This window comes from Myodes glareolus, chromosome 16 (genome assembly GCF_982192425.1).
Source record: "Myodes glareolus chromosome 16, mMyoGla1.1, whole genome shotgun sequence".
Classification (NCBI taxonomy): domain Eukaryota; kingdom Metazoa; phylum Chordata; class Mammalia; order Rodentia; family Cricetidae; genus Myodes; species Myodes glareolus.
In genome coordinates, this window is record NC_142041.1 from 44,289,773 (window position 1) to 44,361,861 (window position 72,089).

The following is a 72,089-nucleotide window of genomic DNA, read 5'->3' on the forward strand; positions in this document are numbered from 1 at the left end:
TATTTACGAAGACCTTTCAAGGGGATGTGGTCTATCAAACCAGTTTTGTCTGAAAGTATTCCACAGATTCTCATCTTCTGTGGAAATCAAGAGAAAAACCTCTTTTTCAAAGCAACATATCCTTAGACTCAAATTTGGAATCAAGATGCCTTTATAATATGCATGTTGGTTTAGCTTAGCAGCCCATACAATGTAATGTCTCTCTGTACTTAGCTCATTTACAGTCAAAAAATTCAAAGATAACACAATAGTATATGTAATCCAGACTGTCTGTGAATTTTCCATTTTTGCATGTCTTATATTTCTTTACTCCTTTTAATCTATGACTGTCTGTACTCTGTCTCTTTAAAGACTTTTTTAAAGCATTAACTTTATTTTATGACTTTCTATACTCCTTTTCTTATCTCTTTCAATCCTATGTAAAATTATCCAACACTGTGACCCATTTATGGTTCTTTTTCATCTGAATTTGTTTTTATTGTATATCTGTAATTATTTTCTGATCAGAAGTGTTTCTTAAAATGTTAAATACTTAAGAATATAAGCTGCAACATTCCTAGACCAAATATAGTACTGCCTGCTAGTCCCACCCAGTCTAGCATGGCAGAGCTTCTCGCCCTCTGAGAGCCAAGCAAACCACCCCTCTTCCAGGCACACAACTGTCCATGTCACCATTAAGCAAGCTGAAGCAGTCTGCTCACAAACTCCAGTCAAATTCTCTGTAGCCAGACCCCCTGCCTAAAGGAGTCAGAGTTTGCACTAGCAGGGCCCAGAAAGCTGGCATTTTAAAATGGCCTTGGCTTTTTTCTGTTTGGCTGAATCAGGAAAACCTGTGTTTTTTAAAAAAAACTGTAGCATGCCAACAGAAAATATCAAGAAACTGTGTTAAACTCTGTATTTTTGTGTCTAGAACTTCTTTTCAAATTCTCTCAGGTTTTACATGGATTTAGTTAACCACATTGGTGAGACAACTGGTTGAAGTAGAGGGCTGCTTGTTTGTCCCGCCCCCTGGATAGCTTAGCCCCCAAATAATCACACAAAAATTGTATTAATTAAAACACTAGTTGGCCCATTAGCTCTAACCTCTTATTGGCTAACTCTCAAATCTAGATTTAACCCATTTCTATTAATCTGCATATCGCCAAGTGGCAGTGGCTTACCAAGTAAAATTTCCAGCATCTGTCTTTGGCAGATCCATGGCATCTCTCTGACAGTGCTTTCTTCCTTCCAGCATTCCATTTAATTTTCCCCACCTACCTAAGTTCTACCCTATGAAGGGCCCAAAGCAGTTTCTTTACTAAGCAATAAAAGCAACACAAAGACAAGACCTCCTGCACTAAATCAGAATCTTGAAAAGTTATGTTAGGTTAATAAGTAAGGTATCTCTCCAGGAAGGCTAATATTCAAGAATGAGTCATTATCTTTATTGCAAAAATGTCATACCTTAGAAAAATATGTGCGTAATAATGACTAGAAACTAAATGAATCAATGAGAGCACTAGGACACAGGAGGGAAATTTACACTTTACAAAAGGCAGTAGTAAAAAGATTTAATACAATTGAGGAACTTATTGGAAGTTATGGGCAGAGAGAGAAGGTACAAGAACAGGATTTAGCCTCACCAGAATGGGCCAAAGTCAGGTATGACTTACTTAGAGTTTTAACTGCTTATCTGTAACCTCTTCTGAGAAGCCATCTGCTATAAAATAACCTAAGGTAGTTTAAGTATTTAAATGCCAATCTGTAGATATTAACAATCTAAAGGAAATTAAGCAAACAATATTGCCTTATGTTTTACACTCAACATTTGTTAGGAACATGATAAAAATTGTGAGCTTCAAACAATAAGGCTACCCCGCACAATTGACTTCAATTAGTCTCAGTGGTCCTAGAAGATGGACCCCAGCTGTAATGACAATGCTATTTGAGAGAAGAGGCAAAAAAATTAGAAAAACATAAAAAAGCAAAAGAATTTAAGACTTCCCCAAACCTATTTTTGAATAGGGCTATTAGTCCAGTTCTCAGGACCAGGCTCTACAACAAACACACTTTGTCCTTATGCAGCATATCAGCTTTAAATGCTTGGGAAATGATTCACATGAAACAGTATTGAGTCATATAACAGGGTTAAACAGGGACAGAGACAATGTTTTCATGGCTTTCTACAAAGATTAACTAAGACTGTATAACTAGGAATAATAGACAAGAAGCTAGACATGTACTTAATTATTCACTGGATTTTGAAAATGCCAACATTGAAAACAAAATGATACTTGGGCCATTAAAAGTCAGATTAACACCAGTAGAGGAATGGATCTTGCATACAATGAATGTTGAGACTTTTGACTATAGTACTGAGACTCAGTAGGAAAAGCTATTTCCAGTGATATGAGGAGACACCAAATTGCCAAATGTTTTAATCGTAGTACAATATAACATTCGAAAAGGACTGCAGGCAAGGATTCCTAGAAATAATTTCTCCCATAAGAATGGTAAAAAAAAAATAGAAGTTCTCAATATTCTGGAAGATGTAGGAGGTGTAGAAAAAGTCAATATTGAACCAATGAATGTTGATCAATAAAAGACAGACAATGCAACCGATACCATTGTGAAACTCCTTGGAGGGGGGCCTTTCACAGGCCTCCATGTCAAACACGGTTCAGACATTACCAGTTACTGCGAAAAAAATGTCTCACCAGAACAATTAAAAATCCTTTGTGTGTAAAAAATCACAATGTTCTTTATGATATAATAGGCATGGAAGATGAATCAAAAACTCTAGTAGAAAATAGAAAATGTATATTTTTGCATATTTCTATAAATAACATTGTCATTGAGGGATTACTGGACACAGGTGTAGATGTGACTATCATTACTCCAGAAATTACCATCCAGATTGTCCTTTTCAATAGCTAGATATTCAATTTCTAGGAATTGTAACCCTATCTCAAGTTAAACAACATACAAGATGGTTTGAAAGCAGAGGGCCAGAAGGACAGAAATGAAGGCTGAGGCTATATATAGCTAATATTGCAGTGAATCTATGGGTCCAAGAACTGCTGAAGCAATGGACTACCTAGATTAACATCTCTGCAGTTCCCCAAAACTGAGAAGGCTATTATAAGGTATTTTAAACAAAGGTCACCAGCCATTCAGGCTGTATAAGAACACAAAACAAGTAATAAATCTTCAAAGGTACTAATGGTCCTACCTTCAAAATGGTTAACCATGAAATCATATGGATTAAACAGTGGATGTTAACAGAAGCAAATTGCAGGCTTTAGAAGAGCTGATACAAGAGCGACTATATGCTCAACAAATTGAAGAATCAACCAGCCCTTGGAATTCTCCTGAATTTGTTGTTAAAAAGAAGTCTGGTAAATGAAGAATAGTGACAGATTTAAAACCTGTCAACATGGTTATTCAACCTATGGGCCCTCTACAATCTGGAATTCCTCTGTCTTCTTTATTATCAAAATGATGTCCTCTTAAAGTTATTGATTTAAAGAATTGTTACTTCACTATACCTTTACAAGAAAAAGACAGAAAAATTTGCCTTCACAGTGCCAACTTATAATAATTCTCAGCCTACTAGGAGATATCAGTGGACCTTTGCTCCCATAGGGAATGCTCAATAGTCCCACCCTGAGAGAATACTTTGTAAGTCAGTCATTGGATATAATACAAAATAATTTCTTAAATCTATAATTTACCATTCCATGGATGACATTTTGCTACCTAACTCAAATGTAAATACTTTAGAAAAACTCTTTGAAGAAGTAAAGAAAGTTTTGCCTAAATGGGGATTACAAATTTCTCCTGAAAAAATACAGAGAAACAATTCGATCAATTACTTAGTTTATAAAATAAGTTTACAGAAAATTAGAACATAAAAGGCACAAATTAGCAGAGATAAATTGTGAACTGTTAATGACTTTCAAAGATTTTTCAGAAGAGTTTTCCAGTCTACAACTGACTGTTAAGATAATAACTAATCTAATAAATCATTTAAACAAAATCTTAGACAAAAATACAATTAGTGTAACATGAGAGGGCTGGCTTATTTTTGTTTTTTGTCTTGCCAGGCCCCCCAGCTGTTTAGTCTCAGAGGAAATCACACAAAGATCTCTATAAGTTATAATGCTGATTGGCCCATTAGGTCAGGCTTCTTACTGGCTAACTCTCACATCTTAATTAACCCATTTTCTGATCTATGTTAGCCATGTGGCTGAGTACCTTTTTCAGCTGGGTAGATCACATCCTGCTGCTTTGGTGATCTGGGCAGGAGTGGTAGGAATCAGCTTCCTCCTCCCTAGCATTCTCCTGCTCTCCTTGCATCATTTCCACTTCCTGTCTGGTTTTCCTGCCTATACCTCCTGCCTGGCCAATCAGCATTTATTTAAAACATAATTGACAGAATACAGACAATTCTCCTGCACCAAATTAGTCCCAAGGAATTAACAGCAGAAGCTGAAAAAGAATTAACTGTTGTTGAAGAGAAATTACAGGAGACACATCTTGGTAGGGTATATCCAAATCTTAATTGTATTCTAGTCATATTGCTTTCTAGAAATTCCCTTGTAGGAATTTAAATGCAGAGGGCAGATATTGTCTTAGAATGGGATTTTTTATTACTACATAAACCAATTAAAAAGTTAAAAACTTATGTGGAAAAACCTCTGAATTAATCTATAAAGAAAAATTAAGACTTTGTCAACTAGCAGGTGTATATATATACCCAGCAGAGATTACGGTGCATTTTACTACTGATAAAGTTAAAATTTTATGGGAAGACAAAAAACCCTGGCCAAGAGCTTGTGTTTATTTTTTAGGTGAGATTAATAACAAATATTGCAAAAATGTAGAATTAACCTTATGAAGGGAACTATTTGGATTCTTTTCTAAAGTTCATGTATTGTACAAACAACTGGAGTCTATACATTTTATACTGATACAAATAAATCAAGAAAGGCAGGTTACAAATCAGATTTTAGTAATGTGGACAAAACCCTTATAATTCTGTCCAAAAGGCAGAAATATATGTGATTCTCATGGTACTAAGGGATTTTAACAAACCTCTGAATATAGTAACTGATTTGCAATATGCAGAAAGAGATTTCATGCATATTGAAACTACTGAATTTATGCCAGATGATACAAAATTTATTATTCATTCAGGTTTAAGATATAATCAGGATTAGGCCTTGTTTCAGATATATAACACACATCCGATCCCATATGAGTCTGCCAGGGTAATGCAAAAATTGATTGATTATTTATTGGAAGTGTACTGAAGACCTCAGAATTTCATAAAAAGCATTATGTCAACAGCAACAACTTACAAAATGGAGCTTTCGATTACATAGCAACAAGGTAAGGAGATGTCTTACTTGTTCTTTATATAACCAAACACCACCACCTGCAGGAAGTAACCCAAAGGGTACTCAAAGGTGTTAAATCTGATATATGAATGTATTCATCTTCACAGATTTTGGAAAATTAAAACATTTAATTCATACAACTTACACTTATGCAGGTTTTAAATGGGAAACTGCTTTGTGTTCTGAATAGGCTGATTTAGTAACCACACATTTATTAGAAGTTATAGCCATCATGGATATACCTACACAAATAAAGAATAAAGACAGATAATGATTCAGCATATGTCTCTAAGAAAATGACACTGTTTTGTTTTGTTTTGTTGCTTATTATAATATAAAGTACATTACAGTATATCAAATAATCCTACAGGTCAGGCAGTTATAGAAAGATCAAATCAACCTAAAGAATATGTTAAACTAACAGAAATAGATTGCTTAATGCTTTATTAACCTTGAATTTTCTTAACAATAATGAGAAAGGAGCAATGGCAACAGAGAAACCCTGGATAGTAGAAAACAACTTCTAAATTCAATCAGTTAGTGTATTTCAAGGATGTTTTGACCTCAGAATGGAAAATAGGAGATGAGAAACATTGGGGAAGGGGTGTTGCTCTTGTTTCCATAGGAGTGGAAAAGCTATGGATACCATCAAAATTAATAAAGATTCTATTTGAAAAATAAAGAAACCTTTTGAGAAAGAAAAATGACAGCTAATTCACAAAGATGACAATCATACAGGTAGTATGAGAACTTCATTAGGGTTCTGCCTGGGTTCTGTTCTTGTCTTTGTAGGAAAATACTCATTTTCAAAAACTCAATAGGCCATGGACAGTTGGATGCTTAAAGAGGAAAATATAACTATCCAGACAGAATCACCAAGCAAAAAGGAATATGACTTTTGAGGACAGGTTATTTGCAGGGCAAAATCTTTGAATACACACACACACACACACACACACACACACACACACACACACACACACACAGTACAAAAGCATTTGTTCAACTATGTTCATAGCAGCACTATTTGTAATAACCAGAACCTGGAAACAACCTAGGTGCCCCTCAATAGAAGAATGGATAAAGAAGATGTGGCAATATACACTTGAGAGTTTTACTCAGTGGTAAAAAACAATGACATCTTGAATTTTGCAAGCAAACGAATGGAAATAGAAAACACTTTATTGAGTGAGATAACCCAAACCCAAAAAGATGAATATGTTATATACTCACTCATTAGTGGATTCTAGCCATAAATAAAGGACATGGAGCCTATAATTTGTGATCCTAGATGTAGTGTGAGGAGGCCAGCTTGTTGGGGTATCTGTTCCCACCCAGTACCCCACAGCCGACAACTCCCAGAGAAAATCAATCACACAGAGAACTCTATAAGTTATAAAGCTGATTGGCCCATTAGGTCAGGCTTCTTGTTAACTCTTATAGCTTATATTAACCCATTATTCTGATCTATGTTAACCATATGGCTTGGTACCTTTTTCAACTGTCAGCTCACATGTTGCTTCTTCAGTGATCTGGGCAGGAATGGCAGAGGAGGCTTCCTGCTTCCCAGAATTCTCCTGTTCTCATTGCATCACCTCTACTTCCTGTCTGGTTTTCCCACCTATACTTCCTGCCTGGCCTATCAGCGTTTATTTAAAATATGATTCACAGACAAATCTCCCACACTACCTAGAGAAGCTAAATAAGCTAGTGAACCCAAGAAAAACATATAGTTTCTGGATATTGGAAGTAGGCAAGATTGCCAGACAAAAATTGGGAGCATGGGGTGTGGGTGATGTGGGGTGTAAGGGAAGATGGGAAGAGAGAAGGGAGAAGGGGAAGGGGAGTATTGGGGAGAGCTTGGGGAAATGGGATGATTGGGATGGAGGAAGGGTGGATATGGGAGCAGGGAAGTAGATATCTTAATTACCTTATTCAGAGCTAGTGTGGGATTGTTTCGTTTACATTTCCCCCATCTGATGCATTCACTTCAGTTACATGTCTGTTTAACTGTCTATCTGACCTTAGTTAAATTTGTTATGTGGTTCCTATTCAGAAATTTATCCATTTCTTTTAAATTTTTCCATTTTGTGGAGTACAAGTTTTATAAATATGACCTAATGATTTCCTGGATTGTCTCAGTTTCTGTTTCTTTGTTCCCCCTTTTCATTTCTGATTCTGTTAATTTGGATATTCTCTCTTTGCATTTTGATTATTTTGGATTAGAGTTTGTTTATTTTATTTTCTTGACAAACCAAATCTTTGTTTCATTGATTTTTTGGTATTGTTTTCTTTGTTTTCGTGTCATTGATTTTGATCCTCAATTTGATTATTTCCTGTCATTTACTTCTCCTGGGTGAGTTTGCTTCTTTTTGTTCTAGAGCTTTTTGGTATGTCATTAAGTTAGTAGTATGAGATTCTCCATGCTTTTAACGCAAGCACTTAGTGCTGTAAAGTTTCCTTTTAAATTCTTTTCATAGTATTCCATAAATTTGAATACATTGTGCCTTCATTTTCATTGAATTGTATAAGTCTTAAATTTCTTTCTTATTTCTTCCTTGATCCAGTAATGATTCACTTGAGCTGTGTTCAATTTCCATGATTTTGTGGGCTTTAAGCACTTAGTGTCGTTGAATTCTAGCTTTAAGTCACTATGATTGATTAAGAAACAGGGGTTATCCTAAATTTTTTATATTTGTTGAGGTTTGATTTTGTGCTGAGTATGTAATCAATTTTGGAGAAGGTTCCATGAGGTTCTAAAAAAGAAGGTATATTCTTTTATGTTTGGGTGGAATGTTCTATAGATGCATCTTAAGTTCATATCAGTCATGACCTCTGTTAGTACTCTTATACCTCTGTTAAGTTTTTGTCTGGCAGACATGTCCTGTGTTGAGATTGGGGGTTTAAGTCTCCAACTATTAGCGTGGGGGTTTGAAGTATTATTTAAGCTTTAGTAATCTTTCTTTAACAAATTGTGTTCCCTTGTCTTGGGGGCATAGATATTTAGAATTGAGACTTCATCTTGATGGGTTTTCCTTGTGATGAATATGAATTGTCCTTCTCTGTCTATTGTGATTAATTTCACTTTGAAGTCTATTTTGTTAGATATTAGGATATCTACACATGCTTGTTTCTTGGGTCCTAACCCTTTTCTCTGAGTTAATGTCTGTCTTTGAGGTTGAGGTGTGTTTCTTGCATGCAGTAGAAGGATAGGCCCTGTTTTAGTATCCATTCTGACAGCTTCTGTTTTTTTTTACAGGTTAATTGAGACCATTGATAGTAAGAGATATTAATAACCAGTGATTCTTAATTTATATTACATTTGTGTTTTTTTTCTGTTGCTCTTCTTTGGGAATTGCTGATATGAGGTTAGAAAAAGTCACACATTAGTCTTTGAGAGATAAGGTACTATTAAACCCTCTGTGCTGACAATGGCAAAAAAAACTATAGGAAATCAATATTAGACACAGCATAATTCAGAAAGACTTTAAAGACACAGAACTAATAAACTAGTGATCATTCTTTAAGTTTCTCAAATTTTATACAAAAAGGTGTGGAAACTATGAGTGTTGATGAACCAGTTTCACAGTATCATCAGAAGTACTCAAATCTGTCAAAACCTGTGTGAAAGATGAGTACCATTGTCAATGAAAACATTCAGCATGAAAGATGTATTACCTCTTTGCCATGTTACATTTCAGACATAATACAAAAAAAGATTAGTAATCTCAGTTTAAGAAAAGAGTCTTTGCAAATGATATTATCACTTCAAAATATCTTTGTACAAAAGCAGATCAAATAAGGACTAAAACATTAGTACTTCTTAGTAATGAATCTGTAGTTTCCTTGTAAAAGTTAGTACAGAACAGAAGAAGGCTAGTAGGTGGGATTATGTGAATCGTGCTTCATTGTTAGACAGTAAAAGTCACAAAACATGTGATATTAAGGTTATATTGTAAAGTCACTAAGAATAATATGAGTTTTATTAAGCCTAAAATTTAAATAAATGTTTGTACACCTCTGACAGAGATAGTAGTACCCCATAAGAAGCAACAATTCGGTGATTAGAGTAACAAATGTTGTTTACATATCAGTTGAAAAGTAGCATGCAGTCCAGTGCATAGATTAATTTCTCGTCTGTGCTGGCCACTTTATGAGACCTCTAGGAGGTTAAATGAGGAAAGAGTAATAATATATTTCAAATGATGTTTGCCTTTATTGTTTTTCTTCAGGCACCTTGAATACAAATTCACTTCTGTGAAACTTGGAAGTTTCTTCAACTAAGTGAGGAATCATTTGATATTATAATGAACTTCCTTAGTTTGCCTAGACTCTTCTCCCAATGAGCAAAACTGGAAAACTCAGCTTGGTTACTTATTTTTTTTCAGTTCTGAGTTATAGAACTCCAAGATCAAACTTGGTCAGGATAGGTTTCTAATAACCATTGTCTTCTTGATATAAAGAAATACACACAAGTGTGTGTGTGTGCGCACAAACACACACACACACACACACAAAGAGAGAGAGAGAGAGAGAAAGAGAGAGAGAGAAACAGAGAAAGAGAGAGAGAGAGAGAGAGAGAGAGAGAGAAACAGAGAGGGTCAGGCAGAGAGGGACACAAACACACACACACAGACACAGAGAGAAATAAGAGAGAGACAGACACACACACAGAGTATGAAAATTAAGCTATCTCCTCTTATATGAACACCATCGTACCAGGTAAGTGCCTATCCCTTACACTAGCTTTAGTCAGTAAAGAACTTATTTCTAAGGATAATTAGGATTTAAAAATTCATTAAATAAATCAGTTTTGTAGGAGGCACCAAAGATTTTTTAGTAGATTTTTGAAAACTTGTTTTATAGTCCTTTGTTTATTATTCTTAGATTTAATATAGGAATTATTTACATCACCTTTATTTTATGACTTGAACTGAAGTTTTCAAATACAAATTTGACAGAATATTTATGGAATTAATTAATAAAAATATTTATTTTCTAGTTTACAAAAATAAGCAAATACCAGGGAGCAATGACTTTTGTATTTGCTCATGGATTTTTAATTTTATCCATATGCTATATCATTTAATTTCAAATAATATTGTTTTACTCAATCTGAGCTTATATAACTACCCCAATCAGAGATTGTTGCCTTGTTTGGGCATAGAAAGCAAAGATGTCAGAAGAGTCCATCCAGGTTCTTTGTGTCTTTATAAGGTCAAACACAGTGAAATGAGTAGAAGTTCTACAGCATATTACTTGCAAAACATTAATTAATTTGTTCTATGAGGGTGCAGTTAAAGTTGTATGAAGGCACTAGGTAGATAGTGAAGAACTGTTATATCTACATAGAAGAAATTAACTTAGTATACTTCAGTTATTTAATTTAGTTAGCATTGTCCTTGCTGTGTTAAAACACAATAACCAAAAGCAACTTGGAGAGGCGAAGGTTTATTTGGCTTACATATTTTTCATCACGTTCCATTAAGGAAGCCAAAACAAGAACACAAACTTGGCACGGTACTGGTGACAGGAGTTGATGGAGAGGCCCTTGAGGGTTGATGCTTATTGCCTTGATCTTCATGGCTTATTCTGTCTGTTTTTTTTTATAGAAATTAGAAACACCAATTTCAAGATCTGCTATGAAAGACTGGGCCCTCCTTTATCAAGCACTTGTGAAGAAAATGAAGTCTCCAATAGTAGCCCCCAAATCAATCACAGAACACCAAAGTAACCAAAAGCAAGGTCAGAGATTATCAACAACCCACCAATACCCCTCACAGCACTTGAGGATTTCCCAAACCAAACCCTAACCCATCTTCACCATATCCTGGCCTACAACCCGGCAAAAAAGTTCCAACTCTGCCAGAGGTCATGACTCTACCCCAAAACTCAGAAGCCCCCTGATCTACTTGAGGCCATGCTGGGATCTGTAACCTCAGAATTCACTCCAGTAATCAGAACCCAGGAGGTCAAGCAGGCCACCAAAACCCAAGCAGAAGCATCTTACTGAACCAGAATACTTGCTAAACAAACCCACAGGCAACTCAGGCCAGAAAGCAGGAGAGGAAACAAACAGTGAGAGGATAAATACCCATCCGACAAAGATAAACTCAAAAATCTGTACCTAAACTTATAAATACCCCAAACGCAGGAACCTAAAGGCATGTATAAGAATGCAATCAACAATTCCCAGGACAATATGTAACCACCAGAGCCCAGCTACCTTCATTCAGCAAGCCCTGTATGTGGGCTTGCCCTCTGTGTGCTGTGAATACTGTTGGTTAATAAAGAAACTGTCTTGAGCCCGTGAAGAACAGAATAGAGGTAGGCAAAGAAAACTAAACTGAATCTTGGCAGAAAGGAAGCAGAGTCAGAGAGAAGCCATGGAGCTGCCACCAGACACAGACATGATGAAACCTTGCAAATAGGCCACAAGTTTTGGTAAAATATAAAATAATGGAGATGGGTTAATTATAGATGTAAGAGCTAGCTAGCAATATGCTTAAGTAATTGGCCAAGCAGTAATTTAATTAATACTGTTTCTCTGTGGTTATTTCAGGAAGCTGGGAAGCTGGAAAACAAACAAGTTGCCTCCCTACAACAAATTGGTGTGCCAACACGGTTGACTAAATCCACATAAAACCTAAGAAAGCTTGGAAAGTAATTCTAGACACTAAAAAACAAAGTTTAACCACATTTTTTTTTCAGATGGGTTCTGCTTGCTGGTTGCATGCTGCAGCTCCTTTGAGAGAGGTCTTCCTGATTCAGTGGTAGCAGAAAAAAACATGCTGTTTTGAAATGGTGACTTCCTGGTCTGTGCTGCTAACATAAACTCTGTTTCTTTTGGGGGGTTGATGCCCACCATCAACTTTGGGTCCAGATGCTTATGTGCTCACTTGGGGATGGGAGAAAAGTAACTGAGACCATGTACAGGCTCAGTACTCCCAACCTGGTCGGTAGCGGGATCAAGTCTACTAGGAGTGCACAAGTAGGAAAGCATGGCAGATTCCTATTGCCATACAGAGATATATCCAGGCCACACAGTATGCTGCATGGCAGATTTAGCTTTTACTTAGATAAGAAGGATTTATATGCTGTACAGTGCTACCCTAGACCTGAGGTAGTAAGGACTGCTTCCACCCATCAGTTCTAGAACCTATGGTGAACTACCTCCACCGTATTTAAAGACTGAGAGAGGCAGATTCAGCATCCAGGGCCAATGAGACCAAGCTGCTTAACATTTTAAAAAGACTCTTGGACAGAAAATGATTTCAGATACACAATAGGAGAGATTCAGATATAAAAAACCTCTCAATGAGACATGATGTGTTTAAAAAATGTAAGTAGACTTGGGAGAGAGAAAAAAAGAGTAGAAAGACAGTAAATGTAATATAAAAGAGTACAGACAATCATAGATTAAAACGAATAAAGACAATTAAATATTAAACTTATAGAAAAAGTAATAAAGTAAAAATAATAAGCCACACAAAGATGAAATATGCACAGAGAGTCTGGATTATGTATATTATTGTTTTTTTTTTAATTTTTTTGACTGTGAAGGATCTAGGTGCAGAAAATTGTTTAATTGTATGGGCTGCTAAACTAAACCAGCATGTATATTATAAAGGTATCTTTACTTCAGAATTTGGGTCTGAGGATATGTTGCTTTGGAAAATAGGTTTTTCTTTGTTTCCAAAGAGGATAAGAATCTGTGACTTCATTTCAAGCTAATGTGGTTTGATGGACCAAGAGCCTCTGAAAGGATGCCATTTACACCCCTAAAATACTTTGTCCAATAAACAGCAGGAAGTTGTTTGAAGAGAATTACATGCATATTCCCAAATGTTGTTCATAAATGTTTACATTTAAATGGAGACATGATATAGAGATGAATACTCTGGATTGGTATGGATATTGGTTGATTGATACAAATTTTGTTATACTATATAACAAAATTTCAGGTCTTGATTAAGGTATTGTGTTTGTGGAACTCATTTAAAAATGTAATATATAATTAAGAGATATAGATTAATAAAGAGTCATCTATAATAGTCAAGCTTGTTGTAATGTTACTTAAGTTTTCTAGATATATAGAGATATATTTAGGTTAGGTATTCATTAAGTCTTTTAGAGACCTTTAGAATATGGCATTTAAAAAGGTTGAAGAACTTAGGACTTTTCATGATAGTGAGATTGTTGTTGTTGGAAGCAACAACCTACATCCAGAGGAAGATGGTCATCAAAGAGGATCCTTGTGGAGTTTGTTAGCCATTTGGGCAAGAAACTGCTCTTGCCTGGACTACTTGAAAGTTTGCTATGTGAGCTGGGCATGCAAGATTCACAGATAGATGACTACTGAAGCTGTATAGAGAAGATGAGATAGTTCTTATGGGTTCCTGTTTCATGAAAAAAATCTGCTATATATTCTGCAAGACATAGAAGAAAGTGACAGACAAACTGCCAATATAGGCAAAACTGTTTTTGAAATTTCTTGCTTCTTGGAAATATTTGCTGGATACTATAGGCATGCAGGCTAAAGATGGATTCCCCAAAATACAAAAGAATTTTGGGTCACTATACCAGCAGCAATAAGTCTCTGTCAATTCTAGAGTTTTGGAGGTTGTTTACAATGCACTTCCTACGGAAACATGCACACACACACACACACACACACACAAACACACATACAACTTTGAGATACTGTCTTAGATCTGTCAGAATAATTAAAATCAAAATCTACAATGATAGCCTATGCTGGAGAGGATGTGGAGTAATGGGAACACTCATCCATTGTGTAAAATTGTGCAACCACTTTGGAAATCAGTGTGGTGGTTTCTCAGGAAACTGGGAATCAATCTACCTCAGGATCCAGCAATACCGCTCTTGGGAATATACCCAAGAGATGCCCAATCATACTATAAAAGCATTTGTTCAACTATGTTCATAGCAGCATTATTTGTAATAGCCAGAACCTGGAAACAACCTAGATGCCACTCAATGGAAGAATGGAAAAAGAAAGTGTGGAATATATACACATCAGAGTACTACTCATCAATAAAAATCAATGACATCTTGCATTTTGCATGCAAATGCATGGAAATAGAAAACACTATTCTGAGTGAGATAACCCTGACCCAAAAAGATGAATATGGTATGTACTCACTCATTAGTGGACTCTAGCCACAGACAAAGAATATTAAGCCTATAGTTTGCAAGCCTAGAGAAGACAAATAACAAGGTGATCCCAAAGAAAAACATATATAGATCCTCCTGGAAATTGGAAGGAAACAAGATTGCTGGGCAAAAGATGGGAGCATGGGGTGAGGGTAGAGGTGGGAGTGAGGAAAGGGGAGAGGGAGAGAGAGAAGTGAGAAAGAAAAGGCTAGAGAGAAAAGTGGGAGTGTGGAGATGGAGGAAGGGAGGATATGAGAGCAGGGAAGAAGATATCTACATTAAGGGAGCCATTTTAGGGTTGACATGAAACTTGGCTCTTGAGGGGATCTCAGGTGTCCACGGGGATGCCACCAGCTAGGTCCTTGGGCAGCAGTGCAGAGGGTGCCTGAACTGGCCTTGCCCCACTATCACACTGATGGTTATCTCAAATATCATCTTAGAGAAGATGAGCAAGGAAGTCTGGACCGCGAGTGGTTGGTCCACCCACTGAGACAGTGTATCTGTTCTAATGGGAGCTCACCAAATTCAGCTTGACTGGGTCTGAATGTGCATGTGATCAAACTGAACTCTCTGTGTGGAGGGCCGGACCACATTCTCCATTGCTTCTAGGAACAAAGGTAGAGATTGACCTCTGTGACCTCAAGGCGTGGTAGTATACGCCTTTGGTCCCAATGCCTGGGAGGCAGAGACAAGCAGATCTCTGTGAGTTCAAGGTGATGTAGCACACGCCTTTAATCCCAGCGCACTGTGCTTGGTAACTCTCTACCGCTGTGTCCCTGCCTACTCCCGAGGCATCATCTGGGATAATGGGCAGTGAACCAATCAAAGAGTGACACGTCCAAAGCAGGGTCTGTTTCCTATATAAGGGATGGTTCCATCTTATCTGGGTCTCCGCCATGTTGGCTGATGCCCGCTCTCCCAAGGGGCATTAAAGCTTTACTGCAGAAGTATCCTATGTGTACCGCGTGGTTCTTGCTGGCGAGACGGTAGCGCGGGACATCTGGTGCCGATACCCGGGAAGAAGAAGAAAAAGAAGAACTTTGCACCGCCGGAGACCCCTTGGACACAAGGAGGATTCAGAACTGCAGGCATGCAAGCTTAGAGAGGTACGCTCTAAAGTCCAGAGAGCATATCAGAAACTGAGCAGCAGTGGGAGGTTGTGCGCGCACCCAGATAAGTTAAAAAAGACCCTCCGGTAAAGAATGGGGGAGACAAAAAAGAAAATAAGTTAAAAAGGACCTCCCAGTGATTTTAAAAAAGTAAAAATGGGGGAGAAGGCTGATTTACAAGGTCAAAAGCTTTATGTTATGTTATATGTGTTGTCTTTTGTGTACTGGATAGGAGAAAGATATTTAAACTTAGAAACTGCTAAGGATATGATGTTTTGGGAAAGAGGTTCTGTTTTCGTCTCCACAGAAAAGGAGAGCCTAAGGGTGTACTTGGGATTTATGTGGTTTGAATCACCGAGACCTCCTGAAATGTTGTAGTGTATACCCCTAAGAATGCAACGGCCCAATAACAGCAGGAAGCAGCCAGAGACTAACGACGCCCAAATTCCCTAAAAGATTAAATGAGGTCCTTGCAGAGCATCAAGCCTGCTTCTCTGAGTTCCGCTTTGCTCCGTACACCGGTTTGGGCTCGGAATGGGTGCAGCTGGGGCTGGAGGGCGGCTGGAGCGGAGCTTTGCTCTGTGGCTATGGTGGGGAGCACATTGCGCCGGCTCAATTGGTGCAGCTCGGTTGGTGCCTGGCCTGGAGGATGTCACAGCGGTGCCACAGGCAGCCGGGCCAAAAGGCTTACAATGTACCTAAAACTGTGCTGGTCTCTGAGGGTAAAATGGCTCTGATTCCATTTGGCTATGCTAAACAATGCTGACTTCAGGCAGGGCTGGTCGTATTTATCATAATAAAAGCGCAATTAAGGTTTAAATGCAATAAACAGGCAATACCATATTACATCTACATAATGTGACTTAAGTTTTTAAGAACTGCTTAGCATTTTAAGAACTCAAGTCCTCCTAAAAGATTGCTGTATGTACGCTTGGCTTGTCTGGTGTTTCAGGATCCGCAGGGAGGTGGATGCGAAGGGCCCTTGGATTTTGGGGTGATTGGGTCGTTGGCTGGATCTGTGAGAGTTTACAGCCGCTTTTGCTGTGGCACAGGTGTTGAGAGTTGGCTAGTAGGGAAGCGGCCCTGTTCGCTGCCTCTCCCATCGGCCCCTTGAGCCGCAACGGCTCTGGCGCGGACCTTGAGATGTTGCCGCCTGTGCCGCCTCGGTCTGAGTGTCGGCTCCCGCCACACTCCGCCACCAACACAGCCTCAGAGAACTAGGCTAGCCCCGCGGGGAAGGCAGGGGCGCCTGGGGGTGGAGCCACCACTTCCTGGCCTGGGACACGGGGATCCGCACAGCGAGCAGGCCCAGGGCCGCGCACAGCCCTTGGATGGCGGGCGGGCTCTGGAACCCAAGGCCACCGTACCAGCAAGAAATACGGGAGCCAATAAATCTTAAATCTAATATCAACAAACAGGGCCTGGGTTTTTCCTAGGCGCCACTGGGGCAACACGGCCCATACCGTAAAAAACAGAGATCCCCATATGGGTTCCCCAATGGCCACGTCATCTTAGGACTCCAGGCTGGAAACAGGAAAACGGTTTTCTCATATTTTTGAAACAATAATCTCATCTGTGCCAGATTTAAAATGGTTTAATTCTAAGGCCTACTATAATGACACAGACAAACAAGATTGCTCTTTAGAACAGAGACCTATAGGTCTCTAAGTTCAAGACCAGCCTACTTCCAGTACTGACTGTGCTAAATTTTTACACTGAGTTTTTTAATACTCTTAAATGTTATTTTGGGAGAAGAGTTTGTTTATGTTTTTTTCTAGAAATGCTACTATTCATGCTGTGGATTCATCTGTCCAGAGGCCTGAGGACAAAGCCTCTGCTATGGAGCTGTCTGGCCTGATTGCTGCGGAGCTGGCGGGTTCCTGAGGGATGGTCCAGCTCCTGCCCTTGGTCTGTCAGTTATTGCTGTGTTGTTGTTGTACATTGCAATGTTGTTGTTGCTGTGCCATTGCTATGCTGCTAGATTTCCCCTTGTTTTGTCAGTTATTGCTTGCTATCAGTTTCCCTTATCCTGTCAGTTATTTCTGCTAAACACTATGGGTATCTTCAAGACAGGTTACAAAATGCCATGGTTATTTAAATTAAAAATTGGATAAATATCTATTTAAACAAAAAGGGGGGGAATAATAAAGGAACTGCCCCCGATGCCAAGAATGGCCATCGCCATGGCTCTGTTCACCATAAATTTTTTAAATCTGGATGATAATGGCCAAAATGCTGCAACACGACATTGTTCGGATCCGCAGCGGCCCAAAGATTTGGTTAAGTGGAAAGATGTGCTTTCTAATGAATGGAAAGGCCCGGATCCCATCTTATTGAGATCCAGGGGAGCTGTTTGTGTCTTCCCACAGGATCAAGAAAGCCCATTCTGGCTGCCAGAGCGATTGACCCGAACAGTGAAGAGTGATCCACAACACACGGATTCGCCTGAGGACCTGGCTGCTGTTCCTCCTGCCATTTTGCGGATGGATGACAGAGCACCGATGGAGGACACTCTCAGCCTTCCTGAAGCTGTTACCAGTCAACCATAGGATGGCGGTGTCTCCCCGATTTTTTACAACCAATAAGACTCTGGGCCCCCTCCCTACCGTCCTAGAGATGATTTATAAGCTTGGCCATAGGACTCCAGTCCTGGGCCGTGTCTCTCATTCCCCTACTTCAAAGAATGGGTGGGGGTGGAAATGTTTTGGAACAGTCCTATGCTATGGATTAGTGTTTCTCCTCTGGATGGTCTGCTGACTCAAATCCCAAAATCGTAGGGACAAAGTGGTTATTGCACAAGCGTTGGCTGCCCTGAAACAGGGGCCTCTACTGATGTGTAGTTATTTATGTTAAAGCAGTAAGGTTTAAGCCAACCAGCTCCTGCACCCCTAGGACTGTGGTCCATTGCACAGGGTGGAGTGCTTGGCTTAGCTAGCCCTAAAGGTTGTCGAGCTGAAGAGCATCGCACAGAGAATGGCCTTCTCTGAGAGATAAGTCGCTCTGCTTAAGGGTTTCCTGCCGCATATTCCCTTTCCCAAAAATTGGCAGAGGGCAGGCCGGATAGGTTCCAGGTGTCATGAGCCTAGGGACAGATTCCGTGTAAGCCCATTTTTATGTTTTCATTTTGGGAAGTGCGACCTCTATCTTTACCTTCCTAGGGAGTTGCCTTTCTGCTAAGAAGTAAAAAAAAGGGGGATATGTGGAGGACCGGACCACATTCTCCATTGCTTCTAGGAACAAAGGTAGAGATTGACCTCTGTGACCCCAAGGTGTGGCGGTACACGCCTTTAGTCCTGATGCCTGGGCGGCAGAGGCAGATTGACCTCTGTGACCTCAAGGCGTGGTAGTATACGCCTTTGGTCCCAATGCCTGGGAGGCAGAGACAAGCAGATCTCTGTGAGTTCAAGGTGATGTAGCACACGCCTTTAATCCCAGCGCACGTGCTTGGTAACTCTCTACCGCTGCGTCCCTGCCTACTCCCGAGGCATCATCTGGGATAATGGGCAGTGAACCAATCAAAGAGTGACACGTCCAAAGCAGGGTCTGTTTCCTATATAAGGGATGGGTTCCATCTTATCTGGGTCTCCGCCATGTTGGCTGATGCCCGCTCTCCCAAGGGGCATTAAAGCTTTACTGCAGAAGTATCCTATGTGTACCGCATGGTTCTTGCTGGCGAGATGGTAGCGCGGGACATCTCTGAATGCAGGTGACAATAGAGGCTGACTGAAAAGCCATTGATAAAGGCGCTGGGACTTGTTTCTTCTGCACGTACTGGCTTTTTGGACCCCTAGTCTATTTGGATGCAAAGCTTCCTAGTCCTGGATATAGGGGGGAGGGCCTTGGACTTCCCACAGTGCAGGGTTCCCTGCCCTCTCTTAAGGAGGGAGGGGGAGGGAGGAGAGTGAGTGGGGGTGCAGGAGGAGAATGGGAAGAGAGGAGGAAGTGTAAATTTTTGAATGGAAAAAAATTAAAAAAGAAGAAGCAGAAGAAAAAAAAAACAAACACACACACCAAAAAATACCACCACCACAACCAACAATAAAATAATAGGAAATAACAGTCATTGGTCATTAATAGCAGTCAACATCAAAGAGCTCAGTGCTTCAATAAAAAGGCACAGGCTAGCAAATTGGATGCAAAAACAGAATCCTTTCTTTTGATGCATAGGAGAAACACACCTCAACATCAAGATAGACATAAACTCAGAATAAGGATTGGAAAAAGGTTTCCCATGGCACTGAACCCCAAAACACAAGTTGGTACAGCCATTTTAATCTAATATCTAACAAAATAGACTTCCAACCATAATTAATCAAAAAGATGGGGAAGGACATAATGACATTTTATACTTATCAAAGGGATAATCTACCAATATCGTGTCTCAATTCTAAATAATTTTGCCCCAAATACAGTGGCACCCACATTTATTAAAGAAACATTACTAAAGCTTAAATAACATATCAAAACCCACACATTAATTGTGGCAGATGTCAACACCTTATTGTTACCAATGGACAGGTCATCCAGACAGAAGCTAAACACAGGAATAATGTAACTAACATATGTTATGAGTTAAATGTACCTAACAGATATCTACAGAATGTTTCACCCAAATACTAAAGAATATACCTTCTTCTCAGCACTACATGTAACTTTCTTCAAAATTGACAACATACTTGGTTACAAAGCAAGTCTCAATAGATTAAAAAATTAGAATAACTCCCTGCCTCTTACCTGATCACAAAGGATTAAAGTTTGAGTTCAATAACAACACAAACTGCAAAAAATCATGTGAACTCATAGATAGTGAACAGATCTCAAAAAAATTGCCACTGGGTCAAGCAAGAAATAAAAGAAATTAAAGACTTCCTAGAATTCAATGAAAATAAATGCACAACATACCCAAATTTATGGGACACACAAAAACAGTGCTAATAAGAAAATTCATCCTAATAAGTTCCTTCATTAAAAAAAATTAGAGAGATCTATTATTACCAACTTAGCATCATACCTGAAATCTCTATTACAAAGAGAAACAAGTCTATCCATGAAAAGTAGATGAAAGAAAATAATCAAACTGAGGGATGAAATTAAGAAAATAGAAACAACAGCAAGAAGAAGGAAACAAAGAATTGGTTCTTAGAGAAAAACAACAAAATGGACAACCCTTGTCTAAACTAAATAAATGATAAAAGATATCAAAATTAGCAAAATCAGAAATAAAAAAAGGGGAGCATAGCAACAGATACAGAGGAAATCCAAAGAATCAATGACTGTCCCAGCTTGAGATCCATGCCATGAGAAGGAACCCACCTTTGACACTGCCTAAAGGGCCAGAAACCAGAGTCGGGAAAGGCCAAAGACCTAGAATAGAACCAAATATGAATGAAAAAAAGTCTGTGACATGATTCTTAATGCCACTCTGCTATACTCATATACAGGAGCCTAGCATCGTCCTCTTCAGAGAGGAGGTATAAAACCAACCTGTACAATTTTGGCTCATTTGCCTGTGCTTCAACTATGAGAAAAACTGAACTTGGTTATAAATTGAAGTTTGTACTAAGGTTTCTGTTACTTTCTTTCATTACCTTCCTTATCCCATAACCCTGCATAGTGGTCGATTTAATGCATATAGTAGACAGCAGAAGCATATTTTAACAATGTGCATGTATAACTTGAAGAATGAATGGAGAAGAGAGATCTTTTGTTTTGATAGCAATGAGCAGAACTCCGAATTGCCTAGAAGATCCAGAGACACGTGGCTGTGCATTAACTGATAATACATGAATACTTTAATTATTAAGTCTAGTTTTTAATGAAAAGCTCTGTTGCACAGTTATAAATTATATGGTTTAAACAAACTTCTTTCATTCTCTACTTTAAAATATTTTGTATTACGTAGTTTCTTGAAAAATATAATTATGCATATGTTCTCAAGGTAAGGAAGAAAATATAGTTGGAATGGAAAAATCAATTATTCGAATCTATACTGTTTGTGAATATATTTTCACTTTGAAAGTTACTAGGATTCATTACCTCTATTCATTTCTTACTGTGGAATTATTTGGACATGGCAATCAATGTACCCCTCTGTCCAAGGACTGTACAGCAATTTCTTAAGGTTTCTTTTGGAAATACTCCTAGATGTCATGAATATGTTGAAAACAATAGAATCAAGAATATTGTACTCTTCATAAAGAAATTTCACAAAAATATTTTAAGAAAACCTAAGTTTTATTGACTTAAAGAAGAATGAGTTATCAAGGACCTATGCAATGCCAGCACAATTCTGAGAATGTGAATATTTCTCAAGACTAGAGTAGCAACTTTAAATATTACTTTTTAAGAAGAAGTAGAAGAATTTCACACAATTCTAAAATTAAACACATTTGGTTGTGCTGTGTGAGTCTTTATTGAAAACATGGGTTAACTGAGATCCATCATCCTAAGTTCCATATTAAAAAGAAAGCCCATATGTTAATAGACATAACTTTGCAGAAAAGTTACATGATAGTATAATTAATTACCTTAAAAAAAAAGGTGTGATGTCAGTTGGCCCAGCAAGTTCAAATCTAGTATTACGATAGAAGCAATAAGTAATCAAGCCTGTAAACGGTTCAAAGACTATTCTGCTCTGTTAAAAGTCAAAGAAAAATAATAAGAGAAAGCTTTTATTTTTACACAAGTTCACTAGGGTAGAGCATGGGAAAAAAGTGAGTAAGTAAGAAATGCATAACAATTATAGTTTCTTAAGCCTCTCAGTATAAACTAAGAAAACTAGAGGCTACATCTCTGTTTGAGCCATACAGACTGTTCCATGGTTACAGACAGGCCACAACTAAATATCTAACAATTATGAGAAGAAATGATATATAACAAAAGACAAAATAGTGAGTGTATACAGCTAGGGATAATGTGCTGACCACAGCACACATATTCATTTAGCTCTGTGCAAACAAAAGTTGTATTCCATGCATCTTAAAAGTCTCTAACATACAAAAGATAGGGAAAATTGCAAAACAATAATGAAAATAGGATTGGCTATTCAATAATCACAGGATACAAAATTATAATAGGACTGTAGAATAGTGATTCAATGTGCAGGCAGTCATATAACTTTAATAATCAAAGGTAATATAAGACCCCTTCCTGTGAACAAAAGCATGACTACACAAATATTAACTAGTCTGGTTTTTATATCATCTTTATATAAGATCTTACCATTAGAAAGGAGAGAACCTCAGTTGACAAAATGTACCCATATTATATAATATCTGGCTTCAGGAAAGCATGTTTGGCATTTTCTTAACTCTTTTTATAGTCCAGGCCCTTGTGGGTGATGCCACTCATGGGCTGGAGCTGTTGGTTCCATAAAAATTTAAACAGAGCAAACCCTAATGGGCTAGCTGGAAAGCAGCATTCCAACATGGTCTGTGCATGAGCTCTTGCCTCCAGGTTCCTGCATTGTTTGAGATCCTCCCTTGGCTTCCTTTCTTTTGGTCATAGTGATTGTCCACAGCAATAGTAACCCTATCTAGGTTAGATACCTATATGATTATTAAAGTTTGGAAGTTACCTCTATCTAGTCCTAAACAATGGGTCTGAATAGCCATGGATTGCTAGCTACAACCATAGACTGTTTTTCTATATTAGTCATGATCCTTCATTTCACAACTGCCTAACAGTCTGAGGAAAAGACTCTGCTAGTGTATAGTGCTGTTTAAACCTTAATTTCTCCAAAAATCTTTTGTTTAACAGTTAAAAATCAATGCCTTACTTAGTTTTAAGATTAAGTTGAGAATCTTAAAGTGACATAATGCAGAGGTTTCAACGCAGGAACTCTAATGAGAATGTAAGAAAGACAGTCATTCAATCAAACCCATTGTTAACTTGGTATATAGATGTTCCCAAATTTTACACTGGGGAGACTTAATTAATTTTCCCTTGCTATGAATTATAAAAGTTACTGATGAAAATACTGCTAGTTATAATGTGTTTTTACTAAACAACATTCTGTATCTACAGAACATTAGTAAGTTAACCATCCTAAAATTATGTTTTAAGATTTTGGTATTAAAACCTAGCTTGGTTGAAGAACTCTCCAGCTTTTTAACCAACATTTTACATAGGCCAGCACAGTTTCTGAATTTCATTTTAGGCCATCTTTTGGTATGTTGTCATTGGAAAGCAGTAGTTCATGAACGATTGCCTCAAGGACTTTTAGGAGGATTGCAAATTATTGAAGTGGAAAATCTTTATAGGAGATCAAAATATATCCTAATACTAACCCTGAGGTCTTGTGTTGAATAGTCAAGCATGGCTGCATAAAATAGATTGAATAAAACCAGCACCATTAGAGTTCCCTGCTCCCTAGGACTGGTGATGGATGACTATGGTCAGATGCCATCAACACCATCTTAACCAGTCATTTCATCATGAAAGTTTCAAGCTTTGGTAAACATCCCCAGAAAACCCACTTTATTGTTGTCAGAGAAGAGATCTCTACTGTCAGCAAAAGTCACGATAGATTCATAATTGAATGACTGACAGTTGAAGGATTGGACTTCTCTGTTTACTGTAAAACAATATCACTTGACAAAGTGACATGTGTCTATATCTCAGGTGAGGTCTTCTCTTATATGCAAATCAGTTTAAAGTCATTCATTGCATGGTTTTTATTCAATATGATTCAATGGGAATTTGCAGATATTTCACCATGTAGGATCAGGTCATTTAAAATATAACCAATACAGGGAAACATAATCCAAAAGATTATAAAATCAAACAATAATTATTAGAAGTTTTTACAGTTCTAATAAATTATTCCCAGGGTTCATGATTAAAAATCTGACTAGAAAATAGAATATCTTTTCATTTGGTATTTATATGCCTTATCTTACACTAATCCTCCATATCTCCTTTTCTCTTTTCTATCATATCTTTCCCTCAATAGATTCCTCTGACTTTTGGCTTTCACTGCAGTTTTGTCAATAAGGAATCAGTAGAAGAAGAACAAAGAGAGAGATTGAATTTGGAATATATACTTTCTCATTATGAACCTTATTAGGTCATTTTCAGCTGGGTAAGGTCAGCCAGACAAACAAGTCTCTTCCATTACACTACAGAGTGTTATAATATCTTGCAGGTTGATGCAGAATTTACTTCTGTATGCTGTGATTACCATTGATAAATAAAGGAACTGTTTTGGGCCTATAGCACAGCTATAGGAAAACAGAGCTAGGTGAGGAAAACTAAGCTAAATGCTGGAAGAAAGGAGACAGAGTCATAAAGAAGCCATGAAGCCTCTGACAGAGACAGACATGTTGAAACTTTACTGGTAGGCCACTACCTCGTGGTGATGCACAGATTAATGGAGATGGATTAAATTAAGATGTAAGAATTAGCCAATAAGAAGCTAGGGCTAATGGGCCAAGCAGTGATTTAAAAAATACAGTTTCTATGTTATTGTTATGGGAGTCTGTGTGGCTGGGACAAACAAGCGGCCTCCCTCCAACAGCAGGTCACTCTCCAAGTGGAGACCATACCCTTGCATGACTCATGTGTGTCTTAGTGGTGTATTGCTTTATATCAGCCATTAGTTCCTGGGTTCAATCTTCGTTACTGTGAAACTTCCTAATCCTAAATGAATAATCTATTATATTCCACTTGCATAATCAGAACTTGAAAATTTCAGCAAATTTCTCCCTCCCCTCAAAGAATTCCAGGCACCTTATTTGGAATTTTCCTTATGTAGATTTTATAACCAGAGAATTTGTCTTTTCTTCCCCAAGGAAGATCATTTCAGAGATAAAGTGATCTCTGATTTCAGAGATAAAGTGATCTCTATCTCTCTCTTTCTATCTCTCTCTCTCTCACACAGATACACACACGCACGCACACACACCTGCTAAACAGTCATGCACTTTCAGGCACATACTTGTAAACACACATACATGCCCAGACATACATAGGCATGCATGCTAGCACAGACAAATACATTGGGCCCAACTCACACTCATGAAACTGAGCTATACCATTTTAACAATGGACAATCCTTTTATGTTTTTATTTTGTGATCTGCTTCACTTTGGAATAAACAATAGCAGCACATGAGGGAAATATCACAAGTAAATGCAGAGTCAACATATAAGTAATTAAGACACAATTCTGTCACAGTAAAATTCTGTCATGTGACTCTGGTGTAGTTTTCTAAGATGATGGAACCTAACCCTTGGGCAGTGAAGTGAATGACAAATCTGTGAGAGTCAAGGAAGTCTTGAGAATACATAGGGACAGGAGATCTCTTCACATTGAAGACTAAATGATTTGCATTTTCTTGATTAAGCAAGATAATTAATTGCTGGATATAGTTAGGGAGAAATCTAAAGAATTGCTCCCAAGAATGGTCTAAAATAATTACTAACATTTTAATTTAAATTACTTTTAGAGGGTATTATTGATTAACCTGGGGACCATTATGCTATTAAGATGAAAAATGTTTATAAGGAAGACGGATTTTTAATTCTTTTAAGCATACAGACACACAGGAGATAACCAAGTTTTGTCTAAAGATATTCACTCAGTGTGTTAAAGTCTTCTGAGTTTCTAGAAAAATAAGATATATTTGCATTTCATATATGTGTTAGAATTTCACATCTAGAAATGAGCCCTATGCACATACTGTAACTCAATGTGTGTGTGTGTGTGTGTGTGTGTGTTTTCTGAACCAATAATTATATGTCAGTATAAAAATAGGAACATATGTTTATGGAATAAAAATGCATTAATAGTAAACGGGTAAACCAGTAAGTATGTCATAACAGAAAAAAAGTTTTACTGTTTCATTTTAGTTTTGCTTTTATTCTTGTTAAAAACAATATTATTTTTAGGCTTTCTACACAGACCAATGGGTTAGAATACGTATGTCCACAATTCTCTGCAGCTTCCTTGCCAGGAAGCTGAGGCTATCTCTCCTTGCTCTTTGTGTCTGCAGCACTATTGACCAAAACAAGTTTGCAGAAGTGACATTAGACATCCATTAAGCCTTGGTTCTGAGAAGGCTAATCATTTCAAGCTTTCCAAAAGCCAATCAGTAACAAGGGAAAAAAACATAGAAATTGAAGCTGAGGCACATGACCTATTTCAGGGTAGGCTGCAAATATGGGAAATCATTTTGAACTAGCCAATTCCCACCTAACCTGAGAGCCTGCTGTAGACACAGAAGTGAGCAGATAACATCTCACAGACCAAGGATAAGTCATCTACCGTGAACCTTGTTAAGACTGTCAGCCATGATCTTATAAGCAAGGAAACTCTACTTTGGAGTAGTCAGCATTTGGTATGCTTTGTCTACAGTAGCAGAGAACTAACAGATGAAGAAAACCAAAACACAAGAGGCAGAAATATTTCTACCAAAATTTTCTCAACTGTATTTGTCATAAACTGTCAGAATGAAAAGTTTTCTTGGGTTTTGTTTTAACCCTCCCAGATAGTTTATGTGCATTGGTGAATAGAAACACAGAAAGAGAAATAAGTAAATAAGTAGACAAGGAGATATAAAGCTGAGAAAGAAGGAGTAATATGTCCATTATGTAGGTGTTGCTTAGTACATGCCAGTAAATAACGGCCTTCATTCTTTTCAGTATCTATACTATTGATGTGATTGATTCTATTTTATTTAACAACTCTTAATGGGCATGCAGCTTGGTGGTTGACATAGTATCTGCCACAGAAAGAGTTACAGCAATTATTTTTATTCTTTTCCCCATAAACACATACATGAATGTCTCAAGGAAAAAAAAGATTATTTTAAAGAAAATTATTTATTGGTTTTTCCTTGGACAACAATTTTCCAATTGTGATCTTTGAAATTTGGATCCACTTTATTGTGTTGACTTCATGAATTCAGGGGTCGTTTTTGCTTGTTGGTGCCCAAATTACAAGAATTACGCAAGTTTGTTTGCCTAGTATTTATGCTTCCATCTGCCCTGAAGGTCTTGGATAATCAGTCTTCCTTGAATTCTTGAAAACTGCTTCAGCGGTGAGGGATGTGTATATTTAGATTTTCAGTATTTGGAGCGGCTAGTTAGTTAGCCAATGTTCATCGATCCCTTTCAAGCTTCATTCAGAGAGAATGCAATTGACCTAAGTAATCTACAAGCTGTTGATGGTCAGAGAGATTTAGAGCCTTACCAAATCCACGTGGTTTTAACTAAGTGAACTGGCAGTCTAACAAGATAGTACCTTATAGAAAATGACACCCCAATAGTAGGTGTGTGATCTGGAGGAACATTTGAATAAAATAAGCAAAGATTAAGTGTAGCTCATAACTGTGGAATTGGACACAAACAAAACTCTAATTTATCCAGGGACATGAAGTTCTATTCTTATAATAGCTAAAGCTGTAGAACAAAGAATAAAATACAGAAATCTGAGATATAGCCTGAAAGGTGCTTAATTTCTGCTACCTCCTTTTTAGATGTATTGCATCTTCATCACCCTGGCAGGCAGGGCACACTGTGAGGCAAGGGACAGTCATTTCTTCTGTTATCTCAGGATGCTTCGTAGTTCTTTACACACAGAGGATTGGGTCCCAATAAAGAGCAGTCCAATCCCTTCCCACCGGTACAGTGCAGATTATCAAAGCTGCTGCAAAGGAGGGATACATTAGCTAGAGATGTTCCGTCTCTTTTCTCACTGCCCTAAGGGTAAAACAGTTATTGTGCTAGTGTGTTGTACCTCTACCAAAAACTAGCAAGTAAAATGACCATTTAATGAAGTTTTTATTGTCAGCCCCAAATCCAAACCTAGTAATCCTACTATCAGTTTATCTATGATATATCAGCCTTGATACACAGCATAGAACTTAAACTTCAGTATCTGAGCATGCGTCCACCAAAGTGAATCAAGATAGGTGCTGTGGTCAGTCTCAGAGAGGACACTATCTCTTCCAGTGTGAACATATTCTTAGCATATCCTGTCAAACAATCAACTGCCGCTTCAGCACTAATTAGAAGCAATGAATATGAACTCAAATACTTGACTCATTTCAGAAAGCTTGCTTCTATTATAGTAAAAGCAAAAGTAAAAGGTTCTTAATCTGTGAGTCACATTACCTTTTGGGGCCGAACAACCCATAACAGTGGTCACCTAAGACCATCAGATCACACAGATATTTATATTATGATTTGTAATACTAACAAATTTACAGCTATGAATTATCAACCAAAGAATTTATAGTTGGGGGTCACCACAACATAAGGTGTTAATGCACTGGGGTGAAGCACTAGGAAGGTTGAGCACCACCAGTAGGAAGGTTGAGCACTGACTGCTGTGCTAGTGTTAATGAATGCAAGCACACCAACAGAAACAGGTATTATGGGTATGCTCTCTACAGCCTTCACAATGGTCACTGTGACAACTCAGACTTCACGCAAGGAAATTGAGGTTCAGGTGTTAAATTGGTTCAAAGCCAGAAGTCAAATCATTCAGTGAAGCTTAAATATTTCCAGTGAAAAGACCTAAACACATTCCAAGGACCAGACTTACTAAACACAGCGGCAAAATGGGGCAAGGTAGAAGGTATCAGTTTCAGATACCTTAACCACTTTAATTGGACTATTTGAATAGCTCTCAGTGGCTCATGCCTGCTACACCATGTTCTCTATTCCTTAGTTATCTTTTCTCTATTAGTATGGAAGAAATTTTGTAGCTAATCTTTGTTTATTAAAATGGATTGACAATTCAAAGCATTTTAAATATGTATATATATGTATGTACATATTTATCATAATATTTCAGAATTGTACTTTTTAGAGGAAATTTTTGCACTTGTAATTTTTCTTTGATCTTCATTAGTTATTTAAAAATAATTGTTTCTGTTGAGCCAATGGGAACATACTGGCTGTGAAAGAGCTAGCATAAGTAAAATCTGTTTATTTCCTGAAACTCATAGAAAATAAAGAATTTCAGTCCTTTTTGCCTAATCTTCCCAAGTTTTACAAGTGTGTGCCTTGCCTACTTTTTTAAGTTTATTCTTTTGTAAGATTTCTATTGCATTTTAATTATCCATATTACTTTTTCATTTTTCTTTTTAAGACAATTTAGCATCTCAGTCACTGGAGGTTATCATTGAATTAACTCCATAACGCTTCTAATTTATTACTGTGCCTATTTTCTATCTCTCTTTCTTCTGATATGATTATAAAACCTCATCCTTTCTCCTCAATGTCTTTTGATTTCGTTATCTCAGGTTCCTTTCCACATCTTATTAACTTTTCTGAAAGACATACTCAATGAAAGATAGCCTTTCTTGGTACACACCCCATTTTTCTGACAGTACAGCATTTAATTGTGAATGAATGTATATGTAGGCAAGCATGAATTTGTCCTTGAAATAGGAGATTTTTTAAATTCAATTTATATATGACATAATTAAGAAGTCTCATCATAGTTTAGTGTTTAATCACAGGCCATTATTTTTTATCTTCCTCCACACGTTTCTCTCTCTTTCTGTCCATATGTGGTGTGTGTCTCTGTCTCTCTCTCTGTATGTATGTGTGTGTGTAATGGTATAAGTTATAAATGATAAATGGCTATAAATGATAAAAATATATGCCTTTTTGTACTTTAAATTTGCTTTTGATTTATCTTATGTATGAGTTTATCATTAAAATCAATTATGCTAGATTTTTATATGGTTAAAAATAGTAATGAGTACTTTTGAAAACAGAACTAGCATTATAAAAATAATAAATTCTATATATTATAAGAATTAGTATAACTTTCATACAAAGAAATATTTTAGAGGCAAGCTTAAAACTTTGAGGGGACAAAAACATGGTGGTGCCTAAAAGATGTCATCACCCTCAAATCATTTCCAACGTAGGGTGCAAGTATCGTCAATTTTGAGAATGAACAGATTATTACTTTGAAACACAGTTTTATAATATAAATAAAGCCATATTTCCCAATGGCTGTATGATTAGTCCAAGGACCCTGCACCAACACTGCAGTGCAGAAATTCTATCCAGCAATTCAAATTAGATTGCACATCAGAAGTCTAAGGTACCTTGAAATTGATGCACTGAGGCAGATGGGAGAAATGGAGAAAAAGTGAACATTGCAACAAAAGGTTCTATGTAAAATTACTGATAAACTAAGTGCAAAACAAGGAAAATAAAAAATAAAGGAAGAAAACAGAATTTATAATTATAAATTATATATATGCAACACAGCATGTCAGACCTTAATTAAAAACATTGACCATTTGAAAAGTGACATGGCATGGAAATACAACTTGGAATAATACATTTTTATTCTACAAAATGAGTTAAAATAAAGCAAGAATAGTAGACTATGTCTAAAATAATTGAAAAATTTAGGAAACAAAAATCCATGCAGTGATTTGTAAATACATGGGACTGTGTTGTTCTCCCTAAAAGGAAAAAAAAAAAACATTGAGAGGCAGTACAGAAGGGAAAGGGGAGAGAGAAGGGGTGAGGCAAAGAGTGGGCTAGAAGAGACAGATGATAGATGGATCTATACATAGGTTGATAATAAGTGACACACAGGGCAATGGAGTGGGAGGGGCTCTCCATTTATCAACAAGTGCATTTAATTCTACAGCTTCTCTATTTCATTGTCCTTTCTTAAGATGGACATACTTCAGTGGTTATTATCATATCTTTGGCAAATGAACTGACCAGTTATAAAGCTCTAGTTTAATGGTGTTTTATTTTTTTTGTACATTTTAAAAACATTTTAAAATCATTTTAGTTTTATGAATATTTGTATAATTATCTATAAACATGCCCACATTTTACAAAACCATGTACCTTAAAGCTTAGATTTTACAAAAGTCTATCAATATTAGAAACAGTCTTTTTTGGAAATGATAGTGTTTCTGAGATTTGGTATGAGCTACTGATAACAATGTAAGAATTACCCGAAGTCACTGTAGGCATGGGCTGCTATGCGTGAGGGCTGCTCTGTAGTCAAAAAGCAAGAAGAGGTAGATTAGGAGAGAAGCACATGGGATAAAAATATTAAAATGGCATTTCAACTGAAACGGAAATTATGCTTTTTGGTAAAAAAAAAAAAGAATTCCTTTTCCTAGAAATTACTGAAGACAACAAAAAGTACAAAACAGTGGTTCTCAGAAACAGAGATGGATTCAGACTCCTGATTCAAACTGACTTCCGGCACTCACTCTAAATATGCATATGTGCTTGAATGAATATACATACATACATATATAAGCCACTTTTGTACTTGAGCTAATAATACCACATTTTAATGGGAGATTTATAGATACCCACCATCAGCTACCTAGCCAACTTTTCCAAGTAGATTAAGAATTATCTCTTGTAAAAAAAAAAAAAACTTGTTTTAAATGCTTATTATTCCATTCATAAAATATTCATTGAAGGCCGGCTATGCCTTACATCATCAGATGGTCGCTGGAAAGATAGACATGTGATTTGCACTATATTATAAAAAAGAGTATCAGTGACATTTAAAACATGGTGGTAACTGCCATTTACTTCCTACTGGCAATGAAGGAGAGATCAGTTTTACTGATATGGCTTTCTTTCTCGTTGTTTTTAAAATTAAGCATCCAAACAAAGAGAACTATATATGGAAATGGGGGGGAAAGACTTTATTGTACCTAAGCTCAGGATGTTTCACAATAAGGACCCCCTACAAGCAAAGAAATTGACTCTAAGTTGCAATATTGATTGTACTCCTTTGCTTTTATACAATAAACACTTCTTTAACTCTACAATCATGCTAGTGAAATGACTAATTAAGATATTATTAAACCGATTCAATAATAGAATGGTACATAGATCTAAATTAGCTTTTAATAATCTTAGAATTTTACTTTCTTAAGTAATAAATGTGAAAAATGTGAATTAAATTAAGTATGCACCAGCACTGCACAGTGCAGAGAATTGGGACTAGATAGTTTATGGTTGCAATATAACTTTATATAAATAAAAACAATAGTGATGATGAGTTCTTTCAAAAGAATGAGTCAGAGAGATAATCACAATTTAGTACTCAGAGATGGAAACCATAAAAATAATCAAGTGGATAAAACAGTCCCCCTACTGAGCATCATATTTGTATTATCCCTAAGAAGAGATGAAATTTATAGAGGAAACGTTTTACCTTTAATGAACTCTAATTTTGATAATCGAGTTGCCAATTAACAGAGTAATTGCAAGTTTACTTTAATGTCACAGTTCTCCTTCAACTATCTTGCCGCTATACTCTATGTATTTGCTAAATATCTGAGGTACTTTTTTTTTTAAAGAAAATGTATTTTCTTAACATAATTGACAAATTCAGAGGTTACATTTTCCTGGAAGAGCCTGAGGACTTGATCCTACCATAAATCTATCCCAGGAAGAATATCCCAAATGTAAATTTCAACTGACCTCTGTGGAGATAACTCCTATTATTTTTGCATTAATAGCCACTAGAGATTCGTGTGGCCATATATGAATTTCCACATCTGTCAGCTCTAAGTGCACTTCATCTGCCTGTTAAACCTGAGAAGCAGAAATGGATAACAGTGATCGAGCCTTTGAGCTTTTCTTAATTTAGGCACATCATGAAGTAAAGTGGGTTCCTCTGTGAGGCTCTCATTCTGAATGTGTATTCCTAAGAACTTAGAGAAAAGGATGCATCAGAAAGGGAAACAGTCTTGCCTCCTCCACTGTACTCTTCTTAGGATGAGTGCTGACGAGACAGCCTGTCTAACAGTGGGTCCTGCTGGGAGAAAGGGATATAAATTGCCCATGCTTGCACCTATGCTCTCTGCTTCCAAATCACAACATCAGCAAGAGAGCCTTAATGAGATTCCCCTGTGCCCTGCTCCTCCACAGATCCCTCCCTCTACTGCTTACTTTCTTTCAAATTGATTAAAACAAAATCAAGTCAGGATCCCCTTGGACATGAGTCCCGGGTAACACACACCAACCACCCGTGTGGGAAATGCATCGATTTATTTTGTGGTGTCTTCTCTGTTCTGTTTTCAACAAATAAAAAGGCAGTGTGATAAGGAGAGCCCATTTCTGCCTCACACTTGGCTTCGTTATTTGACCACTAGACTTCAGAAAGTATTTTTCAAACTAAGGTTAAGGAAAAAGTCAAGCAGTTCTGTCATTCCTTGTATTGTCTCTGCATTATTTCCTCAGTGAGATGATGTGGAAAAAAAGATCAGGAAATATGAGTGTAGAGACAGCTCTGTCTGGAGTAAGCTCAAGAGCAAAGATTTGACAATTACTGGAGCTTTCCACTCCAGGACAAAGGGAAAACTCGTGACATTATTTAGCACAGATAAGAACAAAATAGTTTTAGAACCCACACACATGTTGCAAAACTCCTTTCATATCACATTGTTCATTGCTGTTGAGGCATAGGATCGATGTCTAACGCCAGACTATGTCCCCTGACATCTGACCAAACACTGAGCACTAATATTACCTGACCTATTATTATCACAGTGTCATGCTTTCCAGGATTCATGGAAGCGAACCATGGCAATATAAAGATAATTTGAGCACTCTTCCAAAGATGTCCAAAGTATTCCTAATGGCCTTGTTTTATGGTAGGTTTGGGGAGTTTCAAAAAATAATATGAGTGCATAGCACATAACCAGCTCATTATAATTCATTATATGGATTTTAACATTGTACTTCTTGGCAAGCCAAGGAAATCATGATGCATGCCAGTGTCATTTTCTAGCCAGAAACTCTTAAGGTAATATCATCAGTTCTCTCTGCTTTCAGACTAATGATTAAGTCAAGCTTCCAAGCTCCTGGTAATGTATTTAATATTATTACCCAGAACACTTGTATATGAAGTAAAGCTCAGCACCTCTTGCCCTTACAATGTTAATATCACCATTAATGAACTCACTATCATTTTTCTAACTATGAAATAAAACCAGTGCTATTATTTTATATGTTATTAAAAAACCTTCATATGTCCACCCTTGAATCCAGCTGAAATTCAACTTGAGGAAAAAAAAGACAGAAGAAAAAGGGAAGGAAAATTCTGCCATCCATTTTAATCGACACCTTTGAGAAATGAACTTACTTTTACTTCTCAAAATATGGACATTTCTAATTGATCTTAAATTTAATTTTTTCTCTCAAAAAAGTATTGATCTTTATGAGGAAGTTTAAGAAGTGTATTCAGATTTTCTGAGGAAACTTATACTGAAGTATTGGCAGTGGTTTATTAGTGGTTCTAAAGCAATCAGAAAGGGCATGAAAATCATACTATTAGGTACATAGAGCAGGAAAGTAATGGGTACCTCTCAACATTCCATCAAACACATGTCACACTCACATTAAAATAATATACATGTTTTGTGTCTTTGAAATTTTTTTTAGTATCAAGTATTGTAAAAATTAAAAGAACAGCATCTAGAAGAAATAGTAAGTCCAATGATGGGAAACAGTCAGTTGCTGGAGAACATCAAAGGTGGGAGACAAAGGTCAGGTAGATGCTACAGGTCATCCCACACTTGGAAGATACATAAATTAATACTTATTCAGGATATTAATGTGCACAGTAAGTATTTATAGAATTTTCTGCATTATAGTCAGTTCATATAGAGCCTTTATCTTTCCTTACTGAAGATACATCAAAATAAATCAAACTTACAAATGTATCTTTAGACATTAATCACATTTTTTCCTACTTTCTACCTATTCAGCTCCAAGGCACAGAAAAATGCTTTCAACAAAACCATAGGACAACATTTTCCTAATCTAAAGATGGAGGTGCCTATGAAGGTAAAAGAAGCATACAGAACACCAAATAGATTGGGCCAGAAAAGGAAGTCCTCCTAACATACAATCAAGACACTAAACATACAGAGGACAGAAAGAATGTTAATGGTGCAATGGAAAAAGATCAAGTAACATATAAAGGAAGGTCTATTAGAATTATACTTGACTTTTTAATGGAGACTCTAAAAACCAGCAAGTCTTGGACAGACATGCTGTAGATTCTAAGAACCACAGATCCAAGTCCAGATTACTATGCCCAGCAAAACTTCAGCATCAGTGAAAAAAGATAAGATATCGCAAGATAAAACCAAAGCAATATCTAACTTCAAATCCAGTCCAACAAAAGTGCAAGAAGAAAAACTCCAAATCTAGGAGAATAAGTATATCCATGAAAACAAGCAAATAGCAATTAAAAATAAAACACAAAAATGGTCTCATACCAGTAATCCAAAGAATAGGCACACACACACACACACACACACACACACACACACACACACACACACAAACCACCACCACCACCACCATCACCACTAGCACCACCTCCAACAAGAAAATAACAGAACTTATTAATTGTTGGTCATTGATAGCTCTCCATATCAATGGTCTCATTTACTCAACATAAAGACAAAAAAATAACAGAATGGTTTTGAAAACAAAACCTCTCTCCTCTACTTCTAAGAAATACACCTTGAAATTAAGCATTGACATTATTTCAAAGTAAAGGGTTGTAACAAGATATTCCAAGCAAATGGGCCTAGGAAGCAAGCAGGTATAACCATGTTATTACCTAACAAAAGACTTCAAACCAAATTTATTAAAAGATTTTTTTTAAAAGGACACTTAATATTCATAAAGGAAAAATCCTCTAGAATGACATTTAAATTCTTACCATTTGTCCCAAACGCTGAGCACCGACATTTATAAGGGAAACACTGGTACAGTTTAATTTCATATCAGCATCAGCCCCATACTGATATAAATAGACTCTAAAACCCCACTCTCACCATTTGACAGGTTGTTCAGCAAAAAAAAAAAAAAAAACTAAAGAAAGAATTCAGGAGCTAACAGACTCTATAAACCAAATGAACTTAACAGATATTTACGAAACATCTGATGCAAACACAAACGAAAATATCCTTTATCAGCACTTTATGGAACTTTCCTCAAAATTGGCCACATCCTTGTAAACAAGTCTGAATAGATACAGGAAAATTTAAATAACTTCTCATATTCTATTAGACCACTGTGGATTAAAGCCAGATTTCAACAACAGAAACAACAGAGAGTTTAAAATTCCTGGAAACTGAACAACTCTCTATTGAATGAAATTTGGGCCAAGACAGAAATAAAGAAAAAAAAATTAAAGACTTTCTAGAATTCAATGAAAGTGAATACATAACATAGCCAAACATCCGGGTCATAATGAAAAGCATGCTAAGACAAAAGTTCATAGCATTAAGAACCTACATAAGAAAAAGAGGGAGTTTTCATAATAGCAATTTAAGAGCACATCTGAAAGTTCTAGAACAGAATCTAGGACAGAAAGAAGTAAGCACCTAACAGGAGAAGATGACAAGAAATAATCAAACTGAGGGCTGAAATCAACAAAACAAAAACAAAGAGAATGATGGAAAAAAACAATGAAACAGAGAATTTGTGCTTTTGTTTTTATTTGTATTTTGTGGAAATTACCAAGATAGACAAGCCCTTATCCTAACTAACTAAATGAGAAAGAGGGAATAACCAAAGTAATAAAATCAGAAACAAAAGGGGAACATAACAAAAAAATAAATAAATAAAAAAACTAGAAATCTAGAGAATCATCAGGACATACTTAAAAACTTATACTCCAACAAAATGGAAAATCTAAAAGAAATGAAAAATTTTTGCAATAGGTACCACTTATGAAAGTTAAATCAAGACCAAGTAAACAATTTAAATAGACCTATGACTTCCAGTAAAATGGAAGCAGTAACTAAAAGTCTCACAACCAATGAAAGCAAAGGTCCAAATGCCTTTGGAGCATTATTTTACCAGACTTTAAAATAAAAATTTATGTCAGTACTCTTCAAATTATTCCTCAAAAGAGAAACAGGAGAACATTGTCCAATCCATTTTATGAGGCCCCTGTTACCCCGAAAAACAAACAACATAAAGAGTCAACAAAGAGAGCTACAGACTAGCTTTGCTTATGAACACAGATACAAAAGTGCCCAATAAAATACTCCCAAATTGAATCTAAGAATACATAAAAATATCATCCACCATGATCGAGTAGGCTTTATCCCAAAGGTGCAAAGATGGTACAACACAAGAAAATCAGTAACTATAATTCACTATATAAATAAAGTGAAAGAAAAACTATATTATCATCTTATTCGATGCTTAAAAAGCCTTTGAAAAGAGTCGAACAGTTGTGGTGCTCGCCTTTAATCCCAGCACTTAGGAAGCAGAGGCAGGTGGATCATGGATCGTTTTTGAGTGTGAGGCCAGCCTGGTCTACAAGAGCTAGTTCTAGGACAGGCTCCAAAGCTACAGAGAGAAACCCTGTCTCGAAGAAACAAACAAACAAACAAACAAACAGAAAAGCCTTTGACAAAAACCAATACCCTTTCATAATAAAAGTTCTACAGAGGCTAGGAAGACAAGGGGATACATAAACATAATAAAGGCAGTTTTCAGAAAACATATAGCCAACATCAAATTAAATTAAGAAAAATTCAAAATAATTAAACTAAAATTAGGAAAAAGACAAGGTTGTCCATTCTTCCCATATCTATTCAACATAGTCTTTGAAGTTCTAGCTAGAGAGATAAGAAAACTGAAGGACAGCAAGGGAATACAAATTGGGGAGAAAGAAGTTAAAGTATCAGATAATATTTTCGTATAAATGACTGTAAAAATTTCACCAGAGAACTCCTACAGCTGATAAACACAACAAAGTGGCTAGATCCAAGATTAACTTGAAAAATCAGTAGTTCTCATATACAAATGAAAAGTGACTGAGAAAGGAATCAGGGAAACAACACCCTTCCCAGTTGTCACAAATAGCATAAAATATCTTGTGATCAAGTCTCTAGTAAACCCTAAACTGACTCCCTTAGTTGAGATATATTCTTCCCTGATCCCATATCTATCCTTCCTCCCTCCCCCCCCTCTCAGTCCCCCGAGCATTCCCCATTCCTCCCCTGCTCCCTTCTCTCTAACCCTCTCCCCTTCCAGCAACCCTCCCACCCCCCCAAGCACCCGAGGTTACCTGGGACTCTTGTCTATTTCCAATCTCCAGGAGGAAAACTACCTGAATTTTCTTCAGGTTCACCCTCCTATCCAGCTTCTCTAGGATCACGAATAATAGGCTCAAAGACCTTTAATTACGGCTAGAATCCACTTATGAGTGAATACATACCATATGCTTTGTTATAATGTCAGCAAACTGGATAACATGTGAATGTTTGAGAAATGTGGAAGCATATAAACACATACATAGACAAATAATAATTTGGAATGACAAAAAAAAATATCTTGTGATAACTCTAAACAAGTAAGTGGAAGACTTGTGTGACTAGAAATTCAAATCTTTGAAGGAAGAAACTAAAAAAGATATTAGAAGATGGAAAGATCTTTCATGATTATAAATCTTTAAAAGGAAAATCTTTAACTTCATTGGAAAATAAACCCACCTGGGATAGCTAAAACATCCCTGAACAACAAAAGAACTGGTAGAGGTATCACCATCCCTAATTTCATGATATACTAAAAAGTTATAGTAATAAAAACTGCTTTTTACTGGTATAAAAACAGACACATTTATCAATGGAATTAAATTAAAGGCCCAGACATACAGAGACTCTTGATTTTGATAAAAAATTAAAAATATATACTGCAACAAAGAAAGCATTTTCAACAAATAGTGTTCATGAAGCTAGGTGCATATAAGTAAAGAATGCAAATAGATACATATTTATCACCGTGAATAAAACACAAGTCCAAGTAGACCAAATAACTCATAATAAAACCAGACACACTAAACCAGAAAGAAGAGAAAATGGAGAATAGTCTTGAGAGCATGGCACAAGGCACAACTTCCTGAACAGAACACTAATAGCATAGACATTAAAATCAACAATGAATGAATGGGATCTCATGAAACTGAAAATCCCCTGGAAGGAGAAGCACAGTATCAACCAGACAAAAATGGTAGCCTACAGAGGGAGAAATATATATATATATGGATAGATAGAGTAGATAGATAGATAGATAGATAGATAGATAGATAGATAGATAGATAGATAGATAAACTAGATATTAGAAAAATAAATAATTCAAATATTACTAAGGACTTTATCTCCATAGCTTATTGAACACAAAGAAGTCTAATTTCAGGCTACATGGAGTCTTCATCCTCAAATTCTAGACTCCTTGGTGTGGTATGTTACTCTGCAGGCTATTGAAAGAGAAACCTGAACACAGACCATCCACAAAAACTTTGACATACACAATTGGTCTTGCCCGTGAGATATGCTGGAACAATGATGACATAAAGACTGGAATTGGCCAACCAATATCTAGTTTAAATGGAGGCCCACACCATAAGAGACAGCCTATACCATACACTGCCTGGATGACCAAGAACCACAGACTGTAAAGCCCAGAGATCTAGTGTAGAACCAAATACAACTAGCCAAAAAAATAATCAATAAAGTAATTTCTATTGATTTTATGCTATACTCATAATTCACTGCCTTGGCCCGTTGTCATCAGAGAGACTTCCTTGGAAGTATATGTAAGTTGGTGCAGTGACCCACAGCCAGACATTATACAGAGAGAGAATATAAATTGGAGGCCTTCATTGGGTCCTTCTCAGAGCTTCAAGAATCCTGAAAAAAAAGGGGAGGAAAGACCATAAGAGTAGGAAGGGATGGGGATCCCCAGAACAATATGGTTCACTGAATGAACTAAGTAGGGCTCACCTGAGCTCACAGACCCTGAAGCAGCAAGTACAGGACCTGAATAGGTCTATACCAGGTCTTCTGCATATATATTGTTGTTATTAGCTTGGTGTTTTTGTGAGACTCCTCATAATGAGAGAGGGTTTGTCACTGATACTTTTGACTGATTTTAGAACTCTCTTCCTCCTATTTGGTTGCCTTGTCCAGCCCTGGTAATGAGTAATTTTGTCCTGTCTTATGATATTTTGTTTGTTGTTTGGTTATGGTCCCTTGGAGAGCTTCTTTTTTCTGAAGGGAAATGGTAGGGTCATGGACCTGGGGAAAAAGGGAGGATTGGAGGGAATAGGAGCTATGGTTAGGATGTATTGTATGAGAGAAGAATCTGTTCATAATAAAAGAAAATTGATTTCCTGAAAATAAATCTACTCCAGTAAGCTATTAAGTCCTGAATTTCTTAATGAATCTTAATAATCATGGAAAATGGATACTGTTGAGTATAGTGTTTAAAATGCATATTTAAACTCGCATGTGAAACATAGGTTTCAAATATTATTGAAAGAATTATAAACATTTGATAGTATCAAAGCAAAAACACAGACACAATAAATAAAAAAGCAAAATGATAAATTTAGTAAAAGAAATAAACCAAAGTATAAACGATGACCAATGCAAACTAAATAAAATAGGTATTATAGTTATATAAAATAATATTTAATAGGAAAAACTATGATTTCCTGCAGAAGATAAAGCAATCATGTACAATTTGAAATACTCCAGAAAGTAGATTTGATGAGCTAGAAAGATGACTCAGTAGTCAAGAGTGAAAAAGGCCGAAGCATGGCAAACATGATACTGGCAGGTTCTGCCCTTCACTTTTCTCTCTTCTTTGCTAAAATTCATTAGATTGCATTCCTAAAGCAAGCATGGACGTCCATTACATTATGTGGCTATTGACTCATTCTGGAGATGAAACACTTTGTCTAAGTATCAAAACTCATTATTTGTCAAACATGTCCAATCAGGATTTACCAAGTCACCCTTGCACAGAATCTCCCCTTTCCCCTTAAAAACCCAGTACTTCAAAGCCATCACCTGCGGCTGGTATTGCTTGCAGAGACAGTTCTTCCACTTAACTCTGCTAATCCCTCTGGGGTATTAAGTATCTCTTGTTCTGTTGTCTGGGTGTGACCTGTACTGACTCTGAGGGAACACCCAATCCCTTTCAAAGATAATATGATGCTACTACAAGGATGTTGAAGGAGGCCACTTGTTTGTTCCCGGCAGCTCAAACCCGAAGTAATCTCTCAGAAACTAAATCATTTGCAGTACTGTTTGGCCATGTTTCTTAATCATGTTTCTTGCTAACTCATATCTTAAATTAACCCATTTCTATTAATTGTATATCGCCACGTGGCTGTTGCTTACTAGCAAAGTTCCATTTGACAACCCTCTCTGGCAGTGCTACATGGACTATCATGACACTGCCTTCTTTTCCCCAGCATTCAATTTAGTTTTCCATATCTAGCTCTTCTCTGTCCTATCACAGTCCAAGCCAGTTTCTGTAATCATTAACCAATAAAAGCAATACACATACAGAAGGACTTTCCGCACTAGAGGTGGATTCCCAGCATTACATCAGACAGTTCAAGCTACTTATAACTTCAACTCTAGGGAATATAATGCCTTGTTCTGGCTTCCATGTACCTGTGCATGTATCCCTGTACTCCCATGCATTTATTTTCATGGAGGTACACACATATAAACATAATTAAAAATAAAAACAAAACCTCTAAATCCAATAAAAAATAAATAAAAGAAATGGATGGAATCAGAATTATGGGATAAAGATGTCAATCTTTATATGGCTTAATAATTTATATAAGCTTTAAATTCATTGTCAGTAAAAACAATTAAGGATATACAAAATTTTAAAATCTTATTAGAACTTATTTGAGGAAATATTTTTTTTTGTTCAAAGTCTAAGAAGGATGTGTTTTTGGTGTGTATGACCTTGAGTGACTCATCCCAAAGTTGACATGTATCTAATCACCCTGAAACAAAAGCAGAAAACTTTGCACATCTTGAGATCTAGCTGTTAGGATGCGCAAGCAGTGTCCTGTTTATTCTTGATGAGCAATCAAGAAGAATTTGAAGACTTGAAAATCTATAAGCTTCTTCTGATTGCTTTTTACGTGTGTGCTAATGAAACCACATATGGTACTTTTAGTATTTTATTCAATACTGTATCTATATATTGAAAAGTATGTAGTCCCCATAAAACTAAATTCTGTTCACTGTCAAAGCTGTTATACATTGAATTCATGCATGTATTAAACCAAATAATGTGACATATGTGCACATTTTACTGTGAAGAGACATGAAGGTCTTTCATCATCTAGCTACTATGCTAAAGTTCCATTTCCCATTTCTCTCTCATATACATCTTGAAATGAAACTGGTGGTCATACTACCTGTATACAGAGCAAATTAATATCAAGGTCAGATGTTTCCCTTCTCATTATATTTTTTGTGATGTAGTAATATCCTTTCTTTCTTCCAAGTACCAGTGGAAATCCTGGTTAACTGTACAGTAGAACCTATTGATTGGCAGATTGATTGCCAATTCTTATTCAAGCTAAAATTATAATTTGAGTCATTCAATTAAGTTAATAATATTTCATTTAACTTTCATGTGAAAGTAATTTGACAACTAATGAAGGAGAATGTCTTTTTGCTCATTTTTATTTTTCTAAGTGGATGTTTATGGCTTGTGTTAATTTTACCACAGGCAATCTTTTCTCATTACACTTTAGAGTCCTTCCTGTGATTTGTATGCATGTCTTCTGTCATATTTCAAACGCCTTGTTCAGTAGTGTGTTCCATTATTCTCTGAACTTTTCAAAAATTGTGCCCTTAATTTTATTTTATTTTTTTGTGCCCTTAATTTTAATGTAGTAAAATTTTGTTGATTTTTGTTGATTTAAGACTAATGTTTTAAAAATCGATAGTATATTTGTATATACATACTTATACATTAATATATTTTATGTATTTTTGAGACAGAGCTGGTCTTGAGACTAACTGGTCTTGAATTGGAGTTCAAGTAAACTCACCACTGTAGTGCTCCAAGTAGCTGAATCTATAGGTATGTCTTATAAGCCTGGTTTTAATTTATTCCTTTAGCATATCAATGTTGGAAACCATGTGGTATCTTGACATATGACTATGGTATGTAATGTTCTGATGAGATTCAATGCAGCAGTACATTATAGAATTTTGTTATAATAGTGTGATGTGTGATCTTAGATGATCATAACATATTGCACACTTCAAATATCCTAGAAGGGATTGTGAATATTTTCACTACAAAGATTGATGTTAGTTTCACTCTGCTTGAGCAATCTATGCCTGGTTGAAGTTTTTGTTAACACTGCCTTGTGTTTTGTCAGCTCTTTTCTTTTAGATTCACATCTATAATACATTAAGAATTGATTTTTCTATATGATGTAAAATAGAGACCAAGCTTCATTATTTTAAATGATGGATACTCTTCATAATATGTATCATTTATTGAAAACACAGTTCTGCCAGTCTCTCATATACTACATTCTGACCTCTCCTCCCCTCCCAGTGCCCATTCTGCCACTTTCTTTTTCCCTCAATTCACTTATCTTCCATTTCCCTTCAGAAAAGGGCAGTCTTTGCAAAGATATGAATCAAATATTGCTGTTGGTGGAGGGTGCTCATTCATTCCCAGCCACTTAGACCAAAAATGATCACACAGAAACTATATTATTTTCCATGTTGTTTGATCAATACCTCAAGTGTATTTTCTAGCTAGCTCTTATATACTAAACTAACACATCTCCATTAATCTGTGCATTTATCTCCATGAGGTCATGGCCTTCCAGAAAATTTCAGCAGGCTTTGGAAGAGACATCTGTCTCCTGCTAGTGGCCACATGGTTTCTCTCAACTCTGCCTACTCTTTTGTCCTCTATCTGCTTGGAACCCCCACCTTGCCATATTCTGCTAAGCCACTGGCCTAAACAGCTTTATTCATTCGCAAATAAAAGCAACACATAGAAGGACTTCCCACACCATATGGCATAACAGGCTATAATAAGGCTAGTCACATACTCTTATATCAAGGCTGGATAAAATCATTCAATAGGAGTAAAGTGTCACAAAAGCAGACAAAAGAGTTGGAGACAACTCCTGATCCCATTGTTAGGATTCCGACAAAAATACCAAGCTGTACAACGATAACATGTATATAGAGGACCTAGGTAAGTCCCATAAGGCCTCTCTTAATTTCTTTTTTATTTTCCAGAATTAATTCATTTGTTAAATATTTTATTGGAAGATATCTTAGGATTTGTTGCATACACAAACATAGGACCATCACAAAATGAAGAGCTTACAATACCTTCACAAACCTTTATGCTTCTTGGTCATTTGGTCTAGACAGAACAAAGATTCTCACCTGGAAGACATTATTTCTTAGTGTCAAGAATCTTTTGCAAGATTGAGAGAGAATTTTGATTAACAAAATGGTGGAATGACAGGGTTATTTTAACATTAAATGGACAGAGGCAAAAGTTGATGCCTAATATCCTAAATTTCACAAGAAAACCACCATAACTAGCACCAAAACCCATCTGCCCTAAATAGCACTCACTGATGCTGAGGAACTCTATCTCTGGAGCTCCATGGGACATGGGAACTCCTAAAAAGTTGTCCTGGTTTCATATATATTTTAAAATTTGGATATTAAATAAATTATCTATATTGTTTATTTAGCTATTATACTTGAGCTTGGGAAAGCATCACCCATGTCTTATTTTCAGGTTTTCTAAAATCAATTTTATTAAATGACAAGAACATCAAATAAATTCTATTAACATACTGATGTGACTATAAGAAAATACTTTATTCGACCAATGTGGTGAAACAATTGTTTATTTGCGTGTTAAACTATTAGTTATTTCTAGGAATGGATGGAGTTTATTATGAGGACTCATCTATCTATCTATAAATTCTCATATACATACATATTAACATTTGTGTGTGAGTGTATATATACATATATATGCTGTGTAATTATTCAGAAAAACATAAATACTGTGATAAAGCAATAGAAAACAAGGCACTTTGAACAGACAATATGTTTAAGGAACAATGGAATAATATTTTCCTACTGAAAATTGGGATATAAAATGAATTGTGCCAGATCTGAATATTTAAAAAGTCTTTATATCTCAAAAAATAAATTAACAAATGTTTTTTCTGCCTTCTTTTAATCTATTTTATTTTACATATTTACATATCAACCACATTTCTTACACCTTCTCCTCCTCCCTTTCTCCCCCCTTTCCCCTAACCCATGTTCAACATTCTGTCTCTTATTTTAATATTTTTATTCATTTTACATATCAACCACAGTTCCTCCTCTTTCCCCTCCTCCTCCTTCCCCTCTTCTCCCCCATCTCGACCACCATTCACCCCTCAGTGCGGGTAATGCCTCCTATGTGGAGTCAACAAAATCTGGCACATTAATTTGGGTGACCAAGACACTCCCCTCGTACCAAGGTTGAGCAACGCCTCACACCATAGGGAATGGACTCTAAAAGGCTAGCTCAGTACTAGAAAATAGATCCTGGTCCCACTGCCAGGGGTCCATCAAACATCGCAAGCTACAAAACTGTTGCCCATATGCAGAGGATCTAGTTTGATCCCAGGCAGGCTCTCTTGCTGTCTGTCTAGAGTCTGTGAGCTCCACAAGCTCCATTCTGCTATCTCTCTGGATTTCCCAAACATGTTCTTGAGCCTCCTCGCTCATATTATCGCTCCTCCCTCTCTTACACTGAACTCCTGGAGCTGGGCTCAGTTCTTACCTTTTGGTCGCCTCATCTGCTTTTTTTCAGTCACTGGATGAAGGTTCTATGAACAAATGTTTTTAATAAAGAGATACATTCTAGTTGAGATTTAAATGAAAGAGTCTGGGAAAATATTTAAACATGCTGATGGAAGAAAATATATACACAAAAGAAGCGAAGGTTGGCATTGTATTTTTGATACAAAAAAAGTCAGTGTCAAAGCAAGTTGAACACCTTCTCCATGCTTTGAGAAAACAGGTGGATTTATGAGGACTACACTTAGTCAAGTTGTCACTGAGGCATAAATCAGTGGACAGAGGCCCAACACGAAAACAACACAAGACAACACTATCTTTGAAGACTATTGAAAATCCACTTTTGTAAGTGTTGAATATATTGCTGTTTATTTTTCTATGTTCTGTTTCGTAGCCTTAAGAAATGTTTCAAACTATCTGAATGTATAAACCAAGCCAATGTCCTACATGGTGTGATGCTGCGTTTTATATATATATATATATATATATATATATATACATATATATATGTATATATATATACACACAACCGTGTGCATATATTAAATTATGTCTTTCAAAAAAAAGAAAAACTTCTTGGTAAGGAACTCATCAGATAGATAAAGCAAACCATGAAACAGAGGGGAAATTTAATGTATAGGCAGAATGTAAAACAAGTCCACCTTTTATTACAAAGCTTCAATGAAACAACTGCAGTTAAACTTGCAGAGTCAAATCTACACAGTGGTGAGTTCTAACAGTCCCATCTTGCCTGGAGTAATGAAGAGCCATGGACACTACTGTTCAGGAATTAGACAGGCATTATTCTTAGGTGTCAGACATCAGGGCAGTAAAAGGGGCCACAAATAGAAAAGAAATGAATAGAATGGAATCCTTGAGGTCTTTAATATTGGGGAGGGGTTTTTGTTTGTTTCTTTTTGTTTGTTTGGTTGGTAGGTTTTTGTTTTGTGTTAACGTAAAGCAAGTATGTTAGACAGTAACACATTTTCCTATTTAAGTGTTGTCTAGACTTTTCACATCTGTGTCTTTCAACGCTATTAAATACAAATGAAATTTAAAAATAAGGGTACTTGTGTTAAAGCACATGTAGACTGCGCATCCATTTTATGCTTTTATTTGCACTTTCAAATATGTCTATCAATGATGTGTAAGTTTGTGAAGATAAACACCTGAATAATGCTTACTAAGGTTAGGGATGATTATCATTTGTGGTAAGATAACAGTTATCTGTTGTTTATTTTTTAAATTCTATGTCTATATTTAATAATAAGTACTTTTCAATTAGTAAAAAATAAAAACCTTAGGGTAGTATAACTGATAATAATTAGTCACAAAAATTCTTTACAGTATAAAAATATTAAACACACATATATACACATTTCTTAATTTTACTGTAGAACATGTGTCCTATTTTATTTTATAATAGGACTAGTACCATGAAAATAAGATTTCACAATTTATAACTTAACTTTAAAACATTTGAATATGCTAACATTTAGAAACATATGTAGAGGTTACAAAAATGTATGAAAGAAGAAGCTGAAATGTAAAAAATTATTTTCTTCTAAACATTTTCAAATATTTTTACTAGATGTGTCAAATTTTTTACCATATATTGTTTGTTTAAAATTTTACCTGAACATGTATCAGTAGGTAAAATGAAGTCAATAAAGATGAAATAATTAGCACCCGAAATAATAAATTTAAATGTAAATTTAATGATCTGATGTTTTTTAGAGACAGCTGTTAGTGGCACAGGCCTTATGTTCTCAGGAGTCAGAGGTAGGCAGATTTCAGTGAGCTTGAGGCCAGCAAGTTGCCAGGACAACCAGGGCTACATAGAGAAATCCTATCTCAAAAAATAAAGAAGAATAGGAAGAGGAAGAAAAATAAATCCAAAAGAATTTCTTTATACCATGGCTTTGAATTTGTCTCTAGCTTTAACATAGCAAATATAAGTAATATTGTTATAACATTTAGAGCATCATAATTTGAAAAGTAAAATTCAAGTTTCTTGAATAAAGGAGTAACAATATTGCAAGAAGATGTAAGCAATGAACACAGAGAAGTTTGGGAAAGCTCTATATGCAAGCCCAACTAAGGGTAGCAACATTTGAGGAGATGAAGAGCAGGGTTTTTCTGCACAGACAAGATATGAATTTAAATAATTATAAATAAAATTACAAAACACACACACACACACAGAGGGGGGATGCATTATCTGATGCAAAATCTTTGAAAACAGCAACAAAGGATTGAGGACTACATTCTATGAAACTTTGTAAAAACAAGCTAGAGAGAGAGAAGATATTAAAGGAAATTTGAAAAGGCATTAGAAGTATAAACTTTCAGGCAATGTTTACAGAACAATGTTGTGGTTGGCCTTTCATGTAACAAGAGTGACCATCAATACATACTATACTAAGGCTTTGGGAATTTTGAAGAGTACTTTCACTAGCGTTTCGTCAAAGAGGGGGTTAAAGTTAAAAAGCCTTAAAGTAATTAAGGAAAGATTATTGAAGATCATTCACTTAAGATAGTTGATCAGATTTTAAATTGACAGGGAAGAAATTATTTTTTATTTTTTCCTATAAACTGTTCCTGGCTATTTATTGGTGTACAGTAAACTCTCAATATTCTTCATGAGTGAGTCAATTAGAGAAATAAAAATATATTATTGTCTACATAAAGTCTTCTTTCAGTAAAGTTTATTTCTCAGCTTTTTCTGTTCAACGTTTCATGTGGGTGAAGATGGCTAATGCCCCCAGTACCTGTCAGGTCACTAATGCAATGAATTGGTTCTCCTTCATCTTAATCTCACAGCAGATGCTCTCAGACTTCTATCTCTCGGTCCTAATACAATTGCTTTCTTGGCTTTCAAAACACAACCTTCTCTTCTTCTGGTCATTTTTCTTTGTCTTGCACAAACTCAACCTCCTATTATAAGCTGTAAAAATTGGATTTCCTCTAGAACTCAGCTTTTAACTTTCTGCAACTGAGGCAGGAATTTGTTTTACTAACGCAATCCATTCTCAGCTGCAACTCTGTTTATCAACACTGCTGTGCCTTTTTGGATTTTTATAAAGTTACTTCAAACTCAAGACAAATGCACTTTGATTTTTATCACAGTTCCAACTATTTCTCCTTTGGTAGTCTTTATCTCTGTAAATGGCCTACTAGTTTCCACATAGTTCTTCAAGATGGAGACCTAAATGCATGCCTGACAACGTGTTCACCAGCCGCACTGAATGTATCATCTGGCCTTTCAATTTTATCTCTTACAAATCTTTCACTTCTGTTTGCCTCCAACTTCACTAATCCCATCCACATTCAAGCTGATGTTATCATTCAATCCAAGGTGATATGAAAGAGACCTTAATTGTCCTGCCTTTGCTTTTGTCTCCAATTGATTCCTCCAGTTTCAATTCACAATTACTGTTTTCTCAGAATATTTATCTTACCACTTTGTCCACAATAATATAGTAGCAGAATAAAAGAGTGTGAGCAACAGGAAGAAAGCATACTGCCTGGTACAATATAAGTTAAAACCTAGCAGGTAATTGAATAAATTATAAATTGGAAACTAGGCAAAGTTTTACTTTCATTTGGAGTTCAACTAAAGTAACTGTTAAAGAAATTTTCAAAGTGAAGATCAACAGTAACATTTTTCTAGGATTTTTTTGTCCTTAGATATAACAATTTTTTTGTTATCCAAATTAAGGCACTATTATTCACCTGCAAATAAAAAATATCATTCATATTAGTTGTAGTGTGAATTGCTATCCTATCCTCAAACTCACAAATCAATCTTTTTGTCCAAAATTCTCAACAACTTGAGCTTTTTCCAGTTTCTAGGTTTTCATATATTCCAGGTGTACCCTAGCATGACTCCTTTGAATTCTATCACATTAAAGCATCAGTATCAGGGTTTCCTGCCCTGTGGGAAGTTCCAGTTCCTTCCCCCTCCCTCCAGATCCAGGAAGGTGAGTGTCCAATCACACTGGATCCCCAAAATCCAGTATATGTAGAGGAAACAGGTCCCAGTGTCATAGTCAATGGCTTTTCAGAAAGACTTCGGGCCAGCCACATTCAGAGAATCCGGCCAAATTCCGAGAATCTGGTTAGATCACGTCCTTGTTCAGTCCCAGTCCAACTGGCCTTGGTAAACTCTCATCAGATCCATTCCCTTGTATCAGTGGGTGATAGCATCCCTCGCAGTACTGATTTCGTTTTTCATGTTCTTCCTCCTTCTGCTCCTCATTTGGACCTCAGGGGGCTGACTGCCCTGGGGGACGAAGAGGGAGGAGGAGGGGGAGTGGGGGGAGTGGGAAGGTGTTGGGAGGGGGGGGCGGAAATGGAAACTTTTATAATTTAATAAAATTTACTTTAAAAAAAAAAAGACAAATTCAACCCTCAAAAAAAAAAAAAGCATCAGTATCTTCCACTTTCCAAATTAACTGCCAATGACAACTACTCTGTCATTTGTAATTTTCCCTACCTACTGCTTCTGCCTATGACTGTTCTAAGCTGTTTTTTTTTTTTCTCTCAAGAAAGCCAAGTAATTGTTCTATACCTTAATGATAGTACCAGATATTTTGGCTCATCCAAAGTGGACATGATCCTTAATCGAAAATGACTGTGGGGGAGGAAATTTCATGTTTTCCAAGGTCACAGTCTCTTGGTTGGCCTCAAGCAAATTAATCAAGCTAGGTTAGGACATTCACTTTACTCTTATTGACACCAAGAGCCTTCTATGAACAGCACATGTCCTCTGGCTATTTCCTGCCTAGCATTCCTTAGAGATAAGTCACATTTAAAAACTTAATACATCACAGTTGACACAAATTGAAAAGGAAAGTTGGGAGTGGGCAGGCACAAAGAGAATCATAACTAGAAAGCATTTAATTTTTGTAACAATTTTGTTTCCTACATTTTCTTTCTTGAAATTTTATAATACACAGCTGTCTGGAAATAAAATATCTTGAAATGAAAAGTATCCACAATAATTTTAACTATTTCCCCAAGAATCTGATGAATGTGGAAATTGTCCTTTTTATCGGGAATCATCAATTGTGATGTAAGAAAAAGGTGAAATTCGTTGAACTTCATGGAGAAAGATATTCACATAATTGCCAGCAATTCAGAATTTAGATTTCTTCTTTTAACCTGATCACAGCAGTTGCCTATTTTTCTAATATCCTAGAATTTTTATTTCCTCTAAAATAATTAGTTCCCAATGTGGTCATTGAAAAGTTTTAATCTATTAGAAGAGCTTTTTTTCTATTATTTCCAAGGAAAGGACAAACTCTAGATTTCTGTGTGGTTGTTAGCTGTGTCCTCCTTGACTTTCACAAGCTTGTGTATTAAATGTGGTCACATAATTACAAGACTTTGATGACTAACATTAAATATGCCAAAGTACTTTCATGAATAGTGTTCCATTAACCATGTCACTAAAGCTGTATAGTTACTTATTTGTGGATATGAGTGCATTTATCTATTCAACAAGCATCCTTTTTCAGAGGAAAAGGGAAAAAAATCCTGTGAGTAGAGGTCCTGGTTGTGAATATTTGGAATCCATGATTAGATTCCTTAGAAAATGTCACATTAGTTATTACCACTGCACTGTGCAAATTGCATTCATCTCCCTAGTGGTTATTAAACAAAAGGAACAACAGTTTATCATTCACTTCTAATAGATGGATTTCCCAGATCACACTTTCCTCTGGGATCTTCTGACATACTTGGTGTGGGAAGGACTGACTACTGTCAATCCGTATCATGTCTCATGTATGAGTACAAAATGGGCAAACTAAATCTTTAGTTTTTTCAGGGACAAATACATATTACTCTGTTCAATTAACATAAAGACTGTTAACTTCAAGTTTCTAATGCCAACACATATCTATCGCACATTCTTCCACAATGGTATTCAAACCAAATGGTAATGGCTTGAAACATCTGCGTACTATAGCTCATCTTAACCCTGTTGGCTTTAAGGACAAAAAGAAAGAGCATGCAGGCTCTAGGGAAAAGTGCTCTTCAACAAATACCACCTTACTGCTACTCCTCCCCCTCTCTTTAGCCTTTTCTCATTTCAGAATCCTAGTACTAATCACAAGGAGCTATTAGGTGGGAAATTTTAACTTCTCTCAGCATTTGCTAATCTGGGAGAAAGTAGATTTGAAGGATACCTACTGAAGATAGGAGAAAATTCTAACACACAAAGAAAGGCTTGAGATATAAATTGTTATGACACCTGGGAGTCCTTGTCAGGTCTCCACAATGTCATGGCTTCAGACAAGGTACTTTCTACTATAAAAGAAGCTAGTTAAACCTAATTATATGAATATAGAGAATTCTGAAGTATGTATATAGTGTGTTTTTAAAAGTTATTTATTTTTAGAGAGGACCAAGAAGTGAGTGAACACTCACACAGCGGGGCACCCCATTCTCTAGGCCCTTAGAACCAGGGAAAAATCCCAGAACTCTCCCCCACCTGCATTATCTTCTCTAGCCTGCCAGCAGGAAAGCTTCCTGCAGGTTGGCTGCTCCAACACCACCACACCATTGATTTGACCCTCTAAGCTTTGTGGGCCAGCCATGATAATCTAAGCACGGGCATGTCATCCAAAGGAAGTTCTTTACTTCCAACCATTATGACCTGCCAGAGTAAAACTCGGCCTCCTGCCTCTGGAAGTCTGCTCCAACACATCCATTCCATTGATCAGAAAATGTAAGCTACTGTCACCAGAGCCTCTTATCCCGCCCTCCCCCCACTGCCTGCCCATGGTTTCAGAGGATTCTGAAGTACAGGCTGCAACTACACAGAGAGGACCAATAATGAAACTCTAAAGCACAGGTTGCAATGCAGAGAGGGGATCAGGAGAGCAGATCAAGAAAGCAGACCAAGGGAGCAGGCCAAGGTGATGGACCAAGAGGGTGGACCAAGAGAGAGCTCAGCTGGTCCCAGAGACACAGACAGCAACAGTACAATGCAGATTCCCATTGACATAGACAGCAGCTGCAAAGATTGTACCAAGATGCAAAGACACTGCCAGCACCAATTGGAGGAACACATGGGTAGGTGACAATGGAAGAATTCATTCAACAACCTAAAAAGCAATATAATAACACTAGAATCTAGTGGTCATACAAGAGGATGTCCTGATCACCCTAACCCAGAATAAGCAAAAGAAATCAATTTTAAATATAACTTTATGAGGATGATGGAGACCTTGAAAAGGGAAATGAAAAATCCCCTTAAAGAAATGGAGGAAAAGACAAAAATTGGAAGAAATCAGTAAATCTCTTAAAGAAAACCAAGAAAACAAACACACAGGTGAAGCAAACAGTTCAGACAGTTCAAGACTTGAAAACTGAAATAGAGGCCAAAAAGAAAACACAAGCAGGGGGAATTCTGGAAATGAAAATCTGGGAAAACAAATGGGAAATACAGATGCAAAAACAGCCAACAGAAGACAAGAGATGGAAGAAAGAGTCTCAGGTGTTGAAAATGCTATAGTGGAAATAGATTCACCAGTCAAAGAATATGTTAAATCCAAAAAATTCTTAACAAAAAACATCCAGGAAATCTGGGATACCATGAAAAGACCAAACCTAAGAATAATAGAGATAGGAGAAAGAGGAGAGCTCCAGTTCAAAGGCACAGAAAATATATTCAACAAAATCATAGAAGAAAGTTTTCCCAACCTGAAGAAGGCTATCCCTATGAAGGTACAATAAGCGTACAGAACAGCAGATAGACTGGACCAAAAACATTTCCCATAGCCATATAATAATCAGAATGCAAAATCTACAGAATAAAGAGAATAAAGAAAGAATATTTAGAGCTGCAAAAGAAAAAGGCCAAGTAACATATAAAGAAAGACCAACAGACTTATACCTGACTTCTCAATGGAAACCATGAAAGCCAGAAGGTCATGGACTGATAGGCTACAGACACTAAGAAACCACAGACGCAAACCCAGATTACTATACCCAGCAAAGATTTCAATCACCATCAAAGGAGAATACAAGGTATTCCATGACAAAACCATAGTCACAAATCCAGTCCTACAAAATGTACCATAAAAAACTTTTAAACACAGAAGCTAATTGCACCCACAAAAACACAGACAACAGATAAACCCCACCAGCAAACCCCAAAGAAGTGAAACACACAAACAACTATTAAAAAAATAACAGGAATTAACAATTACTGGTCATTAATATCTCTTAGTATCAATAGACTCAATTCACCTATAAAAAGACACAGGCTAACGAATAAATAATAAAGCAAGATCCATCCTTCTACTGTATCCATAAAACACACCTCAACCTCAAAAACAGTCATTAACTCTGAGTAATGGGTTGGTAAAAGATTTTCCAATCAAATGGACCTAAAAACCATGTAGGTGTAGCTATCCTAATATCTAACAAAATAGACTTCAAACTAAAATCAATCAGAAGAGAAGGACACTTTATACTCATCACAGGAAATATACATCAAGAAAAAAGTCTCAAACCTGAACATCTATGCCACAAATACAAAAGTACCCACATATGTAAAAGAAACATTACTAAAGCTTAGGTCACACATTAAACCCCATACACTAATAGTAGAAGATTTCACCACCTCACTATCACCAATGAACAACTCAACTAGGCAGAAACTTAATGGAGAAATAACAGAACTACAGATGTCATGACTCCAATGGACTTAACAGATACCTGTAGAAAATTCTCCCAGACACAAAAGAATATACCTTCTTCCCAGCACCACATGCATCCTTCTCTAAAATTAACCACAAACTCAGTAACAAAGCAAACCCCAACAGATACAAATAATCAAAATAAATCCCAATGTCTTATAAGATAAACATAGTTTAATGTTACAATTTAACAACACTAATTGCAGAAAGTGTAAAAACTCATGGAAATTGAACATCCTCAAATGAATCACTACTGGTTCAAAGAGAAAATACAGAAAGAAATTAAAGACTTTGTAGAAACCAATGAAAACGAAGGCACAATGAACCCAAACTTATGGGACACCATGAAAGCGGTGCTAAGAGGGAAGATCATAGTACTAAGTGCCTACATAGAGAAAGTGGAGAAATTTCACACTACTAACTTAACAGCACATCTTAAAGCTATAGAACAAAAAGAATCAGACTCACCCATAAAGAGTAGAAAATAGGAAATAATCAAATTGAAGGCTGCAATCAATAAAATAAAAACAAAGACAACAATACAAAGAATCAATGAAACAAAGAGATGGTTATTTGAGAAAAATCAACAAGATTGACAAATCCTTATCCAAACTAATCAAATGGCAGAGAATGAGAACAACCAAATGAACAAAATTAGAAATGAAAAAGGGGGCAGAAAAACAGACATTGAGAAAATCCAGAGAACCATTATATCATTCTACAAAATTAAGTACTCAAAAAAATTGGAAAATGTAAAAGAAATGAATAATTTAGTGGATAGGTACAACATGGCAAAATTAAATCAATAACAGGTAAACAATTTAAATAGACCTATATTCTGCAAGGAAATAGAAGCAGTCTTCAAAAGCTTCTCAACCAAAAAAAGACCAGGGCCGAATGGTTTCAGTGCAGAATTCTACCAGAACATCAAAGAATAACTAATACCTATACTCCTCAAAGTATTCTACATAATACAACAGAAAAGATATTAGCAAACTCTTTAATGAAGGACGGTTACCTTGATACCAAACACCACACAAAGACTCGATCAAGAAATAGAATTGCAGACCAGTCTCCCTCATGAACTTTAATGCAAAAATACTTAACAAAATATTAACAAGCAGAATCCAAGAATACATCAAAAGAATCATCATGATAAAGTCGCCTTAATAGCAGAGATGCAGGGATGGTTCAACATACAAAAATCTATCAAAGTAATCCACCATATAAATAAACTGAAAGAAAACATCATAAGATCATTCCATAAGATGCTGAAAAAACATTAGACAAAATCCAACACCTCTTACTGATAAAGGTCTTGGAAAGATCAGGGATAAAAGAAACATATCTAAGCATAATAAAAGCAATATAAAACATGCTGACTGCCATCATTAAATTAAATTGAGAAAAACTAAATGCATTCCCACTAAAATCAGGAACAAGACAAGGCTATCTACTCTCCCTTATCTATTCAACATAGTTCATGAAGTTCTAGCTAGAGCAATTGAACACCAAAAGAAGATCAAGGAGAAGTAAATTGGAAAGGAAGAAGTCAATCTTTCACTTTTTGCAGATGATATGATAGCATACATAAGTGGCCTCTAAAACTCTACCTGGGAACTTCTAGATATAGTAGAGAGGGCCTTGGTCCTTCCTCAAAGCAATGTGCCTTACCCTCTCTGAGGAGTGGATGGGGTGGGGTGGTTGGGGTTGAAGGGAATGGGAGAAGAGGAGGGAGTGGGAGCTGAGATTGGTATGTAAAATGATAAATGATTGTTTTTTTCAAATAAAAAGCTATTTATTTTATATAAATTAAAATATGGTTTATTTAGGAAAGTAACCATGAACTTTTAAGTAGAAAATGAGTGGTGGTCTAAACCTTTATAATCTGAAGACTGAAATAGCAGTGAAAAAAACAAGAAAAAAGCAAGATATAAAAAAAAGTGATAGAGCTTCTTTCCAATGGTCTAAATAATTTCATGGTGCCAGGTTTATCCAAATCATTGTCCATAGACTTTGAATTGTGTCAGACTACAACCCTTATGAGATGCAGACTTGCCAGAGGACAGAATAGATTCAGATGTGCTCTGTTTCTTCAATGACAGCAAAGCAGAGGTTCTGGAAACTGCTAGAAACAGCTTGATTAAAGCTTCTGCCAAAATTCTACCTTCAGCTATTTCACAAGGACAAGATTAGAACAACAAGGGATAAATGTCAGAAATAGCCTGGAGTTTTGTGACATCAGAACTAACTTAAGCTATGGGAATAAAAAGATTGGGTTGTGGTATGACTTTATGTGGTTTAAATTTACCGTTCCAGCCCACACAGGGCCAAAATTGGGTTTCACCCCTCTTCTTGGAATAGAACTCGCTTAGGAACAGAGTATGGAAGAGATGTAATGTGCCAGGTTCAGAGCTATTTCATCTTGCTTATATGGTTTTCCAAATTGTCTTCTTCAGAGGTACATCTCTTACTGAAGAAATCAGAAGCTCTCTTTTCATTACTACAAGGGAAGATTCAAGACTACTAGTATCCTGATTGCTGACCAAATGATAGACTCCTTGTGTATTTTCTCTAGTCTACATGGTCAGCAACATGTGGTTTATGATCACTTAAAATAATTTATAAACAATGTAATTGGGGGATGATTGCTGTTGCATTGCTATTCTGCTAAGACATGAGAAACTTTGGACCACTGGAGACACTAGGAAATCTTTGTTTTCTGTAGATTGCTAGTGATAGAATTCCCAAAAATGTCGTCAAATCTCCCCATTTCTATGTTGTCATGTTGTACTGTTCCCATCTTTTTTCTGAAATGAGCAAACCAAGACAATGACTCTCGTTAACTTTCAAGATTTTGGTACTATCTTTAGTCCAGAAAGAAAGTAATTTTTCTTTCACAATGTTTTTTATTCAATAAATACATGTAGAACAAGAATAGTCTTATAAATAACCATGTTTTTTACTTGTAACTAAATTAGAGACATTCAGCTATGGGATGGTTCTTACTAGGGTAGAAGTTAAGAAAAAAAGAAAAAGTAAAAATGCTTCCTGAAAATACCATGAAAAATGAAGAATTTTCTAGTGATTACATTTTAGAGTTGAAATCAGGGTAGAAAGTCTATGAGATTAATGATCTCATACATCTATGGCCTATGACACACACAAATGAACTCAGGAATGGGATTATTTTCTAACATTCCCTGCATATTTATCAGTTCTTTTATTTTCCTAAATATGCATCTTTAAACTTAAACCTTCCTTGTAAAAAGACATTCCAAAGTCTTATTAGTAATCACCAGGGTCCAGCCATAAGCTGGCTCCCTACAATTGTGGTTTGTCCGACATTTACAATGCAAAGTAAGTATTGTTAATGCTATTTTTATTTTGCGAAGGGTAGGTCAGATTGACTAAAACTCCTGCTGCTTTTCGGAAGACCTTGTCAAAAATTATTTTTCTTTTTCTGTTATTTATAAAGAAGCTATAGCTCAGCTTATATTGGTCACCTTCTTACTTAAATCAAAGAGCATATTTACCATAAAATGAACAATGATCAGACCTGTTAACCTTGTTTTTTCCTCATTTATGGAAAACGAAATGCCTTTTCGCTATAGTGAATTGATTTCTTGTGTGGCAAGGAGATTTACTTTTTCTCTGAACGTTGGGATCCTGGAACTTGGCTGAAACTTGCATTCTTATTTTGGGGGGAAATTCTCTGAAAGGTGAAAGTATGTGAACTGAATGAATTGTTTACTTACCATAATCATGTCACATTCTTGCTCAAACTTCATCTGAAGCCATATGGTTTTCCCTTGACAAATCAGTGAGCCCTGGGAAGTCAGTTCTAAAGCTTCTAAAACCATGGATCTGCATCTAGTGTGGGATACTAAACAGAAAAGATCAAGAGTGGTGTTCCCTTTATTCAAAGGCTGACTTTGTTTTAGTTTCCTAAAAGAACTGTTTGAAAACCTCTCCAGACTGAGCATGTGGGAGTCAAGATTGATACAAAAGTATGATGGTTGGCTGAGGAAATAGCTCAGGGGGAAGAGCACTTGCTATGTAAGCACTGGGGTCTGGCTTCATATCACCAGCACCCACATAAAAGTTGAGCATGGCAACATGCACTGTGTGGGGCCAAAGAGAAAGATTACTGGGCATCTTTGGCTTCCAGACTAGTTCCAGGGGGAAAGGTAGACAGTAATAGAACAGGACATAAAATATCTTCCTCTGATCTCTGCACATGCTTTTGGTCTTGTATACTACAAACATGTACATCTGTGTATGCGCACTCATGCACACACATACCACGGGCACGCACGCACACACACACACACACACACATGCACAGAGAAAATATAAGAATCTACATTTTGAATTAGCAAGATGGTACCAACTTAAGGTGATCCATATTCCTCCCAACACACTATTTAAACAGGTAGCTCATAGAGGCTTCACATATAAATTGCTGACGATACATAGCTGATAAATACTGAAGTTAGAATTTATTTGTAAACCGTAATAATTCCAAATGTAAATATTTACCTTATACTATATCACCTCTCACTGATTGAAAGTAATTAAAAGTAACAGAAACAATTTCATATGCAGAAATTTGCAGAAATAATTAATTGAAACTTAATTTTACATTTTTTCTAGATCTTGATCTTCTGGTTAGTAATTGGGTTTCTTATGAACAACAATGAGTTTTTAAAGACAAAGTACTTTCAATCATGTAGATGATCAGAATTTTTTATTTTTTTTATTCATTTTGCATACCAACGACTGCTCTCCCCTCCTCCCTCTCTCCCTCCCTCCCCTCCTCCTGCTCCTCTCTCACTTCCCCCTTACCCTGTGACCCATTTTCTCCTCAGAAAACCTAAGACCTCCCATAGGTTATTAACAAAGTCTGGCATATCCATCAAGTCTAGGCAGGACCAAGACCCTCCATACTGCCTCAAGGCTAAGCAAGGCATCCCAATTTTTAACTTATCTTGATAAAAAAAAAATAGAAAAAAGAAAAGAAAAGAAAAAAAGAAAAGAACATGTTGTAGCCTCCTGAAATGGAGCATGAGTGAAATGAACAAAGGAAGACCATGATATCTTCATTGCTTTTCCCCATTTATTCGAAGCAATTTATTTTTGTATCTTATTTATGGTGAAAGAATATTCATCTCATGTTGCTGGTATATCCAATAAAACATGGAAGCTCTAATGCTCTGCCTTCCTGCAAGAGCCTGGAAGATGGTCTGCCCTATTGTCTACCTCCTGTGCAACTGACATGCCTGTTTTCTATGCTCAAGGCTAACGAGTTCAAGGGATTCTAGGTTAACAAGAGGCATGAGCAAAGAGTAACAGCATTGGTGGCATCATTTATTATCAAAATTTTCTTTGCTAAGTTGAATATCTGAAAAGTGGTATCCTAAAATAAGTGATAGCATCATTCTATCACTTGATAAGTGTGGCTTTCATTACGCTACATAATCAGTGGAAAGGGAACTATCAACAGTTGATGGAAAGGTACTGAAATATACTTGCAGTTGTAAAATGGTCGACAAACCTACCATCTGAAATATGCTAGGAAGTATGTAAATTGGGGGTGGGTAAGTGGTTCAGCAGCTAAGGGCAGTTGATACCCTGGCAGAGAACTCAAAGCAGGTTCCCAGAACTCACAGGGAATAAGTATCTCCCAACTCTAACTATAATTCTAAAGATTGGACATCATTTTCTGGTCTTCTCAGTCACTCACACATTTATGACATACACACATATATTTGTTTATTTACTTTTGGGTGTATATGTGAGTGGGCCCAAATGTGAAGATCAGAGGACAATTTATTAGAGCTGGTTCCTTCATTCTCCTTAAACTCAGGTTGTAAGAATTGCCAGCAATTCCCTGAGCCATCTTGCTATGCCTAAAATTAAATCTTTCCCAGTAAAAGTATAAAATTTACTTAACACATATTTTAGTCTATAATGAATTTACAAATATGGAAAATAAAGAGTATTAGTAGTATGATATAATTGCATTTGTGAAATATTGAAAAATGAAATAAACTCAGAAACCATATGTACAGATAACAAACTCCTTCCACCTTCATAAAATAAATGAAAAATTCCAACAGAATGCATAGGGTTACAAGATACAGTGATTGCGAATGTTTTTAGCAGGTAAACAAAGTAGCTAAGGAACCCTTGATAAACAGTATCTGATTCAAACTCAATTTTCTTAAGAATAAGAAACAAATCAAAGTGTATTTATAAGCTCTTTGAGACTGAAATGTGAAAGGAAAAGGGAAAATGTGAATCTGAACCTTCAAATTTGTTTAAAAGGAATTAAGGAATCGATAAAAAAGTGTATGTTTAGTAAGAAGATTGGTAGACTTAAATTAATAAGAGGAGTGAAAGGAGGAAGAAGAGGGGGAGAAGAGGAAGAGGAGAAACGGAGCAGAAGGAGATAGAGGTGAAGGAAGAGGTGAAGGAGGAGAGGGTGAAGAAAAAATATGATGTAATGGGAACTTTGAGCCACCCGCCTTAGAGCTGATATTAAACAGAGAAAGCATAGGCTGTTCTTAGCATACCTGCATGGATTGAAAAGCTCAACTAGAAATAAAAAGCACAGCAATGGATTAACTCACAAACTCATTTTGCATTCCCAACCTTGTCCTGGCAGAAAGCTGTTTGAGAAATCTCCTCAGCTTTCAAGGAACACATATTCTAAATCCCTTCACATGGGACTGAGAAGAAAATAGAAAGAAAAGAACATCCCAGAATGACTGATGAGGAGAGTTAATCACATGAGTAGGACTCAAGCCTTGTAAGAAGGGAATCTGCTCGTGCTATGTATAAACCCATGATCTCAAACACCTCACTTCAACCTTACTCGACTACCAGATTTCACTAGGACTTCCCACTTTGTTCTCCTGTAAGAATGTGGAAGCAGAGAAAAATGTAGGGCTCAATATAAATCGAGACAAAAAGATAATTATCATTATATTCTTTTAAAAATTTAAAAAGGGAGAATGTGCTAATCTGAGTGTTTTCTTTAAATCTTCTAATTAGACATTTATTTTTGATCATTTGACTAATAACTCTTACAAGGTCGTAACAACCCAGCTTGTGCTTGCTGTTACATAAGTAGAATGTAGCAAATTACAGCTAACTGACAAAATTTTTAGAAATAAATCTGCTTTCCCAGCAAACAGGGATTTAAAGATATTTCAAATAATTTGCTTATGCAGACAGCATTTGAGGATAGAACTACAACTGTCTTCCTGGTGTGAAGGTGAGCAAGGTGCTAACATTGACTCGTGGCCTCTTTTCTCTATATTCATTTTAATCCTCAAAGCTCTATGCTTCTAGTGTACGTACTCAGTATGTGTGAGAATCTGTACAATGCTGTGTTGCTTGTTTGTTGAGACAATCAACCTAGACTCATAATCCTCTTGCCTCAGCCTTTCAAATACTAGGATTACAAAGATGTAAGACACTAGATTTGTACCGGAGTCTCTTAAAGAAGACTTTAAATTCTTACTTGCCTGATAGAAAATATTTCTTCTTACCATTCAAGTGAAATTAGTCATTGTGCCCTGCAACTCTCATCTGTTCTATGTTAAATGATCTTTTATTTCTTCCCTTCATTGTGTGAAGTTCCCCAACAAACACATTAACTACCAGCATTTCACCAGTTCAAAGTAAATAAATGAAATTTACCTCCTCCAGGGGGTATCTTGAATACTGAATAGACTCAAAAGTCCATTCTCAGGTGGTTCCAAGAGTTCCTTTGGTTATTTATCCGGGATTATCCAAACGTGAAGTTAGTCAGATAAAACATCCTAACCTGAACAACAAAAAACAAATAAGGTTGCTTTCAATAGCAAATTGCAATGAACACCAGATTCCTCTCCTTTTTCACTATTGAGTTTTTCAGAAAGTTCCATACGAGACAGAAAGATATATGGGTATTGTCTGCATTGGTGAGACTCCCAAACTGAATTGAATTGTGATATGTCTGTATCACAGGTCTTTATTGCCCCAGAAATGAAAATGAAATCTCAAGGGAGTAAAAGCTTGGAAAATCCCACACTGTTAGTAAATTAGGTCTTTAAAAAAATAAAGGAACATCCCGGCAAGCTCAGATAAATCAATATGACTCTCAGAAAGAACATAGCAAGGGAAGATCACTTTTAGAGTGAGATTTTGGTTCCCTTTCTTTCTTAGCATTTTGACTCATGTGGTGAAGATAATGTCTCTAGCTTTTTTTTTTTCTTTATTTCTTGATATACAAGTTAGGGAGCCTAAATGACTTAACACAGCAGAATTTCAATTATAAAGCAAAATAGTTGCTGTGTGGAATGCCACCTCACTCTTACTGAACTCTTACTGGGGTCAAGACATATGGCTAGACTCCTACATCTCTCTGCTTTTAAAAATGAGAGACTGCACAGATGCCCTAACAGCAGGTCTTTATTTCAATACAAGGTAATTAAGCATTGCAGGCAAATGCACAGACTCTACTTCTTAGAAAAATAACCCTATCAACAGACACAGGGAAAAAATAAATAAATAAACACAAACGCAAGCAGACACACCCAAACAAGTGGCTGTGCCTCTGATAAGGTCTTCAAATATCTTTTCTTCTTTCCACTATCTTTTCTTGTTTCCACTAACTCATTAAAGTATGTGATTAGTTTCTCTACTCTACTTTTGTGCAAAGGAAAGAACAATTAGGAAAAGCAGATAGTGTTCTCACTACTATGTATACCTATATGAGGACAATGGGCCCCAAGAGGCTATATAGCCCATTCTGGGATAGGATGATTAAGCTTTTCCTTTGCTTGGGACATATTAGTTTTACAGTAAAAGTTCTATGTCACAATAATCTTTGCTCAGTCCTGAGTAAATTTACACACTAATTGCTAGTTAACCCAAATTCATTTTAAGACGATAAATGATTGATTTAATTTTTTCAACACAATAGGCCTAAAACCATAAACATTTTCATAGATAAGTACTTAATAATCTTTGTTTTTGCACATTTTGGGCTTTATTAATATTTTTGTTAGTCTATAATTTTTCCTTTCTAACCATCATAAAGTATTTTGAAAAGATCATGAGATATATTCGTCAATACAGAGTAGTCGATTAATATCTCAAACCAGCATTCTGTCCACTCTACTGTATACAGTTTCTACTTTTCACCAGTTGGTGTTTGTTCGGGTAATAAGACTCTCTGACCAAAAGGAACTTCAAGAGTGAAAGGTTTATTTGGTTTATAGATCACACTACATCATTGAAGAAAGTCAAGTCAAGAACCTTGGGGAAGAAATGGAGAAATGTTTCCTGGTTCACTTTCTGGTTAACCTACTGGTTCATGTTTAGCTACCTTTCTTACATAGCCCATGTCCACTGGACTAGGAATGGGGCCACTATTACTGGGCTAGACCCTTCTGCAACAATTGATAATCAAGACAATTCCCCATAGACATGTCCACAGGCCAAATTAATTTAACCAAAACCTCAACTGAAGCTTTCCTCTCACATGCTGTCGCAAGCTGTGACAAACTGACAACTAAATCTAATTAGAACACATCTCAACAATAATAACCTTTAAAAGTAATATTGTAGGAAGGGCATGAGCTAAGCCACAGTTTTTATCCATTCTTAACTGAACCCAAGAGGAAAAGGATAAAGTAGGTACTCTATAGCATTTGACTAAGTCTGTAGAAATATTGAAAACCTTCCTGGAAGAACACAACTGGTTAGTTCCTGGGCAGCTCCCAACATTAAAATGTCTACTTGAAGCTAGACAGTATAGTTAAGGGTTATACTTTAACAGGTTTTTTTTCCATTAAGATATATGAAGAGAAACTCAGAACTATGAAGGAAGGCTTTCTTGGGTTCAGAAACAGTGTCAAAAATAAGTTTGGGGATACATAGACAACAGAAGTGAATCTAACAGTGCTTACCAGATCCAGAGCCTTCATTCTTTAAAGTGGAATATTAAAGCAAGAATGATAATTTGAGCAGTGTAGACAAATCCTTGAACCCACAGAACTCTATCTTCCAAAATTCCAATTGAAGTTTTTTAAATGATGGGTATCTTATTACACATATGACTACAGGGAGAAAGCTTTAATTCATGACTTTATCAGCAATTAAATGACCTGATTTTAATAACTTAAAACACTAAAAGATAGAAGCATTGTTATATATGTACATAAATGTATGCTTATGATATGTTACATGCATGATGAATATTATATATAAACATTTGTATGAGTTGTCACTGTGAGAAAATATCTGATGTAACCAACATACTTAAGGTGGGTATTTTAGCTCAGGAACACATAGTCATTGGCTTTATTGACTGTGGGCCCAGGACCAGGCAGAGGACAGGAGCATTTGTTAATTGTGAGCCCATGGTCAGGCAGAGGGCAGGAACATTCATCAGAAACACCTCACCTGGTAGTAGAGAAGACACAGAGATAGGGGAATGGATAGAATATAAGTATAGCAAATTATCAATTGTTACAGGAAACCGCTTGTTCGTTCTTGCCACACAGCTATCTTAGCCCCAAACAACTACACAGAAACTGTATTAATTAAATCACTGCTTGGCCTATCAGCTCTAGTTTCTTATTGGTTAATTCTTACATATTAATTTAACCCATTTCTAATAATTTGTATATCGCCACGTGGCAGTAGCTTACTGGGAAAAATTTCCAGTGTCTGTCTCTGGCGACTCCATGGTGTCTCTCTGACTCTGCCTCCTTTTTCCAAGCATGCCATTTAGTTTTCCCCACCTACCTAATTTTTGGCCTATCAACAGGTCAAGGCAGTTTCTTTATTCATTAACCAATGAAAGAAACACATAGACAGAAGGACCTCCTACACTAATCAGTGACCTATTTCTTCATAAAGGTCCCACATATTAAAGTTTCTACCCTCTTCCAAAAGAGAATAGTAAATGGGCAGGGACAAACTATTTCGAGCATTAGCCTATGAGGGAATTTCATAATCAAATCATGATATTATAACACAATTCATTTAGGCAAAGCTATGTAGTAAAGGAGGACAATGACCTCAAAATGTAAACAATGTATAAATATCTTAATCAGAGGCAGAAATATAATGAAATATAATAAATATATCCTATGATTGCATCAATATACAAAATGTTTTAAACAGAGGTAGAAACATGCATGCATACAGTCTGAAAAATTAACTTTGCATAGGGATGCAAATGTTGTAACCAGAAATAAGAGCATATTCAATATAACAAATATAATTTGAACTTGTCTCAATATACAAAGTCTATACCAATGTAAATTGTCTATAAATAATATTTTACAAGTATTCACTCTATTACTTACTATTATTATTATTATTATTATTATTATTATTAGTGTGAGTAAGTTCACACTAATCTACCTATTATCCCATTCAGCTTCTCAGCTTCCCTCTTCTTTTTGTGATTTCTGGGCCTACATAATTTCCACCCCAAAACCAACTCTATATGAGTCTAGCATGTACTGTTGAGGCTAAATCCTGTCCTTGTACCTTTTGTCCCTGCTCACCAATTTCAATAAATTCCTCAATCTTTTTAATTATTTTTACTACTGCCTTTTGTAAAGTCTGAATCTCCTGTCCAGTGTTCTGTTCTAATGCCCTCACAGAGGATTTCAAGTTATGAAACTTGTCTAGTAAAGAAAATGCCTCATCCTTGGATATAATTTTGATGGCATATATATTACCTTTCTGGAGAGATACCTTATCTGTTAACTTATCATAACTTTTCAATAGATTTGGATTGTTAACTTCAATAGCACAAATACTTTCAGATAATTCTGTCAAATTGATGCTATCTCTATCCATATTATTGATCCTCTCAATTAGCTGTCCATTATTAGTTTATGAAGACTGTATTATTTCTAAAAGTGTCTTATTTTTGGCCCTGTTACCAATCCATTTTTAATAAGATAATATGAGAAACAAAACTAAGTCTTAGAATCAAATAAAGTGTTGTAGAGGAAAATCACATAAGCCTTGTAGAATATCATCCATAGTATAAGCAAAATAATTATTGAACGCCTAGATAGTTATGCTATCAGCAATTTTTGTATTTTTTTCAAATCTTACCTGTCATAAGGCAATTACAGTGAATTGTAGTAGGTGTAATAATTAATATTGGCCATCAGGTGTTGCAGTTGCAGCTGAATGGTCAAGAGATGCTACCAGCAGTGAACTGCATATGTTGCTTACTTAGGTACTGAAAAATATGCTGCGTTTAACAAATTAAGAGCAGTTATTAAGGCAATCAGACAATTTCAGGAGTTGGGGCCCAGGATAAAGACAAAACCCAAAGTTTTCCATCAGTGTGAGTTGTAAACTCTGTGGGCCATGGGGATCGCAGGCAACAGCATGTGGGCTGGTGTGTAACATGTGTGGGAGTGGTGAGCATCAGCCTACTGTATCTGAGTGCCTGCTAGAGCCAAGGGAAGGAGAGTCAGTGCCCAATATGCCACGCAGCCGGAGAACTGGTCCCCACGTTTGGACGCCAGATGACGACAGAAGCTACAAAATCATCCCACACTAGCTCAGAATTACATATAATAAAGGTTTATTTATTTAGGGATAGACTCACCAATCACAGTCCTAGATCACAATCCTCTGCACGAATGGGGAACCTAGTTTGACTTAAGACCCTTTCCAGGAGATGGAATGATACTTAGTGTATCTTGTGTGAACAAAAACCAGAGACAAGATAGTTCAGAATCTAGAGTTAAGGTAAATATTGTTGTTAAAGTAGTGATAAAAAGCATTCCTATTGATATTCTGCTATACTCATAGATCTTTATCTCATTCAGTTATCATCAGCATGAATCTTCCTGAATGTGTGAATAAGTGGGATTCTTATTCTTCTGCCTCCTCTTGAGATTCTTTTCCTTCTGTTGCTTTTTCTTATCCAACTTCAATGTGATGGTTTTGTTTTATTTTATATTTTATTGTGCTAAAAATAAATGAAGTAAAACTAATTTATTAAGATTAAAAAGCAAGAAAGTAAAAAGGAAAAACTCTCTGAACCCCACTCCATATCTGATGAATGGGGAATCACCAAGAACGGTAAGGACTCCTGAGCAGATTCGAAGGTACATTAGAAAAAAAAAAAAAAACAGTGTTAAAACATTTGCTTCATTCTAAGTTCCTAAGGCAAAGCCTGTGTTCTCATTATCTGCTGTGGAAAAGTACCGTGAAATTTTTTGAAATGATGCTTTATCCTTAAAATGTGTGATTTGAGTCCACTGGCCTTCTCCATACATCCTGCTGCAGTAGAAACAAGGAAAAAAAGAGAAAAGAAAGATGAATGTATTGCTCTGAAAGAATTCTCCAGATTGTTGCCTCCTTAAAGCCTGAATATTTGTGCAATTAATTCCATTTCTGAAATTTACCTACAGAGTCTGTGGGTGTTTCAAAGTCATAAGCATTTTTCAATATTGTGGTTCTGTCAACTTCCTGATTTTCAGTGTACTTATTGCTTTTGCTCTGCTGTGTCTGTCATGCCCTAAGATGCTAAGAAATCCAGCACGCACTTCTAAAAGCATCATTCACAACAAGTAACTGCTTTGGTCCGATTTTAGAAAAATACCATAATTGTGTTCTTTTATTCTTCTAAAGAACCGCTACATAAATAGCACTCCTGACAGACATTTTCTTCGGGATCTCTAGTACACAGATTCAGCGAGCACTCTGCCAGAGACAACTAGTTAGAAGGGGAATGTCACTAGGCTGCTTTCTGAAGTGAGCAAATGGAAACCACGCATGGCAAACATTCTCCTCTTAACTCAGTGCCAAGCTCATCCAGCTTGTCAAGTTCTCTGACAGTATTTGATATATGACTTTAGGGCACAATGATAACACTGGGCACTAAGCACAGTGTGCAATGGGCTTTCCCTTGGCTATCGTTTTAATCTCATCTAAATGAAGTAAAGCCATTTTTAATATTTCTTCTCTTCCATGATTTTATTATCAATGAGGGGTATTTCTGACAACATATGTTAGTACATTTGCCTCTGAAACCACAGTTATGCTTTATGATTAGATGTGTTAATCCTATCAGAACATAAGTTTTTCTATAATTACTACTTATGATAAGATTCCTCTGATTTTAGCTTTCTAAAGTGTAAATTGAGGATCTGAGTCTGTCGCTGAGTCTGTTCAGTTTCTCTTTAATCAAGGAAGGAGAGCCAGGCAAGCTAGGGCTTGGAAGGACTGACACACTTGGAGAGGATCCAGGTCATGGATTATCCATCTGGCTTTGGGAGGATGCAGTCACATACTCCATTTTCTTATTACCTGGGTAAGGTGAGACTATAGCAAGCCCGGGTCCAAGTTGCTTTTCTAATCCTCTTAGGCAGCTAGATCACTAGACACTTTGGAACATAGCTGCATGAACCACGCACTTCTAGCCATAAGGAAAGGTTGTGCTGACAAAATGGGAAGCTGACAATAATTGAATCTACCTATGACAAGCCTCTTCCATTGTTAAAATGATGGGAAATGCAGAATACAAATGTTCATGTTATGATGATAATTCAATAATTCAAATTTAAGTTACAAAGTCAAAAATGTACTTTGCATAATTGACTTAAAAATCTCTAGAATTTTACCAATATTCACAGTTTAAACTACTAGGATTTAGACATTTTATCTAACCTCTCTAAATTGCCAACATGCTCACATTGCAAGTAAAAATGATATAGGTCCATGTCAGACTGCTAACAGAAATGTTCTTGAATTAAAGCAGTGACCTTTGACCAAGTCCCGGAGCAGCTCCCATGGCTATTAGTACCATATATGAACTTTCAACATGGTATGTCTGTAGTGTCTGCATGTTAAGAGTGCTATAAAGCATGTAATATCCATAGTGACAGATTCCTTGTTCTCATAAGAAAAGAATTAAACTTTGCAGAAAGTGAAAGGGAAAGTTGTCTTAAAAAAATAAAACATCACAGTATAGGTAAAACCTGTAGGGATTCAACAGAACTTGAAAGATGACTTTTAAGTATTCTTGATCTAGAATGATCTAAAGGGATTGTGAGAATTAATGAATAGTGGGTTGCAGACTAGGTCAAAACAGAATTTCTCTACCCCATCACCCCAAAAGTTTTCAGCGTTTCAGCACACTTTTAACTCAGTACATAGAGCTTATTCAATCTGATATTTGCATTTCAAATATCCATCTAAATGTCATATTATTTATGGAAATCTATTAAGATTACTGAATCAAAAATTAGTTTCCTAAACACATCAAAATTCTATCTATTAAGTAAATCACTGGAAATAATATATTTCCAGAGCATGCTAATTCAGCCCTTGTTTTATATAAAATGCAGTGTTGTGCACTGGAAACGAGTGACGAATCTCAGGCTTCAGACTCTCCACATGTCATCCCATGATGGGGGAAAAGTGTATTCATCCTCTGCAATTAGATGTATACCCATACAGGCTAATAATATGCACTGACGAAACTGCAATGCTAGCTTGTCCCTACTTAACTGTGATACAAAAGGAAGTTGCAATATCAGGAGGATGTATATGTTTGAAAAAAAAATAGGTTCAATGATGGCATATCTACACAAACATGGATCATTTTAGTAGTTAACAAATTTTCTCCATAGAGTAGCAGATCATAAATATATTTAGCTATATGTGTCATTATTTTCAGTTTCAACTATATACATCTATCAGCAGAATACAAAGTGACTATAAAAAATCAGAAGCAATGAGTATGGCCATGTTCCAATAAAACTTTATTTACAAATGTAGGTAATACATCTGTATTTAGGCACGGTAGCAATAGTCGTCGACTCCAATTCTACATAAAATGAGAAGTTTAGATTGGAACTGAATTTACATATAAAAATGTTTACTGTCTGTAACATGTGCATGTATGATAAACTAAGCACTTCAAACATTTAATCTAAAGACTAGAAATCTGTCATGTAAGTATTTTATGCTGAGTTTCACATTACAGTTCTATGAACTATATTGAACAAAGACCATTAAATGGCCTAATATGGGGAAAGTAAAACTCTGCTGGATGTATTTCATGGGACAATTTTATTATAACCCCAGGGGATAAGCTAGAGGAGTTGCATGGGCTTTCCCATTCCCATTTCCTGTATTTTTACGATGTATTCAAAATGAATTAAGGCTACAGTTTTTTAACTTAATATTCTATATACTGTGGTTTAATGAACTACTGGTCAGAGGACTCTATTTCCTAGAAATTGTAGAATAGGAAAAACATAATTTTTCTTAAAGGAGAAATGTTGAAAAATTCACAGACACAAAATTATCAAATTAAAGATACCATGACACATTTTTTAAACTGACATATTCCATAAATGAGAAAATGCGTTTGGCATTTTTACCTTATCCCAATCTTACACACTTACTATATTTTTATTCCTTGTAAATATTAATAAATCATTGTTGCTTATATTTAAAGATGAATAATAATAAAAAGTAAAAGAAAAACAGTTTGAAATACTTGTAATAAAGAACTTGATATGTTGTAAGTATAATAATAAAGCTGTTCTTTATATTACAAATGGCAGTCTTTTTTTTTTTTTTTTTTTTTTTTTTTTTTTTGCTAGTCAGCTTTCCCTGCTGGAAGACTCCACTTAGGTTCTAGGTCTAGCAAGACATTATGTAATTTTAAGTTAGAACTATGAATGTTTAATCCATATCAATTTAGCCAATGAACAATATAATAATAACAGGTTTAGTCTGTAAACTGGGATGATTCTTGATCATGCAAGTTCTTAGAAGATTCATAGTTTCTGTCTGTAATTGAACTTACAACAGAATGAAATTATTTAAAGTATTTTATTGATCACAAGAAACATGGAGGAAACATGTTTAATTTAAAGAAGTTCAACAATAAAATAACCTTCGAAAATATCCAATGGTTCTTACAGCTAAACATTCATGAATGGTTGAGTCTTTTTACATCCACACGAGTCTTTCC